The sequence below is a fragment of the Crocodylus siamensis genome, chromosome 15 (assembly GCF_052110815.1).
Source record: "Crocodylus siamensis isolate JL-2025a chromosome 15, ASM5211081v1, whole genome shotgun sequence".
In the NCBI taxonomy this organism is placed as follows: domain Eukaryota; kingdom Metazoa; phylum Chordata; order Crocodylia; family Crocodylidae; genus Crocodylus; species Crocodylus siamensis.
Genome location: NC_143409.1, coordinates 55588425 through 55659862, shown reverse-complemented (window position 1 = coordinate 55659862; position 71438 = coordinate 55588425). Strand labels below are relative to the sequence as shown.

General features: G+C 48.1%; 2 protein-coding genes across 3 annotated transcripts; one reads left to right on the top strand and one right to left on the bottom strand.

The window, feature by feature from the left end:
• The first annotated feature begins 27826 nt into the window (after nt 1-27826).
• Nucleotides 27827-47155, top strand: LOC149853006 (epidermal differentiation-specific protein-like). Its single transcript, XM_090028759.1, has 2 exons — nt 27827-27926; nt 45488-47155. Exon 2 carries the CDS (start codon nt 45550-45552, stop codon nt 46081-46083), a length of 534 nt encoding a protein of 177 aa, XP_089884885.1. The 5' UTR covers nt 27827-27926; nt 45488-45549; the 3' UTR covers nt 46084-47155.
• An 8115-nt stretch (nt 47156-55270) lies between these two features.
• Nucleotides 55271-64133, bottom strand: LOC149853005 (zinc finger protein RFP-like). 2 transcript variants are annotated; one of them, XM_090028652.1, is made up of 8 exons: nt 63717-64133; nt 63544-63639; nt 61505-61735; nt 60597-60619; nt 59279-59391; nt 58240-58260; nt 57444-57470; nt 55271-55892 (listed from the first exon to the last, which is right to left on the bottom strand). In XM_090028652.1, exons 1-8 carry the CDS (start codon nt 64131-64133, stop codon nt 55351-55353), a joined length of 1470 nt encoding a protein of 489 aa, XP_089884778.1. In that variant the 3' UTR covers nt 55271-55350. The 2 variants fall into 2 exon arrangements, with proteins under 2 accessions (XP_089884778.1, XP_089884779.1); XM_090028653.1 differs by lacking the exons at nt 57444-57470; nt 58240-58260.
• Between the last annotated feature and the right edge of the window lie 7305 nt (nt 64134-71438).

Genomic DNA, 71438 nt, shown 5'->3' with positions numbered 1-71438 from the left:
AGGGTGCATCCACACATGCAAGCATGTGCGTTTGCAGTAGATCAAATAGAAGTGGTATTTTGCCCACCCCTGCTCTAGTCAAATTGCCAGTTATCCCATTGTCAGAGATGATGGATAATGTAGTCTTTAGTGTTCTAGAAAAAAAATCTCTTTCTTCCATTTTGCTGGGTTTTTGGCTGTAGTTGTGTTGGTCTAAGCACATAGGCAGGCAAGGTTCAAGCATTTCATACACATTAGGGCTGGAAAGGACCTTGGAAGATCATCGAGCCCAGCCTCCTGCCCCAGGGCAGGAAGTCAGCTGGGGTCACAGGATCCCAGCAAGATAAATGTCCAATTGACACCTAAAGGAATCCAGAATAGGTGCTTGTACCACCTCTGATGGGAGTCTGTTCCAAGCCTTGGGGGCTTGGACTGTAAAGAAGTTCTTCCTTATGTACAACCTGAAATGGACTTGGAGAAGTTTGTGACCATTTGACCTTGTCATCCTATGGGGCACTCTGGTGAATAGGTGTTCCCCCAGATCCTGATGTACACCCCTTAAATACCTATAGGCAGCCACCAGGTCCACCCTGAGCCTGCGCTTTGCCAGGATGAAGAGTCCTGTAGCTCTCAGCCTCTCAACATAAGGCCTGTTTTTTCTCAAGTTTCTCTGCATTCTTTTTAAACTGTGGAGCCCAGAACTGGACGCAGTACTCCAGCTATGGCCTCACCAAGGCTGAGTACAGCAGGAGGATGACATCCTGGGATTTGCCAGAGAAGCATCTATGGATGCAAGCCAGTTTTTCTTGTTTTTCCAGCTTCAACACCACACTGGTGGCTCATATTCATCTTGTGGTCAATCATAACCCCCAAGTCCCTTTCAGCCATGCTAGCAAGCGTAGGACTGCCAAGCCTATAAGCATGCAGTGGGTTTTTATTCCCAAGATGGAGTACCTTGCATTTTTTGGCATTGAAGGCCATCAAATTTTCATTGGCCCATTTTCCGAGCCTATCAAGGTCAGCCTGAATCATCTTCCTGTCCTTGGGTGTGAATGCTTTTCCCCAAAGTTTGACGTCATCAGCAAACTTGGCCAATCCGCTCCTGACACCAATATCCACATCATTAATGAAGATGTTGAAAAGGATAGGCCCAAAGATGGAGCCTAGCTTGGCCCCGCTGGTCATGGCGCACCACAATGATTGACTTCTGTCAGCTACACCACTCTCTGGGTCTGGCTTCGACACCAATTCCCCAGACAGTGGACTGTGATGTAACTGAGGCCGCAATTGGCCAGTTTTTCTATAAGATGATCATGGGATACCAGATTGAAAGCTTTTTTAAAATTTGAGATATATGATGTCAATCTCTTCTCCCTTGTCCAGGTGATATGTCACTTGGTAGTAGAAGGAGATGAGAGTGAACAAACCCACTCTAGCTATCCCTCAAGAAGTTACCTTCAGACAGTTTGTAAATAATGGTCTCTTTGATGATTTTTTCCAAGATCTTCCTCAGGATGGAGGTCAGACTGATGGGTCTGTAGTTCCCAGGATCTACTTTCCTCCCTTTCTTGAAGATAGGTACCACACTGGCAATCTTCCAATCCTTGGGCACTTTGCCTGAGCAACACAAGTTCTCAAAGATCCATGCCAGTGGCTGAGCTATGGTGTTTGCTAGCTCCTTAAGTACCCTGCAGTGTAAGCTGTCTGAGCCAGATGACTTGAAGGTGTCCAACCTCTCAAGGTGTTCCTTCACATGGTCAACATTGATGTGGGGTAATAGTTTTCCCTCACCCTGGCCATCCTATATCATATTGGGCATGACCGTCCATTAGGGCTGGTGAAAAACCAACAGAAATTACCCACTGTGCAGGTCAGCTTTTTCCTGGATGTCGGTTGTCAGTTGACTCATATGGTTTAGCAGGGGTCCAATGCTACCCTTGCTTTTCCTCTGGCTCCCCAAATATCTAAAAAAGGACTTTTTATTGTCCTTGATACGTGTAGCCAGTTGGAGTTCAGTTGCAGCCTTGACTTCCCTGGTTCGCTCCCTACAGGTCTGGACCAGTGTAGAGTATTCCTCCTTTGGGGTGGTTCCAGCCTTCCATCCTTTATAGGCCTTTCTTTTCAGAAGCAGGAGGTCCACTAGTTCCCTGAAGAGCCAAGGTGGTTGCTGTGCCCTCTTGCTGCCTTTCCTCCGAGATGGGATAGACAATGCTTGTGCTTCCAGGATCGCTTCCTAGAGGAGCAACCACTCTTCCTGAACTCCACTCCCCTTTGAGTCATGGTCCCTTAGGGCCACGCCAAAAATCCCCTGAGCTTCTCAAGTTCAGCTTTCCTGAAGTTGAGGACTTCGGCTTTGCTGACTGACTTGCCTGCTTTACGGTAGATGGTGAAGGTGATCAGCTCATGGTCACTGTTTCCCAGCTTCCTTTTGATCATTAGCCCCCAGTGCTAATGCCCAGTCAAGCAGTGCTTTACCTCTCATCAGTCCATAGACTTCTTGAGTCAGATAGAGTTCATCCACACACATGAGGAAGCGTTGTGACCATTCAGATTTGCCCAAGTCCTCTTCCCATGAGATGTCAGGATTGTTGAAACCTCCCATGATAACCATACAGTGGGAGCATGCGGCCTCAGTCAGTTCCCTGGTTAATTCCGGGTCAAGCTCTTGATCCTGGCTAGGAGATCTATAGTAGACCCCCACCATTGTATCTCCTGTGTGTCTGTTCTTTGAGTAGATATGATCTATTTATTAGACCAACTGAGTAGTTGAAAAAAAAGTTCTTGGCAAGCTTTTGGGTGCAATCACCTTTCTTTAGGCATAGGGAGTCTCTGCTGTTCTGAGACTCAATAAGAGAAGCTAAAAGTATGCTTCTGTTTTCCCTGAGCTCTTACTATTTTCCTTTTCACTGACAGCTTCTTTTCTACCTTGTATTCTATAATGCCTCCCTTCAGCCTTTTTTCCTTTTCCCCTGCTCTCTTCCCCTCCTCCCTCCCCCCTCTACTTTACCTCTCGGCTTTACTTTTTCTCTTTCTAATTTCTACCAATTTGCATTTTCACTGACATCCTGCCATACTTTTAGCTTTCTCATTTTTCAGCATCTCAGAGCAGCAGAGACTGCCTATGCCTGAAGAAGAGTGACTGACTGTGCCTGAAAGCTTTCCAAGAACTTTTTTTCAATTACTCAGTTGGTTTAATAAAAGATATCTCATCTAATCAAAGAACCTTGCCTACCTAGTACCTCCATGTAGATTTTTCCATTTTTGCCTGTACCATTTCATTTATGGAGCTTTGCAACTCATTTGGCAGTCTCAGAAATCTCCTAATGTGGATTTTTTTCCTTCAGAGACTTTTCTATTTCCACTCTCTTATTGTTGCTAATTTCTCATCCTTCTGTACTGTCTGGTCTCAGGTCTCTGGTTTATCTTCTTCCCTGTTCTCCCTTTTCCATCCACCAAAAAAAAAAACCAAACAAACAACCCCCCCGCCCTTCTCTTTGTTCAACCCTCTTCTTACTCAGAGCTTTCAAATGCCCAAGTAAAACAGCAGCATAATTGTGGTTCTTTCTTTCCCTGTTAAATGAGCTATTATTATGTGGTTACTTCACCCAGAAAACAGGAAGCTATCAGTAGTTCCATCAATTTATGTTTCTCCATGGGCTTTCACAAAACAACTTTAACACCCCCTAAAAGAATCAGGATTCTAGCAAATGGATAGTGTCATGTATTGCTTTGTTCACCTACCACCTCTTCCCCACCCCTGATTAAATAAATAAAAATGAAGACTTACAGAACTGGGGGCCAATAGTCAATTTCTATAAATTAACGCTGTATGTTTGTGTCCTCAGTGTTTTCAGTCCTTAGCACAATCACTCTTCTGAAAGTAGTGCTCATGACCTTGTAATATTTAGAACCTGGGGTGTCCATATCTCCCTTCTCCTGTTTCACATGCAGAATATGTTCACATGGGCATCCACATAGCTAATGAGCATGTGCTGTAGACTGTGCTGAGGAGGGGTATGAAAGGGAGCACAAAAACATGTTCATGAGGAGAGAAGAAGTCTTTAAACTGTATGTAACAAGAAAGCTTGCCTAGTAGATGGTCAATGCCAGGTGAGGAGAGTCCTCCCATGTTTTAGCCCAAGAGCCTAATGATTAAAGCATTTGTACATGTAATGGTAGACCAAGGGTTGAGGTCCCCTCCAAACAAAGAGAGATTTAATTTGCCTCACTCTGGTCCTAGCTCACAGTGCCCTGAGTACCAGGTCAAGCTGGGACAGCATAAAGGGGACATTCCTGTTACCTCCGCCATTGATAAGGCTACAGTTGGAAGACTTATGTTTGGTTGTGTGTGTGCAGAGCTATGTCCCTGCTCAGCCAGAGAGCAGCCTACTCTGTATGCCCAGTAGTTTTTGTGGTTAATTATATATCCACACTGTATATGGAGCAGGAGTGCAGGAATTGTGTAAAAATGACAGTTATGCATCTGGGTGTTACTTGGGTGGGGAAAGTGAAAAAGGATTTATCAGTAGGCTCCAGGAAATAAGACCCACAAGAACCAGACCCTTAATGGGAGATCTAAACAAGATAATAGAAAATGCTGAAGAGAAGGTCATACATGGAATGCCCTTTAGGTGTGGGTCCAGATTCTCCAAGTACCCAAATCACCAGAAATATTGAGGAGGAAATGGAAAGAGGCATGTTCTGTTATCCAGGAAGTGGTATGTCTTATTTACAAGCTCTCTCAAACCTGAATAGAATCAACCCCTTTTCTGACCAGAGCACTGTTATCACCAGTTTACTGGCTAAGGTGGCGGAGTACTCCTTCACTCCTCTCACTGGCCTGAGTCATTTGCCAGAAAGAGATGAAGGCTGTGTAGCGTAATGCATATAGCACCCAGCTGGGAGGACAGAATCTTTGGGTGATTCCTACTGACAAGGCTGTTTTTTTCTCTTCTTATCCAAGGCCTATTTACTTTCAATAGATAAGTGGGACTCAAAGCAGGGATCAAAACCCAAGCACCCCTTTTTCATGCTGTTGCACTAATTAGCACATACAGATGTGGTTTAAAGGAAAGTGGTCAAAGACTCAGTTTCCTTTTTCCTTGTTGACATTCTGACTCTTGCACTTTTGTCTGCACAGTAACCCAGCTCCTCATACAGAAAAGGTGCCACCTCTCCAGTCTATTACAGGTCCTAATGGAAAGGTGATCCTAGATGGAAGGAGATCTGAGGGTTACAGCTCACTAAAATGAAGGATGACCCAGAACCAAGCTCTCACATTTCAAGAAGGAATACTCAAATCTCTAGTCACCAATGTCACCCCTGAGAAGCAGAATTAGGTTCTATGAATAACAAGGAAATGGAGATACTGGATTCATAGCTTGACTGAAGATGACACTCCAGACACAGGCAGCTCTTGTGCTGAAGCACCCCTGTGGCTCAGCCAGCCCCTCTGCAGGACATGGAGCCTGGTATGAGAGCCCCTTGGCCCCTGCAATCCCAGGCTGCTCTGATTAGGCTCCATGTGCTTTGCAGTGGCTGACTGAGGCACAAGGGTGAATCAGCACAATGTATGCCTGTCAGCTAGCCCCACACTGAAGCACCCTTTGCCCAGTCAGCTGGGACAGCATCTACAGGTGATCTGCTCTACATGAAAATACTCTACAGCAGAGTAGTATTTGTATTTACAAGCACTACCCTCCTATGGAGTTTATTAGTTTTGTGCACCCTATGTTTATTACACAGTTAATTAGTTAACTGCACAATAAACATCTAATGTAGACATGCCCACTGCAGAGCAATAAGCTCCATAGTGAATTGCTGCCCCACCTCCAATGGCATGTGTAGATGTCTCCACAAGTGCTATCCTACTGCAGAGTCATTTACTGTGCAGAAACACACATATAGATGCTGACCCAGGAGTCAAATGTTCCAGCCAGTAGGGGTCACACTCCTGCTTGCTGCCTAGCCATATGGCTTGGCAGCTGCAGGAGCCTCATTGCCAAGTTATCTCCTCTCCGGCCTGATGCAACCATTCACTGCCCAGACCTTATCCTGCTTCTGCCTCGCCAGCCTGGGGCTGCCCCCTGAACTCTGGGCCATGAACAACATGTGCTCCCAGAGGCTGAGGAGGGCGTGGCGACCACCCACAGATGGTGGTAGCAGTGGTGGCAGCAGGGACGTGGCAGTAGTGAACTCTGACAGGCAGCTATAGTAGTGTCAGCTGTGGAGGCAGGCCAAGCAGGGAGCTCCCGCAGGCAACCACAGCAGTGTTGGCAGCTGGGAGGTGGGGTGGCAAGTGGCGACTGCCCACAAGGTTTGCACCACCAATCTCAGGGGCTGCATGTGCACCTTCATGCACCCCCTACACATTGCCAATATTCTGGGCCATGCTGCAATGTCAGCCAGAGCCTGAGGCTGACCCCATGACCTGTGCTAACCCAGGGATGGTACCCATTAGGCTGCAGCTGAATCCTGGAGCTCCTCCTGGCTGCTCCAGCAGGGCAGAGAGGAGCAGCCCTGGCCTAAACTGCTCCTTCCTTTCTGAATTTGCTGCTGTCCTGGGTGTATGTGTAGGTGCTGCACCCAGGAGTATTTTAGTGCACAGCACATTGCTGCACAATTTATTCAGTCACATTAATTGCATGTGTAGATGCATCCAATGACTATCTAAGTGGGTTAGCACTAAACTTTCCAAGTTTCAGTCACACCACTCCAGGGAACAAAAATACCCTGGGCTGAGCCCCTCAGAGAATGTGTGGAGTTAGGATGGGGTCAGAGTGAAGAGACAAGTCTTCAGCAATGGGCCAGCTTGCTGGCTAGGGGCCCTGTCCATTTGAAATGACACCAGATTTGACCTGGCCCTTTGTAAGATGGGATATGACTCACATGAAAAGAGGCTGGTAAAGTAATGTCCTTGCATAGACCCCTGGGACTGGGTCCATTCCAATCCCTGCTGCCCTCATGAAATCTGGAACTGTTACCAGTAACCTGAGCCCTTACCCTCTGCACCCTTGCCAGATGTAGAGCCCAGAAACACAGGAGGTCCCCCAGGGAAGGTGCTTCCACACTGACAGTAACACCCCCTCCCCCCTCCCCGGATTGGCTTTTCTTTACGGGCCTCACTAAAGACCCCAAAAATATCACTCATTAGAGGTCTCCTGACTGCTAATTAACAAGGAAAACTCTGACTCAAATTTTAAGCTTGTCTTGAGCTTAAAAGGAACTGCATCACTTGGCCACTGCTAAATGTCTCAAGCTCCATTCAGCAAGGGAAGCTGCTCCATGGGGCTGACAAGTGGTGGGTGTTTTTCCTCCAGAAAACCCCTGAGAGCTGCTAATTGTTCATTTTGGTGGGTTTCTTCCCTGATGCACCCATGCTGGGTGGGGCAGAGCCCCAGCTGTGCTTTCTGCAGCAGCTGATTCCTTCTTGCACAGCAAGCAAGCAAGAGGGCTGGGTCCTGATCCAGCATGACTGTGTAACAGGAAACACATATGCATTTTGCCATGAGGTGGCAGTGGGTTTATCTTTCTCTAGCACAGTTGAGCTTCCGTGTCTTGTCTGGGGACAGAGACATCCCTCAGTGGGCTGAGACAGCCAGCCTTTCACTAAGTATCCCAACATCTTAACTGATTGGGCCACTGAGACCACCACAAGGCCACTCCACTGTTGCAGTTCTCCATAGAAGAGGGTCACAACATAGAAGAGGGGCACAAATGCCCTGAGCAGCAATTCAATGGGACAACTTTCCATATGCACCTCAAAGGAAGGAGCCTGTTGTGAAACACCTGGGAAAGACCAAGGCTCCTTTGCATTCCAAACTCTGCCTGCCAAACTGGTCATGATGCCAAGCAGGTCTATCCCTAATAAGAGTGGCCATCCAAACATGGGACTACAGGGGTCCTGTCACCCCTGCCTTGTCTTGCAAAGAACCCTGCTGATTATACAATGCCCAGAGGTCCTGATTTTTCTCTGTTTGTATCCCAGAAGATCCCAGGATGTCCCTTGCCAGCCTTCTCCACTGAGCTCATCGGGGCTCTGACTCCAATTTGAAACTTGTCCCAAGCTGAAAGGGAACCGGGTGGCTGGTCCATTACTGCTTAGAGTCTTGGGCTCAAATGAGCACCACTAATCCATGGGACTGACAAGTTGTGAGTATTTTCCTCAAGAAACCCCTCACTGATGCTGCCAGGTCATTTCAGCTGGTTTCCGCTTTGTGGAGAGAGACAACTTTCTCAGTGCTAGCAGGTGCCTCTGCATAGGAATAACAAGGAAAATGAGAGGAGAGGACCTTTGAGATGGAGGTGGCCTTTCCTTCCTGTCTGCAAAGGTGTAACTGGTGCTTTTCCCCAGGATAAATCACACAACCCTGCATGTGCTCCAAGCACCAACTATTCAGAAACAGCCACTTGCACCACAGAGATTATGACAGGAACTTGTCTCAATCTTTTTGAATAAAAGATGTACCAGTGTACTGAACAACTAAGACCTGGCCTTGACCTGTTCCACCACGTGGGAAGAAGCATGTTGTGAAACTCACAAAAGGAGTGGGTGGGACCCCTGCCAGCCCACCCATGCGCAAACTGCCATATCTCATGTTGCTATTTTTTTCTGAGCTCCCAAACCCTCTTTCAGGTGCTCAAGGCTGGGCTTCTAAACAGATGAAATGTCAGCAGCTGTTTCATTTCAGAGGTGTTTTGGGCCATTTTGGCACCTGAAACACCGAATCTGAATCAAAATGGAAGGCTCAGAAACACATCCAAAATTAAACAAGGCATCTAAAATGTTTCAGAAAATTTCAGAGTTTCAGAACCAGGCTTGCAGGGAAACAGCTGTGTGCTGCTGCCATGCTGCACAGCTCAGTTCCACAGGGAGCAGAGATCCATGCTGGGGTCGCCCTGCCACCGCTGCCACCCCACACTGCCCCAGTGACGCAGGGCTGCGTGGGGCATGTCGGGTGGTGAGATGACTCCAGCATGGATCTCTGCTCCTTTCAGAGCCACAGGGATTAGAAATCCTTGAGGGGTTCTCCTCACCTGCATGGGGGGAATTGGCTCTCCCGTTCTCCTGGACAAGCCACCCACGGCCCTGTCCTGCTCCCTGCTGGGGCCCTGCAGCCCCTGACCCCAAGCCCTGCCCAGCTGGGTAGGGCTGTGTGAAACTTTCCTTGCAGCCCATTTGAAACAGATTTGGAGGAGATTTGGCAAAAAGAAAACAGGACAGTGATCTGCAACACCAAAATGAATCATTGTCCTCCAAGATGGCTGAATCTGAAACTGAATCAAAACACAGCCATTTCACACAGCTGTACTGTGCATCCTGCCAGCAGAACCTGGGAGGACCCAATGCAGTGGTAAAAGTACACTAAACTGCCTAGACCCAAACAGATGTGCAGTGTCTAGTGCCCATGATCCCCTGTGGAGGGCACAGGTTGGCTTGTTCCACCCTGCCTTCCATCTCCCAGGTTTAGCAGCATGGCTGGAAAGGGCAGTTGGTTATAGTGTGGTGCTAATAACAGTGAGGTTGCAGGAGTGATCCCTATACGAGTCAGAGCCCTTATGTTCCCCCCTCCTTCTTTACTCCTTCCCTTTGGTAAAACAACAGCTCCTGCCCTGCAGCTCCCCTTGTTCTACAAATGACAACACCACAGTAAGTGCGAATCCACTTCCAGTCCTGATGCCTATGGGACTCAGCCTGTGTTTCCATCCAGCTCAGAGTTGTTTAATATGAGCCCCTGCCCATGAGGCCCATGTAGGCTGAGATCAAAGAAAATCAGCACCTGAGTAGGTCATCCCCAAACCCTCCTGGACAGACCTGAGCCCCTCTGTGGAAGACACACCACCAGGATCCCTGGAGAACGGGGGGATAACAGAGTGTGCACGGTTGCAGAGACAGGTCATCAGTTATTGTCCATAATGGCAGGGAAGGGGTTTAACAGCACTGAGCGGGAGTGTCAGGTCATTGCACTTCTCGGGCATGGAGGATTCCATCGCTACCATCATTTCACATGCTCCCAGATAGGAACTGGAGCAGAACAGGTCATAGCTAAGTGTTCTGTGAAGAGCTGCACACTTCCCTTACTGCAGCAGGCAGACCATCAATCTCATAATTTGCAGGATGATGCAAAGATCTATAGACCAATTCCCCTCCTCTGAATTCAAATACAAGCTACTGGAACATCTAATTCATGCCATAGTGTAGCCCATAGTTCAACCACACAGATGCCTAAGGAGCAGGCTGGTTTCAGACTTTGAAAGTCAACAGTGGATCAGGTAACTGTGGAGGTCTTCTTCAAATTCCTGAGAAATCAGGGTAATCAACTAGTTATCTGAGGTATCTGTATACAAATGCACAGAGCCTGGGAAACAAGCAGGAAGAACTGGAAGTCCTTGCATTGTCACAGAACTATGATGTGACTGGAATAACAGAGATATGGTGGGATAGTTTGCATGACTGGAGCACTGTCATGGATGGGTGAAAACTGTTCAGGAAGGTCAGACAGGGAAGAAGAGGAGGAGTTGCACTTTATGTAAAAAAGTCATATGATTTCTCAGAGCTCCAGTATGAAATTGGAGATGCCCCTGTTGAATGTCTCTGGGTTAGGCTCATAGGGGACAGCAACAAGGGTGATGTCAAGGTGGAGATCTGCTATAGACCACCAGAACAGGAAGAAGTGGTAAGACTTTCTTCAAACAGCTGTCAGAAGTTACCTGATCACAACCCCTGGTTCTCATGGGGGCTTCAATCAACCTGACATCTTCTGGGAGAGCAATACAGCAGGGGCAGGCAATCCCGGAAGTTTTTGGAGAGTGTCAGGGACAACTTTCTGGTGAAATTGCTACAGGAGCCAACTCAGAACCATGCTTTTCTTGACCAGCTGCTCACAAACAGGAAACAATTGGTGGGTAGTGTAGAAACTTGGACAGCAGTGATCACGATATGATTGTTTAAAGCTCTTGAGGAAAGGAAGGATGGAGAGCAGCAGAGTATGGATCCCTGACTTCAGAAAATTAGACTTCAACTTGTTCAGGGGCGTCATGGGTAGGATCCTCTGGAAAGCCAGTCTGAGGGGGAAAGGAGTCCAAGAGAGCTGGCTGTACTTTAAAGAAGTCTTACTGAAAGCATAGGAATGAACCAACCCAAGAGCAAGGAGTGAGCATCCCAGGATCCAGGGCACTACAGAGTGCCTCACCTCAGTCCTGGGAAAAAAAACAAAAACAAAACATGGAGCAGATCCTCAAGGAATCCATTTCTAAGCAGTTGGAAGAGAAGAAGGTGATCGGGAACATGCAGCATGGATTCACTACGGGCAAGTCAAGCCTAACCAAAATGATTGCCTTCTATGATGAGATCACTGGCTCTGTGGATGCAGGGAGACTGGTGGATGTGATGTACATTGATTTTTTAGCAGGCTTCTGATATGGTCTCCCACAACATTATTTCAGGCAAGCTGAGGAAATATGGGCTGGATGAATGGACTGTAAGGTGGATAGAAAGCTCCCAGGACCATTGGGCTCACATCGCGATAATCAATGACTTGATGTCTAGTTGGCAGTTGGTATCAAAAGAAGTGCCCCAGGGGTCATTCCTAGGGCCAGGTTTGTTTAATATATTCATTGGCAAGCTGGAAAATGGCATAGAGTGTACCCTTAGCAAGTTTGCAGATGATGCCAAACTGTGGGGAGTAGTAGATATTCTCGAGGGTAGGGATAGGATTCAGAGTGACCTAGACAAACTGGAAGATTGGGTGAAAATAAATCTCACGAGGTTCAACAGGGCACGTGTGAAGTCCTCCACTTAGGACAGAACAAATCCAAGCACTGGTACAGGCTAGGGGCTGACTGGCTGAGAAGCATCTCCACAGAAAAGGACCTGGAGGTTACAGTGGAGAGTAATCTGAACATAAGGCAACAATTTGCCCTTGTTCCAAAGAAGGCTAACGTCATACTGGGCTGCATTACTGGCACTGGTGGGTGTGTTCCCAGAAGGTCAAGGGAAGTGATTATTCTCCTCTATTCAGCAGTGGTGAAGCCACATCAGCAATACTGTGTCCAGTTTTGGGCCACCCACTGCAGAAAGGACGTGTACAAATTGGAGAGGGTCCAGTAGAGAGCAACAAAAAACGTAAGGGGGATGGGGCACATGACTTTTTAGGAGAGGCTGAAGGAACGGGGCTTATTAGGTCTTGAAAAGGGAATACTGAGAGGGGATTTAACAGTAGGCTTCAACTATCTGAAGGGGGATTTGAAAAAGGATGGAGCTAGACTATTATCACTGGTGAAAGATCACAGTACAAGGAGCAGTAGTCTCAAGTTGCAGCAAAGAAAGTTTAGGTTAGATAATAGGAATAATTTTCTCACATGAAGGGCAATAAAATACTGGAACAGATAACCCAGAGAGGTGGTAGAATCTCCATTCTTGGAGGTTTTTTGAGATCCAGCTAGACAAAGCTTTGACTGGGATGATCAAGTTGGCAATTGTTCCTCTTTGAGCAGGGGGAAGAACTAGATAAGCTCCTGAGGTCCCTTCCAAAACTAACTTTCTATTATTTTATTATTCTAACTCTCCTTACTGAAGACATTGAAGAGAGCTTCGAGCTGTGGAGAAGGTTGGTGCTGTCATAGTGGACTTCACTGCTGCATATGACACTGTCTGCCTCCATGGCCTCTACTACAAGCTTCTCCAAAATATATCTGACAAAATGATCATCAGCTTTATTATGCTTATACTTCAGAAACACAGTTTCACTCTCAAGATCATTAATGGCTAGGAAAACTTCCCTAGAAGCTTCAAGAATGGCAAACTGCAAGGCTATGTACTTTCTCCATTGTTTTTCAATGTATATATTGTTGATCTGCCTGACACCCAGTCCAAGAAGTATAGCCATGCCAATGACCTGGATCTCAGCAAATGAAGGAAGAAATGGGAAGTCACTTTGACATCAGACACGAATTTCATGTCACTTTGACATCAGACATGAAAATCACCAATCAGGCAAAACATCTGAATTGAGGTGTTAGATGAAGAAGTGAGAGTATAATGGTGTTTCATTTTAATCATGGAAGAACATGGATTTTGGGGTATTTTAAAAGAGTTAATTTGGGATTCTTTATCAGAGAATTTGCCCATTCTCATTCAGCTTATTCCATCTCTTAAGAGCAGTCCTCCCAAGAACATCTGCCTATTGTTGAAGAAGCTGAAGCCTTCACATCAATGCCACCATCTCAGCCATGTGTTCATTTCCAGGATAGAATTGTTTCTGCCTGGACCCTTGTTTTCTATGGGAAAAATCGATGAGAATACCATTTGTGCTTCAGCTTTCTAGAACTTAAATGCTGGAGCTTTCAAGTGGGAAAGGAACAGGAGAGAAATGCCTATCATACACAGCTTAGTCTCCCTTTCAGCAGCTACCCTTTGCCTCTGGGTGAAACAGAATACTAGTCAAGATAGGCCTATAGTCTGATCTAGTAAATTGTAGTTCTGATGTTCTTATATGTTATTACAACATTCCTAGAGGCATATTTTGTGACTAGAGGAACAGAAGACGTATCAGTAATATGAAATGTCGAACCTGGTCAAAGTATATTTCCCAAATTAAGAGTTAAAATGTTGGATTATCTGCACTGGGATCACAGACACAACCCAAAATAAATATGGAATTTATATTTTTAATAGATGTGAAATTAATCTTCCTTATGGATCATCAGCTATGCCAATTAAAAGGGTCACATTTTTAATCCACTAAAACAGAAGCTTAATGTAACTGTGCTATACACACTTGACATTGCTACCCCCACCTACCCATGCTGGAAAATTTGAGATTCCTTTAGTGACACTTGGGTTTCTTGAAGCATACCACTATCAGGCCTTTTGTTTTGTTTTTTATTTTTTCCTCCCAAGCTAGCCTAATTCATTACTAACTTCCTTTATGTGCATAAAAAAGGAACCTGAAATAAGGAACTACGAACTGCAATAAGGAACCAGGAATAAAGTACCAGTGCTATGTGAGTTGATTTTACAGGCCATCTCAGCAGAAAACTGGGTTATTTTAAGTTACAACTTGCCTCTTCTCAGCATGTGCAAACACTTTTTCCATGACATTTCCTGACACTTAGGAGTTTCATTTTGTCAACATGGTCCCTCCTTCCTCTCCCCACTTTTTCTCATCTCACCCTTCTCTCTCTACCCCTTCATTTTTTTTTCAGATGAGTCCATCCAGTTCTTGCTCGTCTCAATGAAGTGTTTGTTTGTTTTTTCACCAGTCTCTTCTCTGCTGTTAACATGTACTTCTTTTTTCATGCCTTTATAAAGCTGAAAACAGCAATAAACATACAAATATGACATACAGTAGGGGAAGGGGTATTGCCCATGAAGGCAAACATGGGAGTTTCTTCCCTTGGATGCAGGTGTCATGGTGAACATTGTCTTTCTGAACTTTGGGAAGGCCTTCGACACTGTCTCACCCCATTCTCATTAACAAAATTAGGCAATTTGTGGTGTTCATGCCTACATAGTCAGATGGGTCACAAATTGGCTGGAGGGTCACACCCAGAGAGTGGTGGTAGATGGGTCATTTTCAGCCTGGAGGGATGTGGGCAGTGGGGTCCCCCAGGGCTTGGTCCTCAGGCTCACACTGTTCCACATCAGCAGCAGTAACTTGGACGAGGGGGTGAAAAGAACCCTGTTCAAATTCGCAGATGATACTAAAATGTGGGAAGAAGTGGGCATGCTAGAAGGGAGGTTCAGGCTACAACTAGATCTGGACAGGTTACAAGGGTGGGTGGATGAGAATAGGATGGGTTTCAATACTGACAAGTGCAAGGTACTGCACCTAGGGAGGAAGAGCCAGCAGCATACCTACGGGCTGGGAACTCCCTTATTATCATCACAGAGGCAGAAAAGGATCTTGAAGTCATTACTGATGCCAAGATGAACATGGGCTGCCAATGTAAGGATCCAGTCAGTAAGGCTAACCGCACCTCGTCATGCATCCACAGATGTATCACGAGCAGGTCCAAGGAAGTGATCCTCCTCCTCTATGCAGCATTGGTCAGGCCACATTTGGAGTACTGCATCCAGTTCTGGGAGCCACACTTCAGGAGGGATGTGGGCAGCACTGAGAGGGTCCAAAGAAGGTCCACTCACATGATCAGAGGCAGCAGGGCAGGCCCTATGAGGAGAGGCTATGAGACCTGAACCTGTTCAGCCTCCGCAAGAGAAGGCTGAGAGGGGATCTGCTGCCCATCTATAAACTTACCAAGGGGACCAGCGGAGAATGGGAGACACCCTGTTCCCCAGAGCACAACCAGAAGTAAGTAGGAATAATGGCTGTAAGTTGACTGAGAGTAGGTTCAGGCTAGACATCAGGAGGCACTACTTCACAGTCAGAGTGGCTAGGATCTGGAACCAACTTCCAAGAGAAGAGGTGCTCAATCCTACCCTGGGGATCTTCAAAAAGAGGCTAGATAATCACCTATCCAGGGTCGTTTGACCCCAGTATTCTTTCCTGCCCAGGGCAGGGGGTCAGACTTGATGATCTGACCAGATCCCTTCCAGCCCTACCAACTATGAAGCTGCCTCATTGAGTTTAAGCCAAAATAGTCCTGCCTGAGTACTAAGAATCACGCATCTAAGTTACGATCCCACTGTATGCAGAGGTTCTAAGCACTCACTGGCCCCTTTGAAGAAAGTGGGAATCAATGCTATCAACAGTCACAATTGTATTACTTGTCCTGCCATTCTTTGGGTTTTTCTTTTAACTGCAGTCCCTGAGACTACAGGACAATCTTAGCTTCCCTTTAAAATAACAACAACAAGAACAACAATAATAGTTGACAGTAATCCCTCAATTTGAAGTTAATCTCTACCACGGATCACTGATGGGTCTTGAGATTACTTAAGAGTCCAATTCTTGAGCCATAGATCCATTCACAGAAGTCACAGCTGTTTCCACAGGAGATCATACACTGCAGGCTGGGATTTCTTTCCTTTTCCTTCCTCCACTCTTTCTTCTGTGATTTGAGGGCAAAATTCTTTACTTCAAAATGGGTTGCCGCTTGGTTGTACCATTAGAGTCAATTGGCAGCCACCTCCTCCAAACTCTTGATATTGGCACCTGTTTTCTTGAGATATACCTTTGATGTGTCCATGTAGCATTTACTTGGGCTGCCACAAAATCTAAGGCCACAACTTGTTCCTGGATACAGGGGATGATTCAGTGGGGAATCTACTGACATGAAGTAACCTATGAGATAGTGACCATCACTGAATTGAATTCACTATCCCACACAGTCACTTAGTGACGGATGGGGAGACAAAGCTGAGCACTTCAATGAGGGTTTTTTTGCCTCTATTCCTAAACTTGGATCAGGATGAATCTCCCAGTTGGATCATAGACAGGTATAAAGAGGGAACCAGCCCACCAACTCTTAGCACTGACTTAGTGAAGTGACACTTGGAGGGGCTGGATGTGTTTAAGTCAGCAGGCCTGGATGAACATCATCCAAGGGTGCTGAAGAAATTGGCCAGTGTCATAGAAGAGCCATTGGCATGGCAGCTCGAGCACTCTTGGTGCTCAGGTCAGGTCCCAGAGGACTAAAAACAAGCCAATGTGGTCCTTCTTTTCAATAATGGAATGAAGGAGGATCCGGGTAACTATAGACTGGTTAGTCTCGCTTCTATCCTTGGGAAAACCTTTGAAAAAATCATTAAGGATCATGTTAATGATCCGGGGGAGGTTATGCTTAGGGGCAACCAACATGGGTTCATTAGAGGCAGGTCCTGTCAAACCAACCTGGTGGCCTTCTATGACCAGGTCACAAAATCCTTAGATGTAGGGGTGGCAGTAGATGTAGTCTTTCTGGACCTTTGGAAGGCCTTTGACACTGTCTCTCACCTCATTCTCATTAAAAAATTAGGGGACTGTGGTGTTGACACCTACACAGTCAAATGGCTCGCTAACTGGCTGGAGGGCTGCACCCAGAGAGTGGGGGTGGACAGGTCATTTTCAACCTGGAGGGATATGGGCAGTGGGGTCCCTCAGGGCTCAGTCCTCGGGCCCACACTGTTCAACATCTTCATCAGTGACTTGGACAAGAGGGTAAAAAGCACCTGTTCACATTTGCTGGTGACATTAAGATGTGGGGGAAGTGGGCACGCTAGACGTTAGAAGCTAGAAGAATAGGCTGCAATCAGACCTAGACAGGTTACAGGGGTGAGCAGATGAGAACAGGATGGGTTCAACAATAACAAGTGCAAGGTGCTGCACCTGAGGAGGAAGAATCAGCACCACACCTACAGGCTGGAGAACTCCCTTCTCGTTAGGGGAGAGGCAGAAAAGGATCTTGGAGTCATCATTGATGCCAAGATGAACATGGGCCGGCAGTGTGGGGATGCAGTCAGGAAAGCCAACCACACCTTGTCATGCAGCCACAGATGCATCTTGAGCAGGTCCAAGGAGGTGATCCTCCCCAGCTATGTGACACTGGTCAGGCTGCAGCTGGAGTACTGCGTCCAGTTCTGGGTGCTGTACTTCAAGAAGGATGTGGACAACATGGAGAGGGTCCAGAGGAGGGCCATTTGCATGGTCAGGGGGCAGCAGGGCAGGCCCTACAAGGAGAGGCTAAGGGACCTGAACCTGTTCTGCCTCCAGAAGAGAAGGCTGAGGGAGGATAAAGTGAGCTGTTACAAACTAGTCGGGGGGGGACCAGCAGGCATTGGGGAAGTTCCTGTTCCCCCGAGCACTACCAGGAATGACTAAAAATAACGGTCACAAGCTGGCAGAGGGTAGATTTAGGCTAGATATCAGGAGGTGCTACGTCACTGTCAGGGCAGCTAGGATCTGGAACCAACTTCCAAGAGAAGTGGTGCTTGATCCTAGCCTGGGGGTCTTTAAGAGGAGGCTAGATGAACACCATGCTGGGGTCGTTTGACCCCAGTACTTTTTCCTGCCATGGCAGGGGGTCAGACTTGATGATCTGCTCAGGTCCCTTCCAACCCTACCAACTATGAAACTATTTGTGGCAGTCTAGCACAGAAAGCAATGGTATAGTGTGACCAGCATGTATTCATAGCAGGTACATCCTGCTTGACAGACTTTGTTTCTTTTTACAACCAGGTCACAAAATGCTTAGATGCAGGAATTAATGGATGTCATCTACTTGGATTTTAAGAAGGCCTTCACTATGGTGTCTCATTCTATTCTTATAGATAAGAGGAGCCTGTGAACAGGGAGCCAGAGAACAGGACTGCCAACAGGGGCAGCAGTTTGCTAGCAGTTGCTGGAGGCAAGAGGAGGCAGAAGGAGGGAAGCCAGGCACCAGATCCTGCCCAGGAAAGGTAAGTGATCCAGCTGCCTGTATCTTTGGTTGTGCTGACTGTTTGTTTGGTGGAGTGTGCGCTCTGAGAGGCTGGGAGTGACTGCTGAGTGAGTATTGATTGGTGGTTGTTGCTGATTGTTGTGGAATTGATGACTGCTGTGTGTTTGCTACATGGGCCTAACATAAGCCCAACAAAGCGGATGAGTTAGCCCAGGCCCAGAAAGATATAAAAGAAGACTCCCCAGGCAACCAGAAAGCCTGTGACCTGGGAGCCAGTGAACAGGGACTGCCAACAGGGGAAGCAGTTTACTGACCAGTTCACAGGTAATAGCATAGCCTATTACCACACAGTCACTCTCAGGCACGGTGACAACTCATCATATCCACAGGCATGGTGGCATTGCTAAGACCTCCACCCAGACAGAGCCCATGACCCTGGACTGTGGGGCTGCCTGGTGTGGCTGCTAGCAACTGCACATGGGGGCACTCCCACTTGTGGGATATGCTCCCTGATGGAGTCTCTGGAGGACTGAGTGGGAGAGCTTGAGGGGGAGGTACATCAGTTACACACCATCAGGGCCCACAAAGATTACATCAACCAATACTGCCAGATACTACTCCAGGAAAAAGAGAAGAAGTAGAGAAGACAAAGGTAGAGGAGAAGGTGGCCATGAAGAAGACTAGCCACAAAGACCCTCCCAGAGCTACCTGGAAGACAGTAGTCTCCAGATCCTTAGCAAGCAGAGCTAGGGCTTCTCCTCCCCTGACACTGTATAACAGGTACACTCCCCTCATCATGCACCAAAGGAGGATGTAAGTCCCAGGAGGTAAGTACTCCACCCCTAGGAGGGGATCCTGGGTGGTGGCAGGGGATGACTGTCTCCTGAGAGGCCTGGGAGACCTATGTGCCATCCAGAATCCTTGGCCCAAGAGGTCTTCTGCCTTCCTTGGGCCTGCATCCAGGACATTGAGGAGAGGATCCCCAGGGTCATGCATCCCTCTGACTACTACCCCATGCTCCTCATTCATGTGGGCAAAAATGACATGGCCAGAAGTAATCCAGACTGGGTCATACATGACTACAAGGCTCTGGAGGCTGGGCTCAAGGGGCTTGGGGGTTCAAGTATTTTTTTCTTCTGTGCTCCCTGTTGCAGGTCACAGACCCAAGAGGGAAGGCTGTGTGGAAGAAGTAAAAACACCTCTGACAGTGGTGCTAGTGTGAGGGTTTTGGTTTCTTCAACCACAGCACGGACTCCATGGAGAGAGGGCTTCTAGGACAAGATGGCATCCACCTCAAGTGGAGAGATAAGTCCCTGTTCTCAGACAGGATGGCTTACCTATTAAAGGTTTTTAACTGACTTTGCTGGGGGACAGGGAAACTCCAAGTGGACCATGCCTGGGGACTGGCTCACAGGAAATCTCCCATGTGGAGGACACTAAGATAACTGTTTTTGAAAATGCTAATGGAATGGTTCTCCCACAGCATCTCAGGAAATTGAGGGTGTCAGTTGGGGGCCTCAGCTGCCTGTACACCAATGCCAGGAGAATGAGGAACAAGGAGGAGGAGCTAGTCCACCTGCTCTTTAGTGGGCAATATGACCTGGTAGGGATCATGGAGACCTGGTGGGGCTCCTTGCATGATTGGAGCATAGCCATAGAGCACTACACCCTGCACAGAAGGGACAGAGCAGGGAGAAAAGGTGGAGGGGTAGCTCTCTATGTGAGGGAGCAGTACTGATTGTTGGGCTTCTGTTAGCAGTACATCTCTCTGGAGAATGACATTGGATCCAAAGATAAGCAGTTTGAAACCCTCTGAGTCAAGCTTCACGTTGTGGGGTGAGGGAACTAACTGTGGGCATTTACTACAGGCCACTGAACTAAGGGGAGCAGCTTGATCTGGAGTTCTCTCAAAAACTGACAGAGGTCATACATTCAAAGGATTTGGTTGTTATGGGTGATTTAAATTATCTGGACATAGATGCCTACAAAGTTGGATGGGTCAGAAATTGGCTGATGGGGCACACCCAGAGAGTGGTGGTGTACGGGTCATACTTGACCGGGCAGGATGTGAATAGTGGGGTCCCCCAGGGCTCAGTCTTGGGGCCTACACTGTTCAACATCTTCATCAGTGACTTGGACAAGGGGGTGAAAAACACGTTGTCCAAGTTTGCCAATGACACCAAGATGTGGGGAGAGGTAGGCACGCTCAAAGAGAGAGAGACGCTGCAATTAGATTTAGACAAATTGCAGAAGTGGGCGGATGGTAATAGGATGGGCTTCAATGTGGAAAAGTGCAGGGTGCTGCACCTGGGGAGAAGGAATCCACAGCATACATACAAGGTAGGCAGCTCCCCCCTTGTGAGCACAGAGGTGGAAAGGGATCTTGGATTCATTATTGACTCCGAGATGAACATGAGCTGCCAATGCCAGACCACAGCCAGCAAAGCCAACTGCACCTTGTCGTGCATCCAAAGATGCATCTCAAGCCAGTCCAGAGAGGTGATGCTCCCCCTCTATGCAACATTGGTCCAGCCTCAGTTGGAGTACTGCATCCAGTTCTTGGCACCGCACTTTAAGAAGGATGTGGCCTGCCTTGAGAGGGTTCAGAGGAGGGCCACCTGCTTGGTTGGAGGGCAACAGGGCAGGCCCTATGAGGAGAGGCTAAGGGGAGATTTGGTGGCTGCCTACAAACTCATTAGGAGAGAGCAGCAGCAAGTAGGAAGGGCCCTATTCCCCCCAGCAGCAGGGTGATGAGGAACAATGGCCAGAAGCTGCTGGAGAATAGGTTCAGGTTAGAGATTAGGAGGCACTATTTCCCTGTTAGGGTGGCTAGGATCTGGAACCTAGGGAAGTGGTCCTCACTCCTACCTTGGGTAAATTCAAAAAGAGGTTGGATGAACACCTATCTGGGGTCATGTGATCCCAGCGTGTTCTCCAACCAGTGGCAGGGGGTCAGACTAGATGATCTATTCAGGTCCCTTCTGACCCCTACCTACTATGAAACTAGATTGGGAGGAACACTCAGCCAGGTCACGTAGCTCCTTAACTGTATCGAGGAGCATTTTCTGACCCAGGAAGTGCAAGAGTCAACCACAGGTACCACTCTCCTAGACTTGGTCTTGGCCAAAGTAGATGATCTGATGTGTGGCTTGAACATTGAGGGTAGCCTGGGCGACAGCGACCAAGAGCTCATCAGGTTCACTGTCTGCTGCTAGGTTGACAAATCAACTAGTAGGATTGAAGTCCTGGACTTCAAAAATGCTGACTTCAACAGGCTCAGGGTATTAGTAGGGGAAGTGATGTGGGACCAGGGACAGTAGGCAAATGAGGTGCATGAAGTGTGATCATTCCTCAAGAACACAATTCTCAAAGCACAAAAGAAAAGTTTTTCTGTGAAGAGGAAAGGTAGCAAAAGGGCTGGCAAGCCCTCCTGGTTCAATAGGGACATTGTGGTCCTCTTGAAAAAGAAAAAAAGAGGTACACACAGTGGAAGCTAGGGACAGTTCTCAAGGAGTACTATACAACAGTGGTCTGTACTTGTAGGGAAACTATTATGAAAGCTAATGCAGTGACTGAGTTTAAGTTAACTGAGGGAGTCAAGGACAATAAGAAGTCCTCCTTTAGGTATGTAGGGAGCAGAAGAAAAACAAATGGAAGCGTGGGGCATCTGCTTAACACCTCAAGACAGATGGTAATGCACGCACAGGAAAAAAAAATAAACTCCTGAATGCCCACTTTGCTTCAGTAGTTCACTGGACCAAGGGAAAAGATAAACTATATAAGGTGTGTCAGGCCAGTAGGGGGTGCTCCAGCATTGAGGTACACACCACACTGCGCTCAACCACCTCCCAGGCTCTCAGTGCCTCCTGGGGCAGGGGGCACCTCACATCCAGCCAACCCCCTTCCTAGACCACACCCACAAGCCTGTGGGTAATGTCACCACCACCCAGAGTCTGCACTAATCTAGGACCTGTGCCCTCTGGGAAACACAGGCCTAGTAGTCCTTGAGGGCACTTGACCCACTGCAAGAACTTGGGGTGCTTCCCTCAGTCTGAAGCACAAATAGTTTTCTCCCTTAGTCAGCTGAACCAACAGGACCCCAAGGCATGATCCTGACCCTCTCCCAATAAATCTCCCACGCTAGGTACAAAGGAGAACTTTATTGGTTACAAGGAGTAGGTTTGGAATAGGGTACACAGTAGAGCAATATGAGCAAAATCCCTTAGAGCAAAGAGTGGCATGGTATCCTTTGCTCATGCACCTGAGTTACTGCAAGCTGTATATCTAGTTAGATCTCAGGTAACTTACAAGTATCATCCAGAAGCAGGTGGAGATTCCCTCTGGAGGCAAACAGTTAATTAATCATGAGTTTCAGGAGAAAGAAAGTTTCAGATGGTCCAGCTTCTCTTTGAATTTTCATCATGGTTACTGCCCCTCCTCCTGGGCAGTCCTTCACTTATATAACCCTTATGACCTCATTTACCCAATTCAATGAAGACCAGCAACTGTCGGCTGCCAGCTAACCAAGTTGAAATGCATCACTGGTTTCCGGGTAGACTGGCAGGGTCTTTAGCCCCCTCCCAGTCATGTTGGCATTGCTTAGAACAATAAGGATCTTAAGATCCCCACCCAGGTATGTGTTCCCAGTCATGTAGGCAGAGGAAGCAGGTTTCCCCCTCCCTCAGGAATATATCCAGCTCTGGTTACAACTTCGGGTTACCTGAAGCAGATGGGATCAGAGGAGTCTGCCTTCTGTGGTGACCATGATAAGTAAATTGTCAGATAGCAGAGTTTGGGGAGAGACAGAGTTGGTATTCTGCCACATAAGGATCACAGGGGGCATGGTGGGAATGATAGCCTTCCCACTGTGGATGCTGAGCTGGTGCAAAAACAGCTAGAGAAGCTAGACATTTATAAATCAACAGGACCAGATGGAAGCGCTTGTCAGCCAGATTGACTGACCTGCTCAACCAGGCTTTAAACTGAGCCTGCCAGAGGATGAGGGGACTACCGCCATAGCAAGCCCACTGGGCAATTTTTACAAGGCACTCAAGGGAATCTTCCCCTATCACAGCCCTGGAATGATCCTCCTAGGACTGTAGGGAAGACTAGGGCCTCCAATGGGACACTTACATGCCTGTACACCAATGCCAGGAGCTTGGGGAACACAGAAGGAGGAACTGGTTCTCCAGCTAAACAAGAATGACTATGATCTCATAGGGATAAAAGAGACCTGGTGGGACTCCACTTATGACTGGGCCACAGGTATAGATGGTTATACCCTGTACAGGAGAGATTGTGCACATAAAAGGGGTAGGGGAGTAGCTTTCTATTTCAAGGAAAGCTACATGGCCCTGCAAGCCAACATTGACATCCAGGGTAGATGACTGGAGACCCTCTAGGTTAAAAGCCACGGTGAACATGGCACAGAGGACACAAGGGTAGGAGTCTTCTACAGACCTCCTAATCACGAACAGGAGCTCAACCAGAATTCACCAAGGAACTGACTGAGGCTGCATGCTCCCAGTTTGTGGTTGTCATGGAAGACTTTGACTACCTAGACATCTCATGGGAAGAGCACTCAGCCAAATCTGAATGGTCACAAAGCTTCCTCATGTACATGGATGAGCTCTATCTGATGCAAGAAGTCTATTGACTGACAAGAGGCAAAGCACTATCTGGTACTGGGAAAGGGGTCAGTGACCTAATGATCGAAGAGAAGCTGGGAGACAGTGACCATGAGCTGATCACTTTCACTATCCACCACATAGCTGGCAAGTCAGTCAGCAATACAGAAGTCCTCAACTTCAGGAAAACTGACTTTGACAAGCTCAGGAGACTTGTTGGTGAGCCCCTAAGAGACCACACCTTGAAGGGGAGGGAAGGTCAAGATGAGTGGTAGCTCCTCAAGGGAGTGATCCTGAAAGCAAAAGCAATGTCAATCCCATCTTGGAGGAAAGGTAGCAAAAGGACACAGCAACCCCCTGGGCTCTGCAGGAAACTTGTGGACCTCCTGTGTCTAAAAAGAAAGACCTATAAAGGATGGAAGACTTGAATCACCTCAAATGAGGACTATTCTGCACTGGTCCTGACCTGTAAGGAGCAAACCAGGAAAACCAAGGCTGCAACTGGACTCCAACTGGTTACACATATCAAGGACAATAAAAAGCCTTTTTTTTAGATATGTGAGGAGTCAGAAGAAAAGCAAGGGTAATGTTGGACCCCTACTAAACCAAATGGAACAACTGACAACTGACACCCAAGAGAAAGCCAACTTGTTTAATGGGTATTTTGTGTTGGTCTTTCACCATCCCCAAAGGACTGCCCTGCTCAACACAGTATGGGACAGCCAGGATGAGGAAGAATTGTTGCCCTACACCACTGTAGACTGTGTAAAGGAACACCTTGAGAGGCTGGACACGTTCAGGTCAGCTGGCCCAGACTATTTACACTCCAGGGTAATTAAGGAGCTGGCAGGCATCATAGCTCAACCACCGGCCTTGGTGTTAGATAACTCATGGTGCCCAGGTGATGTGCCCGAAGATTGAAAGAAGGCCAATGTGGTGCCTACCTGTAAGAAAGGGAGGAATGTAGATCCAGGGAACTAGAGACCTATCAGCCTGACCTCTACCTGGGGAAGATCTTAGAAAAAATTTTCAAAGAGACCATTCTAGACAAATTGGCTGATGGCAACATCCTTAGAGACGGCCAGAACAGGTTTGTTGTGGATAGATCTTGCCTGACCAATCTCATCTCCTTCTATGACAGGTGACATATCACCTAGACAAGGGAGAAGAGAGTGATGTCATATATCTTGACTTTAAAAAAAGACTTTGATCTGGTGTCCCATGATCTACTCATGGAAAAATTGGACAACTGTGGCCTCGGCCACATCACAGTCTGATGCCTGGGGAATTGGCTCTGAGGCTGGACCAAGAGAGTAATAATCAATGGAAGTAAGTCATCATGGTGCACCATGACCAGTGGGGTCCCCCAAGACTCTGTCCTCTTTAATATCTTAGATTCATAGAGTCAGAAGGGACCTCAGTGGGCCATCTAGTCTGACCCCCTGCCCCTGGCAGGCAAGAAGAGAGTCACCAGCCCTGGGGCCAAGTCCCTGGCCATTGTTCCTTGTTGTTCCAGGGAGTGCCCTGGTGAACAGATCATCGCCTACTTCATGTTGCTCTCCCCTTATGAATTTATACACCACCACAAGGTTCCCTCTCAGCCTTCTCTTGGAGAGGCTGAAGATTTTAAGGTCCCTTAGCCTTTCCTTGTAGGGCCTTCCGTGCAGGCCTCTAATCAGGCAAGTGACTCTTCTTTCGACCCTCTCCAGGTTGTCCATATCCTGCTTGAACAGTGGCATCCAGAACTGGACACAGTATTCCAGCTGCAGTCTGATCAGTGCTGCATAGAAGCAGAAAATCGCTTCCCTGGACCTGTTGGTGAAGCACCTACAGATGCACAACAAGGCGTGATTGGTTCTGTCAACTGTTTCATCATATTGGCAACCCATGTTCATCCTGGAGTCAACAATGACTCCAAGATCTTTTTCTGCCTTGGTGGAGGTGAGAAGGTCACCCCCAAGCCTGTAGGTATGATGGCAGTTCTTCCTCCCTAGGTGCAGTAGCTTGCACTTGTCCCTATTGAATTGCATCCTGTTGCTCTCTGCCCACTTCCCCAACCTGCTGAAGTCAGTTTGAATCTGGTTCCTCCTCTCCAAGGTGTTAGATATTTTGTGTCTTCCGTGAATATGGACAAGGTGCTTCCCATCCCCTCATCCTGATGAAGATGTTGAACAACACCAGCCCTTTGACTGAGCCCTGAGGGACTCCACTGCCCACATATTTCCAGGTTGACACCGACCCATCGACTACCACCCTCTGAGTGCAACCCTTGAGCCAATTTGCTACCCAGTCTACCATGTAATCATCCAAAGCAAATCCCCTCAGTTTATTTATAAGGATGGTATGGGATACCTTGTCAAAGCCCTTCTTGACCTGATGGCTGCCTATAAGTACATAAGGGATGGCATCAGGATCTGGGAGAATTTCTGTTCATCAGAGCACCCCAAGGGATGGCAAGGTCCAACAGCCACAAACTCCTCCAAGACCATTTTAGGCTAGACATAAGGAAAAACCTCTTTACAAGGCCTGGAATAGATTGCCTCCAGAGGTGGTGCAAGCACCTACTCTGGACTCTTGTAAGAAACATTTGGATGTCTAGCTTGATGCAATCCTTTGATCCTAGCTGAATTCTTGCCCCAGGGGCATCCCTAATGTCTATGAAATTTGTGTGCTATTGTTTCTTTTTTTTTAATCCTTAAACCTTCTATGACTTAGGTCATGCTATGCCCCTCTTTGTCAGGATGTGGATTTTAGATGTTATTTGGCTGTATCCTGAGCAAAGTTCTGATCTGCTGTGAATCTTGGACAAAATCATTGTTTTGCCTTCCCATAACTGTGAGGAGGGAAAGGAGGTCGGGGGGGAATGAAGATTGAGACTGCACTGGGAGAGAGGCAGCAGCTTCTGCAGCAGCTGTTCTTTGAAATTGGGAGGCAGTGTTGTGGTGGAGGCATGGCATGCTGAAGAAACAAGAGCAAATGGAGATGTGAAATTAGAGCAACCATGGTGTGGAGACTGGGATGGAGGGGTCTCGGGAGTTGGTTCTAGCTGGAAGACAGGCATTCAACTGGGAGGGAAAACCTGGAGCCCTTGAAGAAGTGAAGACAGTTCAACTCATCTAGAAGAGGAGACATGGCAGAAGCTGTGAAACAAACAAACAAAAAGAACAGTGGTAGATTCCCAAGGGAGTTAATTAAGGTCAAGTTAGTTTTTTTCCTGTTTTGTTTCCCCAATCTCATTTGGGATCTTGATTTGGACAGATTGTACTCTGGGAGCCTAAATAAATAAATAAATAAAGGTGGGGGCGGGGGAGAAAAGAAGCAATAGACTGAAGGAAGTTTCTTTGTTGTTTAATAAAAGAAAAATATAAACAGTTCCAATAGTTGACTTTACCTAATTTTATGCATGTTGTTTTACGTTAAATAAACACAACAAAGTGTCCTGGAAAATTAATAAATAAAACAAAATCTAAAAGATTATCTTGTTTCACAATGAAGTGAACTGATCGCCTACATAAAAAAGAAAGGTGGGGCAGGGGAGCTTTTGGTGGTAAAAGGTCTGGGGTTTGTCCAGAAGAGCTGGAAGTGAGATATCAATTGAAAAAAACAAATATCTATATTTCCAGAGTCATTCTACATTAGTAACACCTCCCGACTGATAATATCAAATTAGATCAAGACATGGCAGGTGAGAGTCAGTTTTAAAACATGGAAGTGCTCAAGTTCAGCTACCCGAGAGGCAAAATCAAAAACCACACTCTCAAGTAAAAAGGAAAAAAAAAGCCGCAATAACCTTTTATGGTATTATCACAACAGAATGATATGCCATTGAACGGATATGGGAAGGACCTTAAACTCTTATTGGGCAGTTCTGAGATAAGCTGAGCTTCCGTTCCCTCAGAACAGTTTAAAACTGCAGATAGGAGAAGCCCTGGTCAGCCTGTGTGGGGAAGGAACCTGAACAGAGAATTCTCCAAGTTGCAGGAGCTATAGCCAGAAGCAAAGGTAAGACTCATAATTAATCATTAGACTGACTCTTATTTAGGGGTTTGTTTGCCAGACCACCTCTAATGATGAGAGAGGGAGTTAAAGCATCTAGACAAGAACTATTGGGAGTGTGCAGATTTAGTCTCAACAGTTCACTTGAGCCAAACACTTCCCTTGAGCTGATTTGAGAACAACTGTAGGAGGAATTGAACTGTCATGGAAATTAGGCCTGTGTGACTAGGCAGCTATTCAATCCAGCTTCAGATCTGTCCGGCTTCAGATCTGGCCTCCGAGATCTGGCCATAGGTTATAATGGGGAATCAATGAAGTACCTATAATTTTGTTGTTTTTTGTCTGATTTGGAAGAAACTTACAGGAGTCACAGCCTCTGCTGAGAGCATGAAGTCTGCCAAGTTTCAAGATGATCAGTGCAGGCATTTGGGGGCAACTGCATCCCAAATTCTTGAAAACAAAACTCATGTCACATGTGTGTTACACCACGGGGGGGGGGGGTGAAAAACGTCAGGGGTGGCAGCCTCTGCTGAGGCAACAAAGTCTGATAAGTTTTAAGGATATACATGCAGGGGTTTCAGAGGAACTGCACCCCAAATTCTTGAAAGCAAAATTCATGTCACGTCCATGTCTTAACATAGGGGAGTGAAAACTGCAAGGGTGGTGGCCCCTGGTAAGACACAAATCCTGACAAGTTTCAAGGAGATAAGTGCAGGGGCTTGGGGGAAACTGCACCTCTAGCTGTGGACAAGCAAAACTCATGATATGGGTGACACTGTGTGTATTAAGGCGCAGCAAGGTGAAAGTTGCAGGGATGGTATCCCCTGCTGCAGCCACGATGCCTGCCAGCTGTCAAGGAAATAGGTGCAGGGGGATCTGGGGCTCTGCACCTCTAGCTGCTGACAGGCAAAACTCATGACATGGGTACTTGTGCAACTGTCTGTCTTAGGGCTGTTGATTGTCCCCCACCCCCCCCGCCCAAGACAGACACAGTTGCACAAGCACCCAAGTCACAAGTTTTGCCTCTCAGCAGCTAGAGATGCAGGGCACCAGAACCCCCCTGCACCGATCTCCTTAACAGATGTCAGACTTCATAGACACAGCAGGGGCTACCATCCCTGCAGCTTTCACCCTGTTGCGCATAACACACACAGTGTCACCCATATCACGAGTTTTGTTTGTCCGCAGCTTGTGGGGCAGTTTCCCCCAAACCCCTGCACTGATATTCTTGAAACTTAGCAGGCTTCATGGCCTCAGCAGGGGCTACCACGCTTGCAGTTTTCAGCCCCCTGTGTTGTAACACATAGACATGACACAAGTTTTGCTTTCAAGAATTTGGGGTGCAGTTCCCCCTGAACCCCTGTACCTATCTTCTTTAAAATTGGGGGGCTTCATGCTCTCAGCAGGAGCAACCACCTCTGGAAATGTCATCCAAATCAGACAAAAAACAACAAAGTCAAATATTTCATTGATTCCCCATTATACCCTATGGCCGGATCTCCAAAGTGGCTCCAAAGCTTTTCAGAAGCATTTCAGAAGCTCTGAAGCACTTTGGAAAGCCTAACAAATCCAGAGCTTCAATCTGGGCATATTGCTTCAGACACTAAAGCTTCCGAAGCCTCTCCTGATCCAAAGCACAGTCCGAAGCCTCACACAGTCCTAATATTTCTGCAACTGTCCATGCATCTTCAGGCAAGGGGCTTAGGGAAGAATTCTGTTCCACCGAGTGGACAACAGACATGAAGCTTGAGACTAAGGGTAGATTCAATTTCACCTATTCAGTGCCTAGGTGTGATTCTGTTCCATTCTGTTCTGGTCCCTCAAAAGCAGCTAATGCAAAAGGTGGGAGGGTCTTTTGTCTCCCCTCTTTTTTTCTGGCTCATGATCAAGAGTAAAGTGGCATTAGGTTACATAAAGAGATGCAGAAATGTATTTTTAGGCCTTGAAAAGCATGAAATAAAATCACACACCGGTGCCTAAGTCTACTTACTAGCCAAATTGGTGGATTAAGATCATACCATAACTCTGGGGGCTTTGGAACAGGTTACCTGTGTAACTTATGACATCTGTGAAATGTTGTGATATAAAATTATGGTGTTTTTAGAGCAGTCTCAGCTGAAGGCTTCATGTTGTTTCAGAGCTGCATGACTGTGACTTGCCACTAGATGGCTGGTCAGTGAAGGAGTGGAGAGAAGCCAGGACGCTCTATTCCTCCCCTGTAGTGGGAGAGGAGGGTAGTGAGTGCTATGTAGCTGGGAGGCAGAGAAACCAGTAGGGTTTCATCCCTCCACATGCAGCAGGAGCCCAGACAGAGTTGGGGGGTGGGAGAAATGAATCTTCAAACAGTTTTTGAAGTGAAGGGGGGGGCAGAGGTGGCGATAAAGAGAAAGAAGTGAAAAAATAATTAGAAGACTAAGATCTTGCATGAATCTCAGCCAACTGCAGTTGTGTCAGACAGGGGATTGGTGGCAAAGGCATCAGGGTTCACATAGGCTGGGAGTGGGAAAATAGGTCTTCGCTGGCCCAGATGGTGAGACCCTGGGGCTGGGGGAAGCATTTGCCTGGTTTCAGGGTCCTAGAGCTGTTAAGCTGCTTTTAGCATCTAGTGGTTGCATCAATTTCACAGAGCCCTGGAAAAGCAGCCCCCCCACCCCTGGGCTCTGCGCGTGGGGTGAAACTGAGCTCCCCATGGTGAGACCATGTGGCTGGGGGAAGCAGGTCTCTCCATTTCCATAGTCTCTCGGTAATTACACCCAGAGCAGTCGGAAGGTGAGCACTAGAGTTTTGGAGACTAGGAAGGGGTAGAGTGGCTGGGGGCTGTACTGGAGGAATGAAAGCAGAGTGTTTTACATCCACTAACCATTCAAACAACACCATGGAATGGAATGAACCAAACTTTTCCAAGATAAACCTCCTTTTAAGTGGCTTATCTTTAAAATGTTTAGAGGATATTTATAGTGGTTTAACAGCCAATTAATTTATGACTTTTTAAGTGCCTTTATGCTGGATTTAAGGTAACTTGTGTCAAAACCCTGAGTTACCAGCTAAAATGTAGTAGTGATTCTAGTGCCCTCTCTGGGTGCACATAGAACTAGAATCATGTTCCAGAGATGTGCAGATATCCCTCTTCTTATTATGGGAGTACTTATTCAGTGAGAGAGGGTAACAGAATCACCCTGTCACTTTATTGGGGTAACTCAGGATTGATCACAAGCTGTACTTTGGTTGGGGGGAGGGGGTGCAAATTAAAACCACCCTGACTGAGGAGGCCATAAAGCTTGGCTCACCTACTTCCTGGCTAGGGGTCCTAACCACTCATGTTCTGGACTAACACATGAGAGAGACCTTCTCCTCCTTCCCCCTCAAGGACTTTAAATATGCTACTTCATACACAAGTGGGGAAGAAGCCCCAGACATTGCCTTTGGGAAGGAGGGAGCACAGAAATAGCAGCAGCACCAGCTGCCGGGCAGTAGCCACTGGTTTCCAGCACACTGAACTACCGTGTTATGCCTCTGTGGCTGTATTTACATGAGATGCTTTAGTGCACCTTAGACTAATCTATGGTGCAGTAAAGCATCACTGTCTACGTACACAGGTGCTTACTGCACAGCAAACTAGTCTACTGTGCAGTAAATTTACTACATGCATTTTGCAAATGGTAAATTTACAGTAAAGCCAGTTATTATTTTTCATATGTGTAGCCATGCCCAGTATATATACAACTGTCTGAACTGCGTGTAGCCTGTTATGCATGTTCAGTCTGTATGTGCCCTTGTGTGTCACCAGTGCAGGTATTAGAGAATTGCAAACTATCTGTAAGTATCAAAAAAGCCATTCATGCACCTAATTAAGTTATATTTAGGTGCACAAAATAGAACAGCAATCCCCTTATATGTTGCCCCTCCTAAAGGCCAGAAAAAGCACATTCCTACATTCTCTCTGTCTTGGGGAACATGATGTGAGAGGCATCTTTCTTCTCCTTAGTCAAAAATTATGCTGAAAGGACAAAAACAAGGACATGTACTTCTTATTGGGGTTTGTTCTGTCATGTACTCCCAGTTTTCAAGGAAGGGATGACATCTCCTTGTTTGACTCGCAGCTCACAAGGATTTTCATCAGTGGCAACTTTTCAATTCTCACCTTCTAGAACCAAACAAGGAATCGTATTTCGTTTCTCTCGATAAAGTTAGCTTGTAGAAGGGAGGAGGAGAAGGGAGAGGCAACTATTTTATGGAGGATTCACTGCTTTCAGACACAGATGTGTACATTAGATTTTACTCTGAGGTCTGGAATGTACAAATATTTAAACTGTATTTCAGTGGTAAAACAATATCATCACCAGGAAAAGCATCGTATTCATATCATTTCAAACTTCTCATAACATTATGCAACAGAGGCAATATGTACCAAGTCATATTTTTGTCATCTACATTACAAAAAAATAGTTCTTCCGAGTAGCTCCCTTATAAACTCTGGTATACATATTTTCATCTACCTATTTTTGTTTCAGTCTGTAGTAGGGATATTTGAATCATCAGTATAGGATGTGATGAGGGATCCAGAGAACAAGGACAGTAGCAACTTCTGGTTGTCACAGCTGCAATTGCAAAACCATTGGCAGCAGCTGTCTTATTTTGCCCCCATCCTTCCCCAAGTTGCCACCTGTCTATACCATTGATTTGCATGCTATTTATTAAGCTGGCCAGAAATCATAGTTAGTCTGAACTTGGATTTCAGTATTTTCATTGTGTTTTTTTTTCTTATGTAGGTGACTCAAATTCTGTGCTAATGAACACGGGACTCTTTTCAGAAAACAGCACTTGAGTTGGTTTACTAGTGACTATAAATCTACTTGTGAAGATATTTGCTTCAATTGCAAATGATCCTCAAGTTAAGCTTTTCATTTTGGGGCCAGCTGTATTTTTTGTGAAGATGTCAATCTGTTTAGTGATTTCCCTTCTATTAGTAACAATGATTGGGGTAATTAAGAAAGTGGCTACTGACTTGAAAAGGCTATGAGACAGACATGCAAGGCTAAGAGGGAAAGCAAGCTAGAGGGTGTGTGGCTCAATGAGGTGGCTTCTGGCCTTGAAAAACCATGCCATGGGTTCTCTCTGGGGCCCTTTCTCCAAACCAGAGAGAAATTTCCCCCTGGCCTAGATTTTTTTCACTGACTACCTTAGTGGCTTCTTCAAAAGGAGCTCGGGGCTGGGGGGGAGGGGGGACAGGGGAATGGGATGTAATGGCTTACCTGTGATACAGTAGAAAGTGAAACAGGTCCTGTACAAATCCCCTCTGGGTCAATTGAGCCTGGAACGCAGGGCCTCCAGATATCCAGATGAGTGCCACAAACACACAGATGTTGGGGGTAAAAGATGGACACATACCATCTTCTTTTCTTTAGTTTAAATCTAGTAGTCATGCTGAGGTAAAAAAAACTCTCTCTCGGTTCGTTTTCTTTGGAGGCTCATTGAATAACAAATCCTTAGGCACACATTGTTGGTGAGACAAAAGGTATATATTTGCAAATAGGGTCAGAGGGAGAAGACAAAAGATCAAAACCCTCTGCCCTTGAGTACAATCATTAGCAGGCTTTTATCCCCTCTTTTCTGGCACGTGTACAGAAACAGGAACTCTCACAACTCATTTCCGGTTCATACAAACATGCATGAGAATACGTCAGATCATGCATCCCATGTGTATTATAATTAACTACTTAAGTATGCGGGGCGGATAGGCTTAATATGTATTAGGTTATTACGCTTGCCCAGAAAGCACTGGAGGTTATGGAGGGTTTAACTTCAAGGCTAAGACTGCAATTATTCTTATCTTAGCCTAAGAACTGTGGGAGCTATCAAAGAAAGTGTGATTTAGTGTAACAAAGAGATAGTAAATTTGCAGAACAAAGAGAGCTCTTGGAGTTTTTCCTTCAGTTTCCAACCCCCCCTTCCCTCTCTCATTAAGGAGACAAGGAGGGCTGGCAGCCTTGCTTATTCAAAGGACAACACTATTGATGGGAGCTAACAGCTATTGATAATGCATTTTTAATAATATTTCTAACAATATTCCCCCCTCAAGATGCTTTCTGATCTTTACTTCATTTGGGCATATCAAGATAATTACGAGGAATTTTTCTGAGGACCATGACCTTTGCTACAGTCTGTGCTTTTAGAGGGACTGCTGCAACCTGCATTCCTTCTACTGTGGTGGTTATCAATCTAGTAAGACAAGGAATGAGACAAGGGATAAAAATCAAACCAGTTAGAGCACACAAAAGCACAAACCCTACTTTTTTCCACCAGGGTCCTCCAAATAATTGAAACCACCAGTCCTTATTCCATGTGGTTTCCCACGTTTGTATTGGTACATGGGCTATTTTCCTAATCTCTTTGGCAATCTCTAAGACCACCTTCCCGTTATCATCTATTTGGAGGCAACAATTAGAAAGGTTGAACTTTCCACAGACTCCGCCATCCTCTGCGAGTAAATAGTCTAAAGCCATTCGATTTTGGTATATGGCTTCCCTCATCTGAGAACTTTGTCGGGCCAGCAACTCGAGAGCAGTGGCGGTCTGGTTAGTAATTACTTCCAAGACTGCCTGCAACCGGATGATTCTATTCAGCATATATATTGGTGTCCGGTAGCCCCAACTCCCATCATTAGCCCATGTAGCTGGTCCATAATACTCAATAATCCTCTGAGGAGGCCACTCATCCTCCTTCCACTTTTGGGAGCCACCCTGTGTCAAACTTACATCAATACTTCTCTTGGCCCTGTTCCAATCATCATACAAAGAGACTCCCAGCTTATTTCCAACCTCAGATGGTAACAAAAAGAAAGAGGGTACAATTACTCCAATATAGCAGGTTCCTGTCCACCCTCGTGGTAGGACCGTATAGGCACGCTTTCCACAAATCCAATAATGTCCTTTTAGGGCCCTGTGTTCCCCTCCCAAGGCTAGGGGGTCACGGCTGTGGAAAAGAAGGGGATAGTATTTGGTGCCCTTATGCCCTAAAGGGCCAGTGTGATAGTTACTCAGTTTAAACTGACATTTCCATACGCCATCTTTATCCCTATACTCGCACTTGGTTATTTCATTTGTGTCATTTAAGGCACTCCAATATGCATTAAACCTTGCCACTGTGCCATTCAGGTGTGCCCATTGCCACTTATAAATGTAGGTAAATCGTTCGCCTCGGGTCTTTTCATATGCCTGACATCTGGTAGGGTCAGGATCGAAAGGTAATATTCTTGTCCTTTTGAGATTTTGCATCTGTGTGGAGATTGGGAGCCTAACGGCAACAGAATTCCATTGATCAGCATACCTGCTGCATACTCGGGCCCATTTTAATGTCCATGTACACTGACTATGTCCTAACCTCCTTCCTGTACCATTACTGCTAATACAGTACTCTCCCAATGCCACTTGGGAAAGATCCCAGCTGTGGTTCTCATCCCATTCTTGACCAGTACTCTTAACATCTGCTTTGTCACTGACCAACCATTTTGGGGCCAAAGGAAAAGCCCTCCAAGGCCACTGTTCTCCGGCCTCTCGGAGCCCCCCACAGGCCCAGCAGTTGCTAAGATTAAAAGTACTTGCAATCCTCTCCATCATATCAACATACAAATTTGTCCCTGGGGGAGTAATTTGGGAAAGCGGGGGCATAGGCCAGTGGCTAAGGCTATGCAATCCTGCTTCTTTCATTATGCAGATAACAACAAGGCACATTATAATTCCCACCATATTTTCCCTTTTACTTTCTGGACTAATTTTCTGAACTTTGATTAAGCCGTCTCAGGCACACTTGGAGATCACCAGTAGGTTCACAGCTCCACTTGCTGGCTTCTTGTTCCGAAGACGACTCAGCTTCCGGAGTGAGTTCGTCTTGGGAGTTGTTGTCCTCTGACGCTTGTGGATGTCGCTTCACACGGGTATGGTGTATCCAACGGTCATGGCCAGCGATCTTTACAGCGGTGTGGGTTGTTAGAAGTACCTGGAAAGGGCCACTCCACCTCTCAGTCAGAGGTTCCTTCTTCCACCGCTGCACCAAGACCCAGTCTCCCGGGGAGAAGTCATGTACCGGTATGTCTAAAGGCAGGCGCTGAAAGGAGGCTGCATACCTGTGAAGAGAAAACAAGACAGACTGCAAAGCAATAACGTACATATGAAGCTCACTATTACCTAATTCAAAAGTTACATTCTCTCGCATCCCAGGAGGTAAGACTCGAGGGGGCTTGCCAAACATAATTTCATATGGGGTTAATTTAAGGCCCCGTCGGGGAGTGTTTTGAATGCAAGTAAGGGCGAGCGGCAATGCTTGAGGCCACTTAAGACGTGTTTCAATACAGATTTTGGTGAGCAAAGTCTTTAAAGTCCTATTCATGCGTTCCACTTGTCCTGAACTCTGTGGTCTCCATGGTGTGTGTAATTTCCAAGTAACCTTGAGAGTTTGCGCGACTCCTTGAACCACTTTTCCCACGAAGTGTTGTCCTTGATCCGACTCAATGGACTCAGGCAGGGAATACCGTGGAATGATCTCCTGCAACAAATACTTCACTACTGTAGCCGCAGTGGCAGTCCTGGTGGGCCAGGCCTCGACCCAACCAGAGAGCTGGTCTACCATGACAAGTAAAAACCCGTGATGTCCGGACCGTGGAAGCTCGGCAAAATCAATCTGCCATGCCTGTCCAGGGTACGCTGCCCAGGGTCTACCTCCCATTGGCACAGGGGGTTTCCTTCGGGGGTTTACTTTCTGGCATGTGATGCACTTGGTAGCAATGCGCTGAGCTTCTACATATAGCCCTGGAGCTACTGCTTGGCGGATCACTAGATCACCCATGGCCAAACCTCCCATATGGGTTCTTACATGGAGCTGTTGCAGCACCTCCCGAAGCAATGGCCTGGGTATCATGACTTTCCCTCCTGGTACTATCCACCACCCCTGGGAGTTCTTTTCTGCACAAGCTCTTTGTGCAAATTTATCTTCTTCAGGGGAATACTGTGGGACTAAATCTTGGATGTCTGGCCATATGGCATGGGACATGGCCTGCTTGGATACCTCCTCCACTTCTCCCCCAATAAATGCAGCTTCCTTTGCTGCTGAATCAGCCTTTGCATTTCCAAGCTTATGCTTTTCCTCAGCAGCCTTCCCATGGGCCCGCACATGAATGACTGCTACCTCTTTAGGCTGCTGGAGTGCCTCTAGTAGCTTGATAATCTGGGGGCCATTAGCAATTTTATTCCCAGAGGCCGTAATAAAACCCCTTTCTATCCACAATAGTCCGTGTGCATGGACTGTAGAAAAAGCATAGCGAGAGTCAGTGTATATATTAACCCGCTGGTCTGTCCCCAGCTGTAATGCTCGGGTGAGTGCAGTGAGTTCTGCGGCCTGTGCCGACCATGAGCTCGGCAATGACTCCCTCCATACTACCTTATCCAAGGTTACCACTGCACATCCTGTTCGTCTTTTTCCATCGATGACAGAGCTGGAGCCGTCTACGAAGTATTCAACATCTGGGTCCTCAATTGGGTCCTCAGCAAGATCAGGTCGCACCTGTGTGGTTTGATTTAGGACCTCAAGGCAGTCATGCATCGGTTTCCCTGGCTCCGGCAGCAAGGTTGCAGGGTTTAAGGCTGTAGTATGTTTGAAAGTAAGTCCTGGATTAGAGAGCAAAAATATCTCATACCGTGATTGTCTGGAGGGGTTAAGAAATTTCCCTCCCTCAGTCCCTAAGATCTGGGGAACTCCATGAGGAGTGAGTATTTCCATATCCGCACCCATGACTATCTTCTGGGCTTCTTCAACAACCACTGCTGTGGCTGCCACAGCCCGAAGACAGGCTGGCCACCCGAGTGCCACTGGATCTAGAACCTTTGAGTAATATCCCACGGGTCTCCAGGTCGGGCCCGATGGCTGTGTCAGCACCCCTGATGCAACCCCTCGATTCTCATGAACATACAGTCGATATGGCTTTTTACTGTTTGGGATGGCCAGGGCAGGGGGCTGGGTTAATGCTGCTTTAAGCAGATCAAAGGCATGCTGCATTTCTTTATTCCATTTCCATTCAGTGAGACTCTCCTTAGTCAGTGAGTCATACAGTGGTCTAGCCTTCCCACCATAATCTGGTATCCATAGTCGACAGAACCCAGTTAGCCCTAGGAATGCCCGCAGCTCCTTGGGTGACTTAGGTGGGGTTAGACCTTGGATTGCCTGTATGCGATCTGCACTTAGGGCTCTGACTCCTTTTGAGAGCTTATATCCCAAAAATGTGACTTCAGGCTGACATATCTGGGCTTTCTCTCTAGAAACTTTATATCCTTTTTCCCCCAGAGTGTTTAGGAGTGACCTGGTGGCTTCCTCACAGAGCTGCAAGTTTGGGCTTGCAACTAGCAGGTCATCCACATACTGGAGGAGAGTCACTGTGGGGTGTGATCCCTTCCACTCCTCCAAGTCCTTCTGAAGGGCAAGTCCGAAAATATGAGGGGCTGCTACGAATCCTTGTGGGAGAACTGTCCACATGAGTTGGGCTTTATGGAAGGTGTCTGGATCCTCCCATTCAAAAGCAAACAATTTTTGACTCTCTCGGTGAAGGGGAATAGAGAAGAAAGCATCTTTCAAATCTAGCACTGAAAATATTTCAGCTTCCCCCGGTACTTGTGTCAAAATCGTGTGAGGGTTCGGGACTACAGGATGGTCTGAAAGGACCTTCTTATTTACTGCCCGTAGGTCTTGGACCAGTCTGTATGAGACCCCATCTGCCTTCGGCACTCCAAGGATGGGGGTGTTATAGGGTGAAGACCCTTCCACTAGCCATCCGTACCTCTTGTATTTCTCTATTAACGGCTTGAGTCCAGCTCTGGCCGCTCGGCTGAGTGGGTACTGCTTTACCCGAACGGGCCCCTCCCCATCCTTGAGTACGATCCTTACCGGGGAGACGAACTTAGCTCGCGCAGGGGTTCCATCAGCCCATACCGAGGGGTCTACTCCGGTCATGTGATCTTCTGGACTTACTGCAGGGCGTCGGTCCTCCAGGAGAGCCATCTGATAGTTCGAGCTCTGCTTGACAGGTAGCTGGACCACCATCTGATCGTCTCTGAAAAAGATCTCAGCTTGCAATTTTGTGAGTAAGTCCCGCCCAAGGAGTGCAACCGGGCAACTTGGAGAATACACAAAGGAGTGCTCGAGCAAATGGTCTCCCACCTTGGTGAGGAGTGGTTTACAAACAGGGAGTCGAGTTTGCATTCCCTCAATCCCTTCCACAAGTACATGCTGTTCACTAGTTCCTGCACAGGGGGGGTTTTCTGGAATCATTGAAAATGTAGCCCCAGTATCCACCAAGGCTTCAAAGTTTTTGCCACCAACCCTAATGGTTACCATGGGATCTTCTCGGGCTCCAACCCGAAGGGTAGTGGTCTTAGATCCCTGTCCCCTTCATTCTGAATCCTCACCCTTGTCTTCTGCCCGCATGAGGTGACCTCTCGGTTCCCTCTCTCTCTTCTCCTTCAACTTCGGGCATTCCCTTTTCCAGTGTCCTTTCTCTTTGCAATAAGCACAAACGTCTGCTCCCACTCTTTCTCCTTTCCCCTTCTGCATCCCAGCCTTTTCAGAGTTCCCTCCAGTTATAGCAGCTGCTAGTGCTGCCATCTGTCGCTGAGCCTTTTTATCCTCCTTGCGCTCCTGCACTTGCTCACGATTCCCATACACCTTATATGCAATTTCCACCAGCTCTGAAATCGGTTTCCCAGCACCTCCCTCAGTTTTCTGTAACTTCTTACGGATATCAGCAGCAGATTGACCAATAAACATAAGATTTACCATGCGCTGGTTATCTGGGGCTTCTGGATCCAGATCCGAAAACCTGCGAAACGCCTCATACAGCCTCCCAAGGAAAGCTGAGGGATCCTCCTCTTTTCCCTGTCTCACTTCATACAACTTAGACAGATTGGTAACCCGAGGCACTGCCTTTCCCATTGCTTCCACTATAATTCCCAGATACCGTGCACTCAGCTCTCTGCCTTCGGCAGTGTGATTATCCCATCTCGGCTCTTCTACAGGGAAGGTATCACGCAGAGTACGACCAGCAGCACCCTCTGACTCAACTCTGGCTGTCGCAATACGCTCTGCTGTACCTAACACTAATCTCCTCTCCTCCGGGGTTAGGAGGGTCTGGAGCATCATCTGGACATCAGCCCAAGTGGGTCGATGAGTCTGCCCAATAGATCGAAACAAATCCCTCATCTTTTCAGGGTCTTCACGAAAAGAGGGACTCTGATTCTTCCAGGTAAATAAATCTGAAGTGCTAAATGGGGTGTAGACAAAAGTTGCAGTGCCTCCTTCCCCAATAACCTCTCGCATTGGACAGTTCAACACCGGCTGTGACTCTACAGGCTTGCGCAAATAATAACCCTTATTTCCTGATTCAGATGAGGCACTTGGCTGAGGCTCACGCTCTAACTCATTAGGTATGCCTTGGTACGTCGGTGGTGGTCTCTCTAAGGGAGGGGGCGGTGGTGCAGAAGGACTGGATGCCGAGGAGGCGTCTGACTCATCTTCGCTACCCGACAGGGCAACCGGAGCACGGGTCCGGTACTCAGCCAATTCAGAATTCCCCCCCTCATTAGACTCAGGAAGTACAGGCGCCCCCCCCCCCCCCGAGTCTTTTTCTTAACAAGCATCACATGAGACTTTACTAAGTAATTCTTAATCCAAGGTGGCTGATTTTGAACCACCCACAACCAACAATCAATATAAGGAAACTGATTCCAATACCCATTTTGCATAACAATTTCATGGATAGCTATCACTTCTTTTAGCACAAAGGATCCTTTCGGGGTCCAGTGGACCCCAAATGTTGGCCACTCGAGTTGACAAAACTTAGTTAAATCACCTTTTTTCATTTTTATTCCGTAATCGGCCGGCCTTGCAAATTTATTAAAATGACGTAATAAGCACCTTAGAGGGGTATCCGTGTTTTCTACACGGGAGCTAACCGTACCCATTTTGCCCACAAAAGTGCACCCAAGGCACACCAAATACCAAAAAGTCCCTTACAGCAGATGATTTACCATGAGAACATGCACACCTCCTGCTCCGGACCCAGAACCAAATTGGGCAAAGGGAATTCGTATACTCACTCAGATACCCCAGAGATCTCGATCCAAAGCCAAAAATGTGTACCTGGAGACTCCAAAAAAAAAACAAAATTTGCATAGGAGCTCTTAGTGTTCCGGATGTTCCGGCTCACACCTCAAGCCCCCCCTCAGGGCGAGCCAAAAAGAAAGGCTCGGCGCGCAAACCCCCCAGGGGGGCAGAGACGATGTGCCGACGAACTCCGGAGTTATCCAAAGAAAGCCCCACGTTGGGCGCCAGATTGAGGTAAAAAAAACTCTCTCTCGGTTCGTTTTCTTTGGAGGCTCATTGAATAACAAATCCTTAGGCACACATTGTTGGTGAGACAAAAGGTATATATTTGCAAATAGGGTCAGAGGGAGAAGACAAAAGATCAAAACCCTCTGCCCTTGAGTACAATCATTAGCAGGCTTTTATCCCCTCTTTTCTGGCACGTGTACAGAAACAGGAACTCTCACAACTCATTTCCGGTTCATACAAACATGCATGAGAATACGTCAGATCATGCATCCCATGTGTATTATAATTAACTACTTAAGTATGCGGGGCGGATAGGCTTAATATGTATTAGGTTATTACGCTTGCCCAGAAAGCACTGGAGGTTATGGAGGGTTTAACTTCAAGGCTAAGACTGCAATTATTCTTATCTTAGCCTAAGAACTGTGGGAGCTATCAAAGAAAGTGTGATTTAGTGTAACAAAGAGATAGTAAATTTGCAGAACAAAGAGAGCTCTTGGAGTTTTTCCTTCAGTTTCCAACCCCCCCTTCCCTCTCTCATTAAGGAGACAAGGAGGGCTGGCAGCCTTGCTTATTCAAAGGACAACACTATTGATGGGAGCTAACAGCTATTAATAATGCATTTTTAATAATATTTCTAACAATGCCTTATTAGCTTGTTCCATTTCTGGGTGTCTAAGGCCCACCCCACTTCGATCATTCTAGGATTGTACCCTGGGGCTCATACCATGCCAACTATGGCCCTGCACACTGGGATGTGGCTTTTAATCCAGCATGCAGGGCCTGGGGTTCCCCATGGCTCCAGAAATGTGTTGGTGGAGAAGTGCCACTGCTTGCACACTGCCAAATTTATGGACTGATGGGAAGCCCAACAAGCTGGGTGATGTGACACAGCAAGTTGGATCTGACCTGCTGGCCAGTGTTACCAGATTTGCCCGCTACTTTGGGGTGTGCTCATTTATTAGGGCTAGGGTCTTGGTAATTCTATCAATGTGCTGCTTGTGTTACTTGTGTTTCTATTATGGAGCTGTATCTCTCCCTTCTGCAAGCCCTCACCCCCCGTGGAGCTATCTTGCAGGACTCAGTTCAGTGGGGCTGGGTTCCTCCCGTCCCCAAATCAGTCATACACACACACACACAGAGTTTAACATGACACGCCTGAACTGGCCGGGTTGCTCAGCATGGACAGGCCGACACCCTCATATGCCAAGAATCAGTTCATCAGAGCAACAATAACTACAGTCAGACACAAGCACACAATTAAACAGAATACCTCTGAATCCGCTGGGTGTCCAGATGACACCCTCATGGGCCAGTGTTCAGTTCATTAGGGCACGTCTGAGCCAAACTGGGTCAATCAGCCTGTACAAGCTGATCCCCTGATGGGTTTCGAACTCAGCACGTCCCAATCTTTTAGCCTCTTGATGAGCAGACCCCACAGTATTTCTGGGCTTCCCAGGGATCTTTAGCTTAGGTAAGAGGGGCGTTGCTAGAGAGCAAGTGGGGAAAGAGAAGTAAAGAAGGCAAAATATACCCAGTTACCACCAGTTTGACTATAAAAGTTATTTATTGCTAAGTAGATGAAATGTATATTGACACTAGTAGTGATAGACATGCAAAGGAAAAACAAACACAAACAGTCACAGTATACCCTGGTTTCACTAAGTATTTGGGGAAACTTAGCTCAAGCTTAACTAATACAGTTCAAGTTCAGAAATCTCTGCTTAGAGAGAGAGAAGAGAAGAGAGCAAGCGAGCTGGGATCTCACCAGCCCAAGGCACTCTGGTTGCAGAGCCGACAGGTCACAGTTCTCAGCACGATCCTTGAAGGGAGCCGATCCGCCTCCTGCCGCCTCTCCAGAAGAAAGCGGGTGGTGTCAGCACACACTGCTGCTTCTTTTACAGATTTTTATACCCTCAGTTCAGCTTCTTTCAAGCATTCTCAATAGTGTAAATCAAATTGTCTTTTCTATTGACAAGGGGTTATCTGGGTGGAACATCTCAGGAACTTGATTGATACTCAGGAAACATCTACTTGGAGCCAGCTTGATAGCAGATATACTTGATGGGATCTCTCTTGGTGTCTTCAGAAACAATAGATTGCAGCATCAGGGTTCTGGATTTTTACTTGTTGTGAACAAGCCTCAGCTTAGCATGACTTTTCCAGATCTTACTACAGTCTTTTAACAGACTTAAGGCACTTATTGGAGTGTTCATAACCTGTTGCGGAGAGGGCTTCCACCCATCGTCTTGAGAAAAGTATGACAACACATGTGGACAGGGCTCCAATGGGCTGGACGCTGCGATGAACCCTGTGCCATTGTTCAAATGTTGCCCATACGCCTCTGACTCGGTCTATTGCCTCAGCACTCCCTAACCCGGCAACCGAGTTGTAGCCAATTAAGTTTACATAGGCCTCCCTTAGTGGGACCGGGGAATGTACGGCCCGAGATACCTAACAAACTTACTTTTGCTTAGAGGTGTGGGGGCGGGGGGGGGAGGAAAAGTCCTTTGTAAATCCAGATTACAACTGGTCTGTGTAACTGTTCTATATTATTAAGCATGTAACTGTTTTATATTATTTCAATTTTATATTATATTTCTTTTCTGTGTAACTGCCGTGTGGCACTCTCACATTTATGTAGCCTTGAGGCCTTTGCTGTGAACCAAAGCAAGCGCCTGGTACCACTTTCTGCTGCCTTGCAGTCTTCACAGTTAGTCTAAACAAGTGCCTAGTACTATTCTCTGTTGGCAGTAGGCCACACACCTGTACTCTGTAAATTTTACTTCTTATCTAAAAAGTGTCAGTTTTACAGAAATGACATTTATGTAGAGAATCTGCCTAGTAACTATTATGTAAAAGAATTATCCTATCTCTGTATACTTAGCTTATATCGTAGTTAGTGTCATAGAGGCAGTCCAACGAACATCTATAAAAGAGGCAAAAAAGCAGGAAGCAGCAGAGACGATGACCGGAAAACTCTGTAGGCCTGATCATCCTACAGACCGGTTCCTAGCCTCCCCGCCTGGGCGTACCCCAGCGAAGACAAAGGCCTCGAAAATCCGACAACTGACAATGATTCACCATGTTACAGTTTTGTACTGTATATCCCATTCATGAGCCGTTGACCAGTTCTGGGACTATGGGGCCAGGAGCCGCACCTAGCTTTGGACTAGCTCCACTGTTGGAGCGCAAGGGCTGGCTCTGGAACCTCGGGAACCAACGGACACCCTCTAGAATAAGAAAACTAACAACTTACTCTAAGTCGTCTACTTGTGCCAACTCGGCGAACCTTGAGGGCGGCTATAAAGCTACCTCAATCCCGCCCCACAAGCCGCGCGCTCGCACAGCTCCGCAAAGCCCGCGGCTCCCCTAAGCGGTGCCGGAGCCGCTAGCCCGGCATTCCCCCACAGTCTGATAAATGCTGAGCTGGGTGTGGGGGTTGATTAGCATTTGGAGCACAGCTTCCCCGTCATGCAGTGCTCCCCTGCTTTGCTCATCCCAGAATTCACTGCAGTCTCTGCTTCAGGTTTCCTGTTCTCCATCTCTCATGTAAATGAATGGTCATCTGTTCCCATCTCAGATGCAAATGAGACCTAGGGCACTTGTTGCACTTTTGTCACCCTAATCTGGAGGGTTTTAGGTGTGTCTCTCACTGCATCTTAATCAGTTTCTGTTTAGGTGGGGAGGGGGCGATTCTTTGTGAGTCAGACAGTCTGTGTCCTGTGTCAGGGTTCCCCAAAAACATGGAGCTGACAGGTAACACCAGCAGTTGAACAGTTGTCTCCTAGGAAGTGTCTAATGGGGGCTTTCAAATGTTTCTCTTAATAGCACAGTCCAGGTATGCTGCTTCCAAATGACGCCTAACCAATGCTTATCCCACCTTTTCTTGATTTTAAAAGAAAATTTTCAATAGTGGGGCAAGTAAGAATTACAGAGCCAGAGGCTGAGTTAAAATTCAATTATGGGCTGGGGGGGAGGGGGAAGTGTGATTACTCCCATTGAATAAATTGCAGTAGTTTGCTCCCTATTTACTAGAATTTGTCCAGGTTTCCACCGGTTCTTATGTAACTGTTTCAAATGTTACTCAACTTCTAATTCTATATCCTAGCAAGCGAGCCTCCACTGAGCAGCAGCTCTCTTCGAGTCATGACCTTTCCTCTCTCTCTCTCTTTCTTTTCCCCTCTCCTCTCACACAGGATATCAGTTACAGCTTTATCTTCCAAGAACCAACTACAATCATCCTACGAAACCCATCAAAATGAACAAGATCATCCTCTATGAGCATGCAAACTTCCAAGGTTACTCCAAAGAGCTCACCTCTGATGTCAAAAACCTGGGATATGTTGACTGGAATGACTGTGTCTCCTCTGTGAAGGTTTTTGGACAGCCCTGGGTTGCCTATGAACATCACAACTTTACAGGAAAGCTTGAGGTCTTTGAGGAAGGAGAACATGCTTATGTTGGCAGCTCCATGAATGACAAGATCACTTCTCTCCAGCTAATTACTGAAGACCTAAGTGATCCCCAGATCATACTTTATGAACATGCTAATTATCAAGGAACCGCCAAGGTGGTGACAGAAGCAACCAACCTTGCCAGGGGATTTTTCAATGACCAAGTGTCTTCCCACAAAGTCCAGAGAGGTGTCTGGCTCTTGTGTGAGCATAGTGATGGAAGTGGCTTTCGTTACATTGCTCGGAAATATGAAAACTTGCCACACTACGGAGCTCTAAATTTCAATGACTCACTTTCATTTCTTCGTCCTCTTTGTCCTGGGGGACATTACTGCTGACAGGCTGAACAGCCTACCATCATGAAGATCCCTTGGATAGGAAGTCTTTCCCCCTGAGAAAGGAGGAGACCTGGAGTTCTGTCCATGATTTCACTGCATTCCTTCATCTGTCACAGAAGCAACATGTGTTAGAAAGCTTCCCTCAGCCTGCACTGAGCACAATAGTTTTGTTTCCTGACACTTACTCCAAGGCCTGACTAAGACTTTCTCAAGGGACTCAGCTTTGCATTCTCCTTTTTTCTGCCATGACTGCAGGCTATTTCCAGGATACTTCTTCTACCCCTAGACACTTCATGCAACCCTGATTACAAATTGTACTAAGGGGCCTCCTGGCCTGAAACTACTACTGCTTTTACATTTGACCCCTTCTTGCTCTGCTTTTCCTTCCGTCCCCTTGTTGCCATATGGCCTCTCTGATGTCCCATGGCCTAAGCCCTAGAAGTTATAGGCCTGGTAGAAAATAAATAAACACAGATACACTCTTTTAATTGGAAGTGCAAGACAGGGGAAATGAATGACCACCCTGGGGAAATTCTTGAAGTGGCCCTGGACTGAGCTGATTCATTATAATCCGAAAAAAAAGAATGGTTATCCATATTGATGAAGTACAGGAAGTCAACAAAAGAGGCTGATCTTCAGAGAGTGAGAGAATTCCAGCATTTCAAGTTTCAGGCAGTGGGAAAGAGGATAAGGATGGATTCAATCTATTTGTGGTGGACATGGGAACTTGAACAGCACATAAAATCGGGAAGGGATAAATCAGCAACCCACAAAAAGTTTTAAAAAATTGAAGACCATTGTGTCTCTTGATGATGATCTCTCCTCAGACAATCATTCCTCTCCCGGTGAAAAAGGCTGATATCTCAGTGTTGGTAGTGTTCATCACTAATGGACTGTGAGAAAGTAAAACAAGGCCTTCTTTAAGCATGTTTCTACAGTATAATCTAAAAACAGATCTAAGCTCCAACTCTAATGGTATTTGTCAAAACCATTCATTACATGCCCCATCCTCCCTGACACTCTTATGTCTGCTTTTGAGGGGAAAAAAAATACAGATATTTTCTTCTGCTAACACTGATATGTTATAATCTTGTTATTTTGCTGAAAAGTCAAACCCTGGTCTTCTGATCCAATACTAAAATTTCATTCCCAAGGAGCTCTATCCCCCCATATTCATTGCCTTTGTTGTCTAAACCAGATTTTTATTATTATTATTATTATTATTTTGTAAGGAAAGGAACCAAGCTGAGCACATCTCGTTGCAGAAGGAAGAGAAGGAAGTAAGCTCAGACTCTGCTGCATTACTCTCATATGCTCTTATCCCCAAAATACCTTGCTGTTGTGGTCTAAAAGGGCCTGATCCTTTGATCAAGTAGTATCTGGTTTAGAGTGGGAGTAGGACAGCCTCTAGGGTTGTGCGAGGCTTCGTTCGGACAGAGCTTCGGATCCAGAGAAGCTTCGGACACTTTGGGGTCTGAAGCAGCACATCGGGGTCGAAGCGCTGGCATTGTTTGGCTTCCCGAAGTGGTTCAGAGCCGCTGCAGAGATCCAGCCATAGAGTATAATGGGAAAACAATAAAACATCTATAACTTTGTTGTTTTCTCTCTGATTTAGACTAAATTTTCAGGGATGGTAGATTCTACAGAGAGGATGAAGCCTGCCAAGGTTCAAGAGGATTGATGCAGTAGTTTTGGGGGTAACAGCACCTCAAATTCTTGAAAGCAAAACTCATGTCATGTCTAGGTGTTACAATATAGTGGGGTGAAAACTGCAGGGCTGGTAGCTCTTACTGAGGCCACAAAGCCTGCCAAGTTTCAAGAAAATCAGTGCAGAGGTTTGGGGAGAACTACCCCTGAAGCGGCGGACAAGAAAAACTTGTTCCATGGGTGCTGTGGGGCTGATTGTGTCTGTCTGGGAGCGGGAGGGGAGACAGGGCTGCAGGCCTGGCTGCAAAGCTGCTGTGTTCCCAGTTACCAGTCATGATTCACTCAGGGACCAGGCACTCAGGGACCAGCTCAATACACAGGACCTAGCTACTATATAACGACTTAACGAGCAGCAATTAGCACCTACAAAACCAGGCTAAGGAGAGGAAAGCATCAATACAGACAATCAACTGCCCCAGAACAGACAGTCTTGGCATGAGGTTTGCCTGTCAGCAGCTAGGGGTGCAGGGCCCCAGAACCCCCCTGCACCAATCTCCTCGACAGCTGGCAGGCATCACAGCAGGGGCCATCGTCCCTGCAGCTGTCACCGTGCTGCACCTTAACACATGGTGTCACCCATGTCATGAGTTTTGCTTGTCCGCAGCTTGAGGTGCAGTTCCCCCCAAAACTCCTGCACCAATCTCCTTGAAATCTGGTAGGCTTTGTGTCCTCAGCAAGACCTACCAGCCCTGCAGTTTTGACCCCTCTATCATGTGACACAGCTGTGACATGAGTTTGGCTTTCAACAATTTGGGGTACAGTTCCCCCCAAACAGATGAACTGATATTCTTGAAACTTGGCAGACTTCATGCTCTCATCAGTGGCTACCATCCCGGCAAGTTTCATCCAAATCAGACAAGAAACAACAAAGTTATAGATATTTCATTGATTCCCCATTATCCCCTATGGCCGGATCTCTGAGGTGGCTCCAAAGCTTTGGATATGCTTTGGCCGGATCAAGGTGGAAACCTGGTCCAGAACTCTGGATCAGATCTCAGCCATCCAAAGCGGTTGGATCCAAAGCCAGATTGGACTTGCAGAGACCAAATCAGCCCCCACACTGGGACCCCCTCAGGCTCCAGAGGAGGCATATCCTGGCCAAGGGTCAGTGAGGATCGAGTCAGAGAACCTCTGGAGGGACTGGATGTATTTAAATCAGCTGGTCTGGATGATGTCCACCCCAGAGTGCTGAGGGAACTAGCAGAGGTCATTGCGGGACCCCTGGCATGGCTTTATGAGCACTTGTGGTACTCTAGCGTGGTGCCAGAGGACTGGAAAAGGGCCAGCGTGGTTCCCATTTTCAAAAAAGGGAGGAAGGAGGACCCAGGAAATTATAGGCCAGTTAGTCTTACCTCGATTCTGGGTAAGCTTTTTGAGAGAATTATTCTGGCACATGTCCATGAGGGGCCAGCGGGGGAGATTATGTTTAGGGGCAACCAACACGGATTCATTAGAAGCAGATCCTGTCAGACCAACCCGGTGGCCTTCTATGACCAGGTCACCAAATCCTTAGATGCAGCGGTAGCAGTGGACATCGTCTTTCTGAACTTTAGGAAGGCCTTCGACACTGTCTCTCACCCCGTTCTCATTAAGAAACTTGGGGGGCTGTCGTGTCAACACCTGCACAGTCGAATGTGTTGCTAACTGGCTGGAGGGCCGCACCCAGAGAGTGGTGGTGGATGGTTTATTTTCGACATGGAGAGATGTGGGCAGTGGGGTCCCCCAGGGCTTGGTCCTCGGGCCCGCACTGTTCAACATCTTCATCAGTGACTTGGACGAGGGGATAAATAGCACCCTGTTCACATTTGCTGGTGACACTAAGATGTGGGGGGATGTGGGCACACTAGAAGGGAGGAATAGGCTGCAATCAGACCTAGACAGGTTACAGGGGTGGGCAGATGAGAGTAGGATGGGTTTCAACACTGACAAGTGCAAGGTGCTGCACCTGGGGAGGAAGAATCAGCAGCATACCTACAGGCTGGGGAACTCCCTTCTCGTCCGTGCAGAGGCAGAAAAGGATCTTGGAGACATTATTGACATCAAGATGAACATGGGCTGGCAGTGCAGGGACGCAGTCAGGAAGGCCAACAGCTCCTTGTCATTCATCCACAGATGCATCTCGAGCAGGGCCAGGGAGGTGATCCTCCCCCTCTGTGCGGCACTGGTCAGGCCGCAGCGGGAGTACTGCGTCCAGTTCTGGGCGCTGCACTTCAGGAGGGATGTGGGCAACATGGAGAGGGTCCAGAGGAGGCCACTCACATGATCAGGGGGCAGCAGGGCAGGCCCTAAGTGGAAAGGCTACGGGACCTGAACCTGTTCAGCCTCCACAGGTGAAAGCTGAGGAGGATCTAGTGGCCTGTTACAAACTAGTCAGAGGGAACCAGCAGGCACTGGGGGAGTCCCTGTTCCCCCGAGCACTGCCAGGAGTGACTAGAAATAACGGTCACAAGCTGGCAGAGGGTAGATTCAGACTAGACATCAGGAGGTGCGACTTCACTGTCAGGGCGGCTAGGATCTGGAACCAACTTCCAAGAGCAGTAGTGCTGGCTCCTAGCCTGGGGGGCTTTAAGAGGAGGCTAGACGAACACCTTGCTGGGCTCGTTTGACCCCAGTACTTTTTCCTGCCATGGCAGGGGGTCGAACTTGATGATCTGCTCAGGTCCCTTCTGTCCCTACCAACTATGAAACTATGAAACTATGGATCGCTGCCGACTCGCACAGGCCTAACAGCCTCCTCTCTACCTGTTGATGGGTGTGTGTACACATTGATTAATGTGCCTTAGTTACTGTGCATTTAGTTTAGTACCTCTTATAAGGTGTGGCTGGTGAACTGAGACTCCTGGGGCAAGTGGAGCATCCCATGGAAGCAGGGCTGGGGGGAGTTGCAGCCAGCCAGGAGCATGGGGGTTGCAGCTTCCCCACTCCCGGCTGGAGTGCCAGGCCAGCTGCAAACCTCCCCCATCCTCATGCTCCCAGCCAGATGCAGCCCCTCCCCATGTGATGCTTCAGCCCCCTTACCAGTCTGAGTTCACCAGCCATGACTGCCTCTAATAAGAGGTTTTAGCTGAATGCACAGTAAATAGAGTTGCTGCACAGTAGCACCAGCACGTGGTTATTTTGTGATGCTTACTGCATATTAACAGTAATTCATAGAAAATCACATATTAACACTGTACAGTAGGCTATTAGCATGGTTAATAACTGCTACAATACTGCCCAGTATTATTAAGCTAATGCACAGTATGGGTTTCATATAGATGTGCCCAGTATACCTGTGGGTAGACCACTGTATGGAAAGTTAATGTAGATGAACTGTAATGGAGTGATAATGAACAAAATACATACACACGCAAAACATATGGAGCCATTTTGAAAGCCATGTTAAAACTTTAATACTGTTTCATCCAGAGTTAAAGTTGGACTAGCTTTGCTACATTTGTATCATTATTGGCTTGTCCACATGTAACTTATAACCTATGGTTCTTCTGATATGTTTTGGGTAGTGTTTTGATCATCATCCTCAACGTTCAGGCTGCTGGGAACTGTGTCCTGCAAGAGGCTGCTGGCCACAAGCAGTGTTCTGGATCCCATGTGTGACACAGAAAGAATTACTCAATTTTTTGTTGGATGGATAAACCTTGGAGAGGTTTACAGTCACTTGGATACTACACTAGCTGGTCTGTTTAAAAATTAGCCCAACTCAGCAAAATTTCCCAGGACAGTGGTAGCAATGCTGTGCATTAGTTATGTTCCCTGGTGTCACTTCAAAGAAACAAGGCTTGCAGGACCTGTTAATCTCTGAAATACCCAGCTTTCATTACAATGTTTATCTGACCTTTTCCTGAGAAATTCATTTTTCCTTTTTTTTTTGGCCAGGCTTGCACATTGGTATTTTAGGTTCTTCTGTTCTCTTAGCACCTATCTTCAGTAATTTTTCCTTTATTCTTTACACAGCTTTTTTGGCTTAACCTCTCTGCTTATTAGTGTGTGTTTGGGGGGGGGGCGGTTCTTTGTCTTTTGTTTTTGTTTTTTCACATTTCTTATTAGGTCATTCAGTTGTCAGTGATGCTTGTTCTCTGCTCATTTGGTCCTTTAGCAGTTACTGGGGCTTTTCCTCCCAAGCTGTCTCTCATCTTAACCAGAGCTGAGCATAACTAGAAGTCCCACACGTAACAGTTGCTGCATGCTTCCAAACAGCAGCTCTCCTTTTGGTAACGCTCAGGATGCTGTTACACATTACCCACATGCATGTGCATATGCATGTGGAATGCCATGTGATGTTAGCATTAGAAAGTGCTCTGAGCAGCTGCACATTAAGGCTTAATACCATTTCTGATTTCTACAACTCTAACTTGCAACCAGGGGCAAGGCTAGAAGCCAGGATGCCTGGGCTTTACCCCTGCTGTGTGTGTGTGGCTGGGTGGGAACAGTGCATACTGAGATGCTGGAGGATTGCAAAGGGTTTGTTTTATCTCCATGGAGCAGACTGGTGATCTACAGGATGGGTAACAAGAATCAGAGGTAATCCTCACCCAAAATGACTTAACTTTGAGACATTCAAAGGGTATTTAGCAGGAATTTTCACATTTTTATGCATGAATACTCACATTATAAGTGCCTTTCTTGTGGACTAATTGTAAGGTGTTACAACACACTCAGCCACTAGGCTGGGAAAAGTGTCCACGTAGGCAGATGCTAGGGAGGGGAGGCACAACCCCTTATGCACCTGAAACTGCCAAAAACTGTTCCTCCGGGAGAAATACTGTGCAGCAGTTGAAAAGGGATATTTAGTCATTGTGTGGTTTTTTAAGAAGTTGAAAAAAAATAGGCATTCAGGAGACATTTCACTGCATACACTGATCACTCATCACTGGCCTGCATACAGCAACAAAAAAATATCAATGCCACACAGCTGAAGCGGATCTTTTCAGGATTATGATATGGAAGACATTCCTATTAAGTGTAACACAAAAGGCATTGTCGATGCTTTGTCACAACAGTGGGGGGTGGGGGCCTTGAACTTCCCTAGATTACTAGTAACAGCCATCTTGTTTATTTTATTTTTACTCTCGTGCCCTTTCAGTCTGACTTGGCTGCCAGACGGTGCTTAGGACAAGAAACACCCAGCTGCTGCACTTCTGCCACTTTTTTCCTGGGTTCAAGTTGCCCGTGACACTTGGGGGCTGAGGTGTGAAATCTTTCCGTGCAAAGCTAACCCCCTAGCACATCTTGGGTCTTGGGTGCTTTTTTTTTGGTGCCAAACCTTTCCATGCAAAGCCCCACAGGGCTCCCCCAGTGTACACAAGCATCTCCCAAGGCTAGGTAAAGGGTGGGGGGAACCCTTCAGGCAGCACACTGTTTCCGCAGGGAACTGGGCGCAGGGTACCCTTTGGGCTACCCCCAAGCGTTTTTGTGCAAAAACACCCCAGAGGCTGCCATGAGGCTGAAGTTGATTGCTTATTCTCAGATCCTTATTCCCAGTTCCTTTTTCAAAGCTAATCTAGACCCAATAATGAATTACACATCCTAAATAGAGATAATTTCATTAGCTATGCATATGTACTAATTCATATGTAAAATAATATCCCACATCAAGTATAGAGACCTAAATGAAGGTTAGATTAGGATGGGATTATGGGGAAAAATACTTCTTGGACTACCCCAGACTTCCTGTCAATGCCACTGGGGGAGTGTCCCAAAGAACCCTGACCACAGTCCCGCCCAGCCCAAAGCACAGTTTGGCTGTGCCAGGCTGCCACCTGATAGCCCCCATGCCCACTATACTAAGTATAATGGCTTGAATAAGGAACTAGCTTTTGGGATAGGATTATATTGGCTAAAAAATCTGTTTGGGACACCCATCAGAATACCTTTGCTTGACCGGGGGACTCTACCCAATGCATATGACCAGAGACTTGCCTGGCCCAACGCGTGGTTTGGCCGTGCCAGGCTGTGAACTGACAGCACCCCAGCCACTGTGGTAAGTACATGGACCTGAATAAGGAACTGGATTCTGAGCTTGGATTATAGCTACAAATCCTTCTTGGGCCACCCCAGACCATATCTCTGTACCACTGGGGGACTCTCCTGCACATCTCTGACCAGAGACTTGCCTAGCCCAAAGCACCCTTTCACTGTGCCAGGCTGCCAACTGACAGCACCCCTGCTCCGTCCATCCCCATCTACTCGTGCATACCCCCTAGGACACGTCCAAGTACCCCCAGGGCATTGACAACTCCTGCCCCCACCCTCCCCAGCCCTACTCCTGTGAGGTGGTGGCACTCTGTACCCGCCCACCCACGTGCTTCCACCTCCCGAGAGCTACACTAATTAAAGCGTCCCCAGTGTCACATGTATTTAGTGCCCCCACATTTCAAAATGTCAGCAGGAGCACTTTAAATAAAACTTATTTGAGAAGGTTTAAAGTGCCCACCACCATTTTGAAGCACGGGGCCACTCAATCCACATGATGTGGAGGCTGCTAAAGCATGCTAGTTAGCACTGTCTTGCAGACTCAATTACTTGAGTCTGTTCCAGTGTGTGCTAATAAATGGTTGAAGCAAGCATTGGGCAAGTGTATAGGTTTCCAACAAGAACCACTGATTTAGACTGAGAGACATAGCTAGCTATGTTCATCTCAAGTGAGGCAGAAGATGGGGTAGAGATGCACCTTATACTCTCAGGGTGTTTCAGCCTTGGCCCATGGGCTAGATCTGGCCTGCAAAGCCACATCATCCATCTCACGGGGATGCCCACAGTTCCCATAAACCTGACAGTGGGTGAGTGGTGGCAACTGCTTCACTGACAGCTCCCTCAAAACTGTTTTTGGACCCGAGTGGAGTCCCATGCAGTAGTATGAGGAATTGGAATGACTGGGACACGTGCTGTAGGCATGAAGCTCAGCAAGGTCTGGGGGGAAGAAAAAGCACAGCAAGTGATGCTGCCCCCAGGCACCACTATACCCAGGGTGCTCAGGCACCATGTTACACATGTTGGATACAGAGCCACTTGCCCAGTCGAATCTCACACATGGCCCTAGACCCTATGCGTGGCCCTAGACTCAGACCAGCATACCAGAAAATTTGAGCACCACTGGACATACTGAATCTGACATGCATCAGCTTTCATAAGCGAGCACTCACTTCATCAGATGCTGTGAAGACATGCAGAGAGAAAGCTGCCCAACATTTTTTTTTAATACAAGATGGGGAAGAGAGGAAGAACAGAAGATGGAGGACAATGCTGAAAGAGGTGAACAGAGTAATACAGTAATAAACCCAGAGGGACTGCAGGGAAATACAAGTGAAGGATGGCAATCTGGAGATGGTCCCTCCCAGTTAGTGGTGCTGTGGGTGTGAGGATTGAGAAATGAGCCCTTGGGGCACAGGGCAGCAGCAGGGCACAAGTTGAAGGAGTTCCTGTGACTGGGAGACCCAAAGCCAGTCCTGCCCTGCTTCACCCACCCCCACCTTGGGAGCACCCAGGGGCTGGCAGTTAGGCAAGGCTGGGATGGGACAGTCTGTGCCATGTGTGTCATGGCAATGACAGGGATTCCCTAACTCACGGCTTGGTTGGGACTGGGCACAGGATCAGGGGAGTTGTATTGGTGCCCCCAGCACTGTGACCAGTATAAAAATATGGGCGCAGGGTCCCAGAGAAGGTGTCAGTGAAAGTGAAGAGGTGGGACCCATCAGTCACATTGTAAAATGAGACTTCACCCACCTCATAGTCCAGGAAAACCCCCACCTTTCTGGGCCGCAGGCGTATGGGGAGGCGAGTCGGGGTGGTGGTGAGGGCTTTGAATTTCTGATCTCGCAGCCACATGACCCAGTACCCATCCTCAGGTGACAGTGTGACCAGCCCTTTCCTGCGCACGGACTCCCTGCACACACCCAGAGCCCAGCATGTCTTGTCTCCCACCTCCACCTCCCAGTAGTGCCTCCCGCTTGTGAACCTCTCAGAGCCCAAAACTTCTGGGCAAGTATCAAATCTTTCAGGGCTGTTGGGTAAATCCTGTTGTGTGTCTCCATGTCTCACACATTTCTGATCCTCAGACAGTATGAGTTCAGGATAAGCTGTGCCTGGGTCCAGAGTCACATCCACTGTGGAGAGAGTCACAGGTTAGGGGCAGGGCAGGCAGGTCCATGAGATCACAGGAAATTATCTACATCCCCAGGAGCCATAGTTCAGTCCCTGCCTGGGAAATCACTGTCACCCAGAGAGAAAATGGGGAGAACAGGAAATGGCTCCAGGGGCAAAGTGGGATGTTGCCACTGGTTTGTTCATTCCTGGAGGCAAGAGGGGCTGGTGCTGGACCCATGAGGAGTGAAAAGAGGGAAAGGTGCCACTGGGTGGGGGCTGACCAAGACCTGGGAATGGGGAGGGACATGAGATAATGTCATAACAGCAGGTTGGTGCCTTGCCCCTCCCCACCCCAGGCTGGGCTGCTCTGCCCCACCTGGGACCCTCCATACCCGAAGCCTATGGGCATAGAACTGCAAGCCCACAGCCAGATCGTTCCCTAACACAGCCAAGCCCAGGGCAAGGCCATACATCTGAGCTGCCCTCACTTGTTTCAGGGGAGCACAGACAAATGCAACTGAGCACAAGTGCCCATTGCTAATGAGTTTGGGGCCAAGGGAGGAGGAGGCATTTATCCACTGACTGCCCCCTTCCTCTTGGCTCAGATACACCAGGGACCTGTCCCAGTTCAATCCCATAACATATATGTGCCCTAGGGGTCTGCACTAGGATGGATACAGTGGGCCAGGGACATCCTGGGATTGGGACACTGCTGGAATGGGAGTCTCGTGCCCTCCAAGTATTGACAGTCCCTTCTCTTTGTGGGGATCTTTAAACCCATACGAGCAATTTAGAAGTAGAAATCTCATTGGCTTCTAGTGGGAGATGGGCTCCTCAACCATGCTGAGACTACTGAAGTGCTAACCACTAAAAAATACCAGAAGAGCTCAGCTCTGATCCCCAGGGAATATCTGCACCCTCCACTGCCTGGTGGCACATACCAGGAGAGCTGGGGATGCCCACAGGGCTCCAGCTCTCACACTCTGATCTGGGTGCAAATTGGCCCAGGGCAGACCCTTCTGGCAGTCAGCATGGCTCCAGGATCATTTGACCCATGAGAAAAGATAGTGACAGCTCTGCACAGCACAGTGTATGCATGGATGTGAGGAGTGGGAAAAATCAGGTTTCCCTGCAGGCCCCACCCCATTTGTGAGAATGCAACACAGAAATGACCTGGAACATCAAAACCTCTTCAGGAATGACCTATCAATCTTCCCAAAGCCATGCACAGGTCTACCAAGACAGATACTGTTGGGCTCTGGTCAGTGTGTGGGCTCTGCATGGGCAGAATAAACCAAGAGTAGTAAAAAATGGCTGGTGCATGCAGCTCAGGTAATGCCAAGGAGATGGACTGAGGATCCCCAAACACCCCTGGGCCTGGAGCCAACATGGCCCAGAAACCAGACTCGCACAGGGCACACAGAAGGCAGCAGGGATGCAGTGATTCGTGCTGGTCACAGGGATACAGCCTATACTTGGGGCATCACAATAGTGCCAGAAGTGGCTGCAGGGAGCAAACCTCTCAGAAAGGAAGGATCTGGGGTCACTGATATGGGGTCAGGGTCACTCACCTGCATGTACTCGGGCTCTTCTGAATCCTGGAATCAACCAGCAGAGAGAGAGGTGAGCATTCACACAGAAGAGTTACCACAGCAGGATCCAATGCACAGACACTGGACACTGGACAGACTGTGCTGCTGCCCAAACCCCTGAAGCTGCCTGGGAGCCGGGGCAAGAGAAGAGGCAGGAGGGCTTCAGCATTTGGCCCCAGATCCCTGCAGCAGCCAATGGAGAACTGAAACATTCACAACGTAGGGAGCCTGGAGGGAGGGTCCTCCCACCAGCTGAATCTTGCCCCAGCAGCCTGGACCAGAGGAGGAGCCATGGTTTTGTCCAGGTGGGAATATCTCAGTGTCCCATCCAGCAACAGCGGGGGGCCGGTGTCACTGTGGAGCCATCACTTCTCTGTGCCCTGACATTCAGGGTCTCAGTTCTCAGCCCTCCCTTCCCGGCGGCCCCTCCTTGCCCACTCCATATGTCAGCGAGATTGTGTCTCCAGCAGGTGTAATCTTGAAATGACACACAGAGTCCTTATTATTTAACAATGCATCTCTCCACCCCCACCCCAGGACTTCTGCCCACAGGGCCCAGCTCTGCACTGTCTCACTGCTGACAAGGATGTGCAACGCTCTGACTGCCCCTTGAGTTTGACTGCCCCTGGGCTGTTCTGACCCAGGTCACTGGGACATGTATCCTGCTGGCTTCTGTCCTCTGCAGATCACGTCACATTTCTCATCCCAGAGCTGCCCCACACCTAGGATCAGGTGCCCACTGCTCACTCCCCTGCAGTGTGTCCTCAGGACTCACCTCTCTCTGCAGCCAGCCCCTCTGCAAGGAAAGAGATCAAGCCAAATATTAGTCCCCATCCGGGTCTTGATTTAACACTGGCGCTGGTAAGGAGTCCCAGGGCTTTCCCAGGTGCTGCTATTCCCCTAGAGAGCTAATAAGGATGGGGCCTAATATACAAGGTGCCAGAATCCCAGGGGCTCAGTGGGGATCAATCAGACATCCTTCCTACAGGCCCAGGGCACTGAGGATCCAACCCCAAATCTCTCTGTGGTAATGTATCACATCCAACCAACCATGACCCACCCCAAGGAATCCCCCACCCACCTCTCTGCCCCACAGGAGATGCCTTTAGGGGGCCTCTCCTCCAACACAGCTGGGTGTTGTCACAGGTCAGGTGCAGGTGGGGGGGAGAGCACTCTCACTCTCAGCCCATGCATGCAGACAGAAAAATTTATAACAGCTTTCTTGGATCTCCAAAATCCAGCTAAAACCTCCCTGTGAGGACTCACTATACTTCCTTAGGGAATTCACCTCAGCTCTCCCCAGGTACCTGCTGGCAGCTCCAGGTCTGGGATTCATGCACCATCACAAACAGCTTTCAGATGTAAACTCCCAGCTCCATCCTTATCCTCATCCATTCAGACTGGGGCTTATGGCTCCAAAGTCCCAGCTCTAAGCATCAGGACCTGAGCACTGAGCAGCAGATCCCACAGGGAGTCAAACAGAGGACACTTCTGTACAGCTAAGACCTGACAAGAGTACAAGGCCTGTACTAACGTGACCAGGGCCTGAGTGGGAGGCAGAACCACATAGATTTTAAATGACCAATGGTGTGCTCTGCTTTACTCATCCCCATGGAGTCCACCCTGTGCAACCCTGGAGAGCTGGGGTGCCAAAGGCTTGTCCAGGATTTGGGCTACTCTGGCCTTGGGCACAGGGCTCTGAACCCAGCTCTGGCCCCCTGAGAACCTGAACACAAGGGCTCTGACAACCCTCTCCCCCTTCTTCTACTTCTACCCCACGATAATGAGACAAGGAACCTGGAAGTGGCCCTTACTCAGGAATCCCATCACAGCTTCCTGAAGCTTTTTCTCCCTAGAGAAATCCTGGATTCTCTTCTGCAGCTCAGGGAACTTAGGGCCTGGATGCAGAGGCATCACCTCCTCACCCCTGCAAAGACACACAAGAAAATATTCCTCTCATTCCTCAGCCAGAAGTTGCCACATCCTCAAAGCCACAAAGGGACATGAGTGGGAGCAGGGGCCACAGGGTAGATGCTCTGTTTGACAGGTCAGTGGTGCCTGTGCAGTCTGTTGGTTCCCAGCCCTGGAGATAGGTGGGCAATGTTCAGACTGGGAAGCCTTTCCACTACAGCTATTTAAGTAGGGCACAACCCACAAACATTGTTTATGCAACTGGGAAAGAACATGGGGAAATACCATGATCACCACAGTGGCTTCCTAGTCACACCCGAGGAAGACTGCTCTACTGGCATGGGATAGTACCCATGTAGGTAATGCATAGTTAACATTGGCTTCATGCCCACTTTATGGAAATGGGATACTCCTCCATAGCTTGCTCCTGGGGCCTTATGGCTACGGGCAAGTGAAACTCGGGAGCATCCAAACCCCAAGCCTTCAGGCTTGGGCCCGCAAGTAGGATGCCCACCAAAGGATTTAGGAGCATCTGAAGCCTGAGGTGGGGGTGGAGGATGTTTGCTGGTAGTAGGGCCATTTATGGTTCTGGACTGACTCATGGATTTGGAGTTGATTTGACCAATTTGTTTAGGAATATGGAAACTTAAAAAAACAAAACAAAATTAAAAACCCAAACCTGTGTCTGTCCCAGGGCTTTTGTCCAGAGAGCTGCACTGCACAGTGATTGGAGATGTTCATATTCCTAACAGGCCCCTGCCTCAGCCTATCATCAGGAAAAACAGCCCTGGCAGTGGCAGGATAAGTTCCCCTCATACGTAGCCTGGTCCATGGGACCCCAATAGAACAGGGAAGGGAGGCTCCTGGGACAGGAAGGGGCCTATTCCTGAGGTCTACCTGCTCCTCAGCTATAATCCCAGGCACCATGGTGCCTAGTCCCTGCTGGGATTCCTGGGTGGGACTTCTGCCCAGGAACACTGTCCAAATGGGGCCTGGGCTGAGACACTCGGCTCTCTCCCCACAAACTCCTAAGCCATGCCAGACAGGACAGACTTTTCATCACTACAAGCTGGAGCCCATAGCTAAAAAGCCCAGGGCCAGCCCAGCCCCAGGGGAGGGGCTTATTCAGACCATGGCTATAGGGCAATCCCAATTCCCAGGTAGGTCACAAGATGACATTAGCCAGTGGGGCAGGAGCGATGAAGTGGAGCCCAGACTTGCCTGCTTACTGCGCTTCGGACACCCTGGAGGGGAAAAAGAGACACAAGAGAGTGTCGGTGCTACAAGGGTAAACCAGCAAAATCTGGTTGACACCAGCACACATGTTGAGGCACAGCCACAAAACCTTGGGACCCTTCAGTATTCGTGATGTATCAAGCTGCCTCAATTGTGCTGACCTGGCCTGACTAAAACTTGTCAATCGAGCGAACATGAATCAGCATCTCCAGAAAACAGTAGACAGAACTTCATGACAATAACAAGCTGGGCAAACAAATCAGCAGCTCCAGAGTTAATAAGATGGGCCACAGGATTAAGACAACAATTTGGTATTTGATTGGTTTGGGCCTAGCCAAAGCCTGCATCAAGCTCTTGATCAAGAAAGAAAATTAAAAAAAAAAAAAAAATCAAAGGATTGCATTTGAACCTTGGACAGCTATGTGATATCTGCTATAGGACCCCTACTGATGAAGACTGCAAGCCCGGCCAGCTTTACTTTACAGCAGTTAAGACCCATCCCATAAGATTATGCTTTGCTGGCAATGTGGCTTTATTAGTCAATCCATAAACCTCTCAGATTGGTTAGAATGACCCAAGGGTCCATTGGAGTATTTCACTCAACCCAGTTTAAAGTTGGTTAACTGTGCTCTATCCCTGCCCAGCCCCTTGTGTTCTGCTTTGTAAAAATGGCTGTCCCTCCACACAGGACACTGGTGCTGGGATAGAATCAACCTTCCCCACCGCCCCCCACCTCCCTGCCTGCCCACCCCTGTCTCCCTGCACACTGGCCACAGGGCCTTGCAGAAAACACAGGTTGTCCCCTCTTCCCTGTGTCACCTCCAAACTTCAAAGGAACATGGAAGCTGTCCTCTGCATCACTGAGCACTGGGGCACATCTGATGCAGTCTCACCTGCAGGAGCTCAGGCACTGGCTGCTGACACTTCCCCTCCAGCTCCATGATTAGGGTGCTGAGGCGAGCAGTCTCCTTGCACAGGTAAGCAGCATTTTCCTCCCTCTTCCTCATAATCTCTGCATCCAGCTCTCCCAGCCGGGCCACCAGGAGGCGCTCCTGTTCAACCAGGAGCTGGCGCAGCCCCTCGCACTCAGACACCACCAGCTGCCTCTCCAGCTCTGTCTGCCTCTGGGTGCCAGCATACACAGGGACAGGGCAGGAACACAGACAGTGGGGTCAGGGAAGATGCCATGGCTGGCAAAGCTAATCAAACACTGGCATGCATCCACTGAGGCATCTCAAGAAAGGCTAAGGCTGTCATCCCCCCACTCCTCTCAGCAGTGGCGACACGTAGGGGGTGCACAGGGGTGCACATGTACACCCTGAGAGTGCTGGTGCACCCCCTGATGGCCACGCTTGCCGCTTAGGAGACAGGCGGGGGGCAGTTTGTAGCACCAGTTCCCCCCTTCAAGCACCAGCTGGGGAATAGGGCTTCCAGGTGAAGCAGTTTCACTCCCAGGTGGTGCACGAGCGCTGGCTGGGAAGTGGGGCTGCCACCAGAAGTGGCCATGACCACTTCTGGAAGTCCTGCGGTCCCCCCCCTAAGTGCCATGGCCACTTTTTTGCGAGTGATCAGTTTTAGGGGACCCCCACCCTGGACAGTGCAATTGGCTGTGGGAGGACCCTCCCCAGTGAGCACTATTGGCTACAGGGGCACTCCCCCCAGTTGATGAATGGTCCCGGGAGGAGGCATGTACCCCCCCTGACTCAAGGCAGTCAAGGCACCAGTTGCCCATGTTACTCGGCCTTGGGGACACTGTAACTGGAGTACTGAATCCAGTTCTGGGCACAGAACTTCAAGGAGGATGTGGAGAAGCTTGAGAGAGTCCAAAGAAGGGCCACAAACGTGATTAGAGTCCTGGAGACCAAAATGTATGAGGAGAGGCTGAGGGACTTGGGATTGTTCAGCCTGGAGAAGAAAAGACTCGGGAGACTTGGTGGCAGCCTATAAGTATATCAGGGGAGTACATCAGCACTTGGGGGAGCATCTATTCACCAAGGCTCCCCAGGGGAGGACAAGAAATAATGGGCACAAACTTAATGAAGACCACTTCAAGCTACACATAAGGAAAAACTTCTTTACAAGCTGAGTGCAGAGGGTTTGGAACAGGCTCCCCCCAGAGGTGGTACAGTAATCCACCCTGGCCATCTTCAAAAAACGTCATAACGCCCATCTTGCTTGAGTCATTTGATCTGCCCAGTCTTCCCTGCCCAACTGCAATGGGGCTAGGCCCAATGATCTGTAAGGACCATTCCAGACCCTAAAAACTGTGAAACTAAAATGATGAAAATGGAACTGAGTGTTTTCTGAGCTGCACAGAGTCCTTCATTCCAGCCCCCCCCCCCCCCGGGTGCAGTTTAGGGTGTTTTGAAGGGATGTGCACCTTCCCATCTGCAAAGGGAGCTTCTTCCAGCTCCCAGCCACTCAAACCTTCTGGCTGAAGCTGGGCTTCTGTGAGCCAAGGGTTTGCAGGGCAGGGCCATGACACAGCAGGGCTGCCCCAGCTCATCCATGAAAGGCGAACCTCCCCTCCACCAGTGACCATGCCTGACCCCCCAAGAGAGGTGCAGAGACCTCTTCCAGGACTTACCCCAGCACCAGCAGAAATCTCCACCTCCCCTGGCCCCACCGCAATGTCACTGGCACGAGTTGATGCACAGCAGTTACACTGGCCCTCCCTTCCCAGCCCATCAGTTGGGGGCAGGGCCAGACGCTACTGTCCTTATCCCAGTGTAAACTCACATGATCCCACTCCTCATTTACACAAGGAAAAGGAGAATGGAGTTGGCCCTCCAGTGGTTAAAATCTGACACTGAGCCTTTCACTGCCATAGCCCTGAAAATCTTTGCTCCCCTCCAAACTACACAGACATTAAGCAGCACAGAGACACCCCCACCCCGCTGCCACCACTGCCCTCACTGTGTTGGCCACCTACCAGAAGTCTTGCACTCTCCTGCTCCCAGGCACATTTCAGGCCCTGCAGTTCCTCTCTCTGCTCCCTCAGGTGCTCCAGGCAGCTACGGATTTGTGCCTGCAAACACACAGGGGTTATCTGACTGCAGAGAGAATGAAGCTGTGACTCCCAACCCTAGGACAACTGCTCCCTACCTTGTAGTCCTTGGCAGCCTCCTCAATGGGAACCACCTTGTGACCTTGGTGTTCCCGGGACTCTTTGCAGATCACGCAGATGGGGACTTCATTCTCCTCACAAAAGAGCTTCAGAGCCTCCTGGTGCCTCTCACACACATACGGGCCCTTGGGCTCCCTCCCTGCCTGCAACTTCAGTTGCTTCACCAACTCAACCATATTGCCCAGCTGCCTGTTGGGCCGGAGGTTTCTCTGTGGGGCTGTTTCCCTGCACTGGGGGCAGCAGACACTTGGCTCCAACTCCCCCCAGCACTTGCTGATGCAGGGGCGGCAGAAGTTGTGCCCACAGTCAGTTATCACTGGATCTGTAAAATAGTCCAGACACAGGGAGCAAGTCACCTCCTCCTGAAAGCTCCCTGCCAGGTCTCCTGCATCCATGGCTCCTCTGATCCTGGGGAAGAGCAGATACAAATTGGTTTGACTTCCCTGAGTGCAGCAGCCTGTGCAGCCTGGGGCAGGGTGGGGCCTTTACCTTCCTAGGCTCTCAGCAGGGCCTGGGCATAGTCCACTCATATATACATAAAGCCAGTGCATTTTTTGGGAGGGGCCATTTCTTTACTGTTGAAATTCCTAATTGAGGTACCAAGAAAGAAACTTAGCTGGGGGGGGGGGGTCACTTTTTAAATTTTAGTCTTTGGCTGCCACCTTTAAAAATTACAGCTATGACTAATGAGATGAATAAATGTCACTGTCACAGTACCTATATGAGACTCATTTTTTATTTTCTAAATGACTTTAAATAGATACTGCAATAACTTAAAAGCTTTTTTGTCTTTTGATGAGTAATTGCCTATTGTTTGGCAGTTCTAAGCCTTTAAATGGAAATATCATCAATATTTACCACTGTTTTGGCAACAGAAGAAGAGTACTTGTTTGAAATGGAAAGTTTTACAATGTATTTCTTCAACAGCACATTTACTACTATTAATAACAAAGGTACAAATGATTATGGAACACATTTAAGTAAAATAAAATGTGTCAACTCAAATTTGAAGTCTAGTCTATGACATGGCATACACTGGATATTTGTAATCTGGGTATTCTTCTGTATCAATATTTTCTTCAAGACTCTAGAATAGTAATTTTCATTGGCTCATCTGCATGTCCATTTTCATTGTTTAGAGGCAATTTCACTCCACCTGGCTTTACACTTTTAGTATGTGTCAAAGTTTCCAACACATCCAACACTGATGTCCACCCAAAATTTCTTGGATCAAGAATTTGTGCATATTGTGAATTTCTCCATTCATAGACTTGCAGCTATGCTCAAAGGCTGTGCTGTTTGAAGTAATCATGGTCCAGAAGAAGTCTTTCATAATCATAGTCTGCTAGTTTATCAAACAGATCTTCAGTGAGCTCCTCTTTTTTTCCAAGTTGTTGCATAGTCTCCACGTAGATCAAGTCGTTTGATTCTAAGATTTACTTCATTGACATCACTGTCACAGCCAAAGAAAGCTTCCACTTTGTTTACTCCAATGAATCCATAAAACCCAAGAACAGTAGATGCTATATCATGCTAGGAGACTGTGGCATTAATGCCTACATAGTCAGATGGGTGGCAAATTGACTTGATGGTTGCACCCAGAGAGTGGTGGTGGACAGGTCATTTTTGACCCGCAGTTATGTTGGCAGTAGAGTTCCCCAGAGCTTGGTCCTCAGGCCTGTGCTGTTCAACATCTTTATCAGTGTCTTGGAGGTGGGCATGGAAAGCACACTGTCCAAATTCACTGACAAATTCAAAGATGTGGGGAGAAGTGGTCACACTGGAGCAGAGGGACAGAATCCAGCTAGATCTAGACAGGTCACAGAGGTGGGTGAATGAGAATAGAATGGAATTCAACACAGACAAGTGCAAGACGCTGCATCTAGGGAGAAGGAACCTGCAGCATACCTATAGGCTGGGGAACACCCTTCTCAACAACACAGTGGCTGAAAAGGATCTTAGAGTCATTGTTGACTCCAGGGTAGATATGAGCTGCCAATGTGAGGAAGCAGTCAGTAAGGCTAACCACACCTTGCCATGTATCTACAGGTGCATCACAGGCATGTCCAGGGAGGTGATCCTTCCCCTCTATGTGGTACTGGTCGAGCCACAGCTGGAGTGCTGTGTCCGGTTCTGGGTGCCACACTTCAAGAGGGATGTGGCTAACCTTGAGAGGATCCAGAGGAAGGCCACTCACATGGTCAGGGGGAAGCAGGGCAGGCCCTACAAGGAGAGGCTGAGGGGTCTGAATCTATTCGACCTCCACAAGAGAAGGCCGAGAGGGGATCTGGTGGCCATCTATAAACTCACCAGGGTGGACTAGCAGAAAATAAGTGAAGCTCTGTTCCCCCGGGCACCACCTTGAATAACAAGGAATAATGGCCACAAATTGATTGACAGCAGATTCAGGTATGAAATCAGGAGGCATTACTTTCATTAGGGTTTCCAGGCTCTGGAATGGGTTCCCAAGGGTGGTGCTCTTCCCTCCCTTGACGGTCTTCAAAAGGAGGTTGGATACATATCTAGCTGGGGTATTATGATCCCAGCACTTGTTCCTGTGTGAAGACTCTTCCTTACCTCTTCTGTTGATGGCTTTCCAGAGCAAAGAAAGTGAAGAATTTGTTGATTCAGATCCCATGGGTCCACTTCCCATTCTCCTGGAACTGTCTTCACTGCATCAACAACTTTGCAATCCATCTCCATCCTGGAAGGACCCAGTTCTGGATGGCAATACAATAATTGCTTGAAATGAGCCACTTGTTTTACTTGTCCCCTGGACCACACAATAACTTGTCTACTGAATATGCTGATTGAAACCATAGATAGATTATTGGTAAATCTAATTCATCCCCCCATTTCCTCTGGTCTTGCATTCTTTATTCATAGTTGTGAGACGGGAGATAGGACCCCCCCCAAGTGCGGTCCAGGCCCCTAACCAAAGCACCGCAGCACTCACCATAGGAGCTGAGATGGGCAGCAGCAAGGAGGAGACCAGAGCACAAACACTGACACAGACACAGCCTCAGCAGTTTCACAGCTGCCTGAGCCTGCGTATCATGGAGAGCTGGGGATGTGGCCTCCAAGCAGTGCGGGCTGCTCAAAAGGCAGCCAGAGAAACAGCTGGGGAGGAGCGGAGGAGAGAGAGATGGAGTTCCAGCCAGGAGATGCAGGCTCGGGAGCTGGGAGGCTCCAGCTCTAGCCCCAGCTTCCCAGAGGAGGAGACAGCTGGCCACCAGGAGACTGGTAAAGCAGAAGGAAGGCTCAGGGTTTGGCAAGAGCCAAGGAGCCCTGCTGGAAAGCAGCGATCAGGTGGGACACCACTGGGGAACGGCAAGGCTCTGACTAGGAGCCCTGGAACTGGGACGCAGGGCAGTCCCTCAGGTTCACAGTTATCCTTGGACAGCTCTGAAAGGGGCAGAGCATGGGGAACTACGAGCCCTAAGAAAGAGGAGAAGAGTGACGCCGGCAAGAGGGACCAAAATGACAGGATCCCAGGTCATTCAGGCTCCAGAGTGGGGATGCCAGTGGAACTGGTAGGGGTGGGACACAGGGGAGGTCCTAATACCATTGCCCTAGGAGGGAGAGAGAAAGGAGCCCTGAGAGAAAGAGAGAGAAAGGCAGAATTGGGAGCTCCACCAGCAGGTGCTGGAATTTTTCTGTTGAATTGTGAATGACCCCAGCAGGGGCAAGTTTATTTTCCTTGAAGAGGGGGAAACCAGCCAGAAAACCGGGGTGGCCTCTGTTCCAAGAGTCGAAATCACGCTCGGCACTCACCAGTAGGTCAGGACGGGACGTGCACAGGGCAGAAGGAGGAACCTGCACAGCTCGTTAGCTGCCTTTTTGTTCAATTACAGCTGGCTGATGATGTCAGTGTCGGATGCCAACCAGCAGAAATAAGAACAGTGGCCGCTGTCACGGAGGGGCTGGACAGCATGAGTGAGGAGCTGCAGCTGCCATCGATGCCGGGAGGAACCTTCGCCACGGGACCCACGGAGCCAAGAAAGCTGGCAGGGACACGGGCGGTGTGAGGCAACATCCTGACAGGAGCCCGAGCTGGACAACGTGGGAGCTGCGGGCACGATACCCGAAGAAGTGGCTGGAGTGGCATCCAGGATCAACGCAACTCAGGTGGGGTGCTGGGATTATGGGGCATGGAGAAAGCCATGCCAGGGAGGGAAGAACCCCGGGAGCCCTGAGGGGGTGCAGTCAGGAGGGGCATCATCACCAGTCCCAGATGGAGTGATGGGCAGAAGAGAAGAGTGCTGGAGGCGATTGGTCTGGGGTGGGCCAGAAGAAACCCCAGGGAGTGTTCGGGGTAGGCTAGTAAGAAGGTAGGGATTGACCTGGCATTCTATATTTTGTTGGTTTGGTTATTTAGTCACCCCAGACAAAGGGGTAGAGAGAAAGGGGCGTGTACCCCGGGGACTGAGGCCGAAGAGAAGCCTCTGTAAATTTACCTTTTTTTTTTATATGTTTTCCCCCTGAAGGAAGGAGTGAAGGCGAGGAGGGCAGTTAGGAAGGCCCCTACAGCGGTCATAGTGGCTAGGGGCCATGGGCACTTAAAGGCTAGCCAGGAGGCATTACCCCACAGTGGGGAACAAGGCCAATGGACAGGTGATGCACTGAAGGTGGCATGAGGCCGGGGTATGGGGTGGTGGAGCCCTGTGAGTGACCGCCAGGTGAATCCCGGGCCACCAGGTATCCCGTCAACTGACCCCTCCTACTGAGGAACAGCAAGTCGTAGCAGTCAAGAATGGGGTCAGTGACATGGGAAGAAGAGAGCTACTCCAGCACAGACACGATCCCAGGAGGTGTTTGACATCCACCTATAGAGCAAAGATCGCTTGAGAGCAGTTATTCGAAGCCTGGTGGTCACAGCCTCCTTAAGGTTCACGGCCCAAAAGACCCAGCCCTGGCAAGGTGGGCAGTGTGGGGAAGAACTGCGGGGAGCAGCATCAACCCAGGCCAAAGGCATGGTAAGGGTGGGGTAAAGGGGAGGTTTTGGAGCCCAACGAAGACAACCCCAGGGTTGAGACACCTCCAGGCCCCAACTGGGAACCACCTCCCCAACTGATAACAACAAAGATGTGGCAGGAGAGAAAAAGGGGCAGTGCCCAGACCATCTAGGTGGCACCAGACTAGGGTTTCACCCTGATGTCGCTGGGAGGCAGGGCACCCACAAAGAGGTCCCCAAAGCCTTACAAAACCTACCAGCAACAATGGTAATGTCAATGAACTGTTCTGGAAGCAGTTTGCTGTAAGTCTTTCCAGTCAATGCAAATGAAAATATTGTAGCCATGTATACCTTTTCATCTTCTCTTAATGTGTCATTTACCAATAATACAAGGATAGGTATCTTAGATTATTGATATTTCCATAAGCTGCTAAGATTGGAAGCATTCTATGGCAAGTTGATAAGTAGTCTTCAAACTTTGTTCCACTCCTTAGATAATGATAATGTTGAAAACTGATTTCAACATCAATGATATCGACAGAAAATACTTGGCCATACCTGATTAGAAACAGAGCACTTCTTCAAACACTGGACATACTGATTCCTGAAAAGTAGTTGAACTGATGAATGTATCGTGTCCGTTTTCTATAGTGATATCTACCCTCTGTTTCAAGCTGTCAGTTGTTTGAGGAGTCTTCTGGAAGTGTCAATGGATAAGCATATTCAGTAAACCACTTATTAGTTTGTGGAGGTGCATTCCTTTGGTGTAATGTATATCAAAAAAATGTTCTATATGTGTTACTTGAAGCCACAACCTATGCATCAACAGATAATTCTTCAAGACCACTACCTATATATCTCTTTCCTACAGCATTGAGATAACACAATTCTGTGTGAACCTACCAAATACACCTTTCACATGAGGCCACTAGGCCTATGCAGGTTGGCAGCTCACCACTTCAGATGCTAGCGATCTTTCAGATGGCAGCAATCCAATCCAGTGCTCCAAATCAGTTTCCCGCTTCATTTTGGCCGAAGCGGCTCTGAAGCTACCTCAGAGATCCAGACATAAGGTATAATGGGGAATCAATAAAATATCTATAACTTTGTTGGGTTTTGTATGATTGGGATGAAGCTTGCAGGAGTGGTAGCCTCCACTAGGATCACAAAGCCTGCCAAGTTTCAAGATCGGTGTAGGGGTTCAGGGGAAACTGCACCCCAAATTCTTGAAAAGAAAACTCATGCCATATCTATGTGATACACCACAGGGGGGTGAAAAGTGCAGGAATAGTAGCCCCCTGTGATGCCATGAAGCCTGACAAGTTTCAAGGAGCTAGATGCAGGGGTTTGGGAGGAACTGCACCTCAAGCTGCTGACAGGCAAAACCTGTGGCATATATGACCCTATGTGTTAAAATGCAGTGGACTGAAAACTGCAGGGGTTGTGGCCCCTGCTGTGGCCACAAAGCCTGCCAAGTTTCAAGAAGATCAGTGCAGGGATTTAGAGGAAACTGTACTTCAACCTGCGGACAAACAAAACTCGTGACGTGGGTGACACTGTGTGTGTTAAGGTGCAGCAGGTTGAAAGCTGCAGGGATGGTAGCCTCTGCCATGAAACCTGCCAGCTGTCAAGGATATAGGTGCAGGGGCTTCTGGGTTCTCGGGCCCTGCACCTCTAGCTGCTGACAAGCAAAACTTGTGACATGGGTGCTTGTGCAACTGACTGTGTCGCTCTTCGGGCATGGGGGGGAGGGGCTACTGCAGGTCTGGCTGCTAAACTACAATGTTTCCAGCTAACAGTTAATCATGATTCACTCAGGAACCAGCTCAATTCACAGATCCTAGCTACTACATAGCGAGTTAAGGAGCACGGATCAACACCTACAAAACCACAGAATAAGGAGAGAAAATGATCAATACAGACAATTAACTGCCCCAAGACAGACACAGTCAGTTGCCCAAGCATCCATGTCATGAGTTTTGTCTGTCAGCAGCTAGGGGTGCAGGGCCCCAGAACCCCCCTGCACCCATCTCCTTAACAGCTGACAGGCTTTGTGGCCGCAGCAGGGGCTAGCAGGCCTGCACCTTTCACCCCACTGCTCCTTAACACACACAGTGTCACCCATGTCATGAGTTTTGCCTGTCAGCAGTCAGAAGTGCAGGGCCAAGAAGCCAGATTCACCCTGCACCTATCTCCTTGACAGTTGACAGGCTTTGTGGACTGAGCAGGGGCCACAACCTCTGCAATTTTCAGCCCGCTGCGCCAACACACAGAGTCATCTATGTCACAAATTTTGCCTGTCAGAAGCTTGAGGAGCAGTTCTTCCCAAATCACTGCACCAATCTTCCTGAAGCTTAGCAGGCTTTGTGGCCTCACCAGGGGCTATCACCCCGGCAGTTTTCACCCCCTTGTAGTGTAACACATAGAAGTGACATCAGTGTTGCTTTCAAGAATTTGGGGTGCAGTTCCCCCCGTACCCCTGCACTTACATTCTTGAAGCTTGGGATACTCCATGCTAGCATCAGAGGCTACCTTCCCTGCAATGTTCATCCAAATAAGACAAAGACCAACAAAGTTATAGATATTTCATTTATTCCCCATTATACCCTATGGCCAGATCGCTGAGGCAGCTCTGAATCTTTTCCAAAGTGGTTCGGAAGCTTTGAACCACTTTGGAAAGCCAACACTTCAGTCTGGACATTCTGCTTCATATGCTGAAGCATCCAAAGATTCTCCAGATCCAAAG

Coding starts and splice junctions, on each gene's coding strand:
- LOC149853006 (XM_090028759.1), top strand. CDS start 45,550: ATGAACAAGATCATCCTCTATGAGCATGCAAACTTCCAAGGTTACTCC.
- LOC149853005 (XM_090028652.1), bottom strand. CDS start 64,133: ATGGATGCAGGAGACCTGGCAGGGAGCTTTCAGGAGGAGGTGACTTGC. Junction 63,640..63,716: donor AGGCTGCCAAGGACTACAAG/GTAGGGAGCAGT, acceptor GTGTGTTTGCAG/GCACAAATCCGTAGCTGCCT. Junction 60,620..61,504: donor CAGTGCCTGAGCTCCTGCAG/GTGAGACTGCAT, acceptor TTTCCCCTCCAG/GGTGTCCGAAGCGCAGTAAG.